The 59,179-nt window shown below is 49.8% G+C and overlaps 1 protein-coding gene across 4 annotated transcripts; it reads right to left on the reverse strand.

Moving 5' to 3' along the window:
- Positions 1 to 7,331: 7,331 nt before the first annotated feature.
- KAT7 (lysine acetyltransferase 7) lies at positions 7,332 to 35,058 on the reverse strand. 4 transcript variants are annotated; one of them, XM_004707066.2, is made up of 15 exons: positions 34,909 to 35,058; positions 31,467 to 31,614; positions 29,937 to 30,113; positions 29,113 to 29,352; positions 26,383 to 26,465; positions 23,127 to 23,216; positions 21,584 to 21,682; positions 18,286 to 18,396; positions 16,179 to 16,370; positions 13,681 to 13,770; positions 13,283 to 13,423; positions 12,226 to 12,319; positions 10,204 to 10,350; positions 9,476 to 9,582; positions 7,332 to 8,902 (listed from the first exon to the last, which is right to left on the reverse strand). In XM_004707066.2, exons 1-15 carry the CDS (start codon positions 34,921 to 34,923, stop codon positions 8,801 to 8,803), a joined length of 1,836 nt encoding a protein of 611 aa, XP_004707123.1. In that variant the 5' UTR covers positions 34,924 to 35,058; the 3' UTR covers positions 7,332 to 8,800. The 4 variants fall into 4 exon arrangements, with proteins under 4 accessions (XP_004707123.1, XP_045155556.1, XP_004707124.1 ...); XM_045299621.1 differs by having other exon boundaries at positions 31,467 to 31,674; XM_004707067.2 differs by lacking the exon at positions 23,127 to 23,216.
- Between the last annotated feature and the right edge of the window lie 24,121 nt (positions 35,059 to 59,179).

A 59,179-nucleotide genomic window follows, 5' to 3' on the forward strand; every position in this document is an offset into this window, starting at 1 on the left:
GTGCCGGGTGCAGAGCAGGAGGTCGAGAACAAAGCGGGTCAATTAGCCAGCTCTGGTCAGCTCCGCAGGTGTGTGTGGGAGATTCAAGGCCACTTGCTGCTAGTTGTTTCAGCTAGCTCTGGTCAGCTCTGCACGGATGGGGAAGACTCAAGGTCACTTGTTGCTAGAAGCCAGCCTGGTATTGATCCGGCCATACAATTACCTGTAATTAGGGCAGCTTAGGTGCCCAGAGACTATATAAGTTGGTGTAAGAATACCTTCTCGCTCTCTCACTCCCACTCGGACTTGGTTCCTGGTGCCATGGAAGAGCTGAGCACCTCAAGACTCGTCTGCCTCTTCAATTTCTCTCCTTCAATTACTCAATTATCCCTGCGGACCCATCCAGATGTGGCCTGGATCCCACACGTGAGACTTCCTGTGACTCCGAACGTGTCCTCAGGTGGGGCCAGTCCCTGGAGGGCATCCTGTTTGGTAGCGGGTCAAGGAAAAGAACCAACACCTTCAACGAGATGGAATGCCACCGGGTCCCAACGGGCTCTCCGCGAGCCAGGCTTGTGACGGGCAGTCTTACGTCGGGTCGCACACAGGGCCACAATGAGGTGGATGTGGACACGTAGCTAGCAGCAGCAGGGAGCCACCGTGCCAGTCAGCGCACCTGGTGAGTGCGTCAACTGAATCGAAACCACTGGCCTAACAGCTACCATCTGCTGAACTCTTGATGTGCTGCCCCAAGCTACTCTCCCATCACCTGCTTCTTTACCCAGGGTGCACACAGGCCAGAAGCCTGGCAGTTAGCCCCGCTTCCTCACTCCTCACCCATCGCCTGGTTGACTCTGCTTCCCAACTGCCAAGCTCACCCACTCCCTACCACCTCCAGCGCCACTGGTACTAGAAGTCACCCTTATCCCTCTCCCAGCTTACCACCGGGCACCCAGCCCTGCCACTCTTCCCTGGATCGGGTCTATTCCCTAATTAGCTCCAGCCAACCGTTCCCTTGATTAAAAATAGTATCCTTCTCATGACCTCCATGACTAAGGTGACCAGATTTTAACATTGGTAAAGGGGGACCCCATTGATAAAACTCATATCCTGGCGAAATAGCCACATGGCAGCCGAAAACCGCATACCCTATCGTGCATTCTTTCCAAAAATCGGGACTTTGGGATGCGGGACAAATTGTTAAAAGCGGGACGTCTGGTCACCCCATCCATGACTCCTTGTTCTCGGGTCTCTTCCCCTCCCCCATCAGTTCGCTTGCCTCAGTCAGGGCACTGACCCTCACCCAGTGCTCACCTGCCTGGACTGGGACATTTCCCCGGACTCCTCCTTTACCTGAATCCTTCTCATCTTTCAGGCCCCAGGGTCAAAGCCCTTCCTCAGGGAGCACCTGATCCCCAAGTTCAACAGGTCCCCCCTATGATTCTTTCACAACCCCCTTTTCCTTCACGGCACTGGCCCCATTAGTGAGTACGCTCCGTTGCTATCACGGCACATTCCAAGTCTGTGTACCGTGGGATACCCAGCTCCCTAGGCTAACTGGCATCCGGTGACCATTTGTTTATTGAGTAAACGAACGAGTGGCGTCAGGTTTTCCGCAAGACATCTCACCTCCACATTGGTCACCCCTTTCCTGCCGTGTAGCATAAGCCGGCCACTTGCTTCGAGGATGTGGCTCGGCTCCAAGAAACGTTCAGCCTCCACGTCTCCCCGTCTGCCCACATCCTGGGCAGGCGTAGGGGGAGTTGTACGGAAGGCATGGGGGCAGGCGGGGTGAGGATAGGAGTTGGGCCCATTTGAACAGGCAGGAAAGAAACATTTCCAAGTCTGCTCACCACAATACTTGTCCTTAAAAACAAGTAAAAGACCCCAGATCAAACCTTTTAGGAATTGCTGCATCGTGAACCTCCCTCTAGGAAAGCTCCCAGGCAATGTCATTCGCTTACTGGGGCTTCTGGTTCCACAACCAAGAAACAGACAAGTACGGAAGGTTCCGGACACAGAATAGTCCAGTTATAAGTCATGTTTAACCACCATTTTTTGAGGGGTGTGTGTGATTTTAGCATTACTTTGAGGGAAAATAAGTCTTGCACAGGTTTATTCTAAACATGTTCCGCTGTCTCTGTGGATGCTGTAAGACAAGTCTTCCAGTAAACTCCTGAGTCTCCTTAGGGGGTCTCCAAAAGGTCCCGTTACATTCAAAGCAGGAAGGGGTCATTTCAGGAGGTGATTGTGATCCGGAGTCACGGAGGCTCATGAAGAGAAGAGCAGGAGAAAGGGAGGCGCCCTTTCCCACCACAACGCACCTGCTCGTCCGTCCTTCAAGGGGCGCAGCCTTAGCCATCCACCCTCCACCTGTGGAGCGCAGCCACTGTGGACATGGCTCCTAAAGCTTGTGATCGGAGTCGCTCTAGGACGCCCCAAACGGTCTGGAACCACTAGCCACTCTGTGGGGCAGAGGCTTCCCACTCCCGTCAACAGTTCTAGGACCCCACCCAGCTTGTCCACTGTTGTTTTACGCTGTCGGAGTTGCCCCAAAGGCAGTGAGCATGGTGTTCTCTTCCTTCCTTCCTGCAGGGGTGTAACTGGAAGCGCACAGGATTCAGGGAGGAGTTGAATTGGAAACATTGCTTCCAAGCGCGCAGCTCCAGATGGGGGTTGGCATGGGAAGCAATCCCTTCCCCGTGTGACTGTGTTCAGTGAGGCTTCTTGCTGTAGCAGTGCGTGTCGGCCTGCCCTTGTATGTATGCCCTACAATGCTGCAGTGAGCCATGCGTTGACGTTCAATGTCATGACCCTCTACTGCTCACAACTCGGTGATTGTGTTCTAAAACAGAAAGGACAAAGATGACGGATTCAACTTGGGTCAGAACCAACTTCCAGTGGAGTTGTGGGGAGAGTGTCCTGTTAGAAGCTGGGTGGGTGGGTGGGGTGGCCAGCATTTAACCCCACCCGCCCTCCCTCTGGGAGTTGCTTCGGTGTTCCAGTGCCCACGACCAGGGCAGTGACTACTCGTGTGTGTGGCCACTGACAAAAAGGTGGTGTAGAGCTGCTCCGAGGCACTGTGGAAGAAAGGCCACTGCTGACGACCAGTCCCTGAAAACTCTGAGCACAGCGGGATGGCCGTGTCAGAATGACTCAATGACTGGGCCCCGATGTCCCCCCGCAGTGCACGCCTTGACCATCCTATTCTAAGGCACTTCGGGGAGCAAGTAGAGATCATTTTCAGTAAACACAGGACACCAGGCGGCAGAGGAAACCCAGGACAAACTGACGCTGTGCAGGAAGAGGGTGGCTGAGATCCATGCAGACCGGGACAGCTTGTGGGAGGGCGTGGAGGCCCCGAGAGGCAGGTCTTGCGCAGCCAAGTGGGGGGCAATGCCAGCCAGCCAGAGGGCATTCTCCACTTCATCCTTCAGGAGGCGGTAATGCCAGACGCCTGGCTGCCCACGGGAGGTGCAGCAGCGGCTAACTCGGAGCCCTGACGTGGAACAGAACCTGGCATGCCCTGAGATGCACAACAGCGCGTGGCACCCCTCCGGCCACCGAGTGACACCAGCCAGTGAGACCTACTGGGCCAAACTGAATCCCAGGCCCCCTCGTTTCATGGTTGTGTGTGGGAAATCACCCCCCAATAGAATGGCTTCACAAGAGTAATTTCTCCCAAGACTCTGGTTTGGCTGAAGGGTTCCTCAGTTCGTGGGGTGTGGGGTGGGGAGTGGGGGCGCTCACGAGCCTACGCTCAGCTGGGAGTTTGGCTGGCACCCACGAGGGGTGCACAACTGCAGGTGTTTGGCGCCACCAGTCGAGCAGCTCGGCTCGCGTACACAGGGGCTGCTCATCCTTCCCCGGCACCTGTTTCCAAAGGAGTGACAGCGGCAGTGACCAAAGGCTCACTTCTGCCAAACCAAGCCACAGGGCCAGCCCACAGTCAGGGGGAGGAAAAGATAGGCCTCCTATTGGAAGGGGGGGCATGCCACTATGGGGAAGGGGGCGACGGCTGGTGGCCATCCATCGCACCTGTCCATCACGCAAGCCTCCCTCCAGTAACTCTGAAAGTAAACATCAGGCAAGCTGTTTCCAGAAACAAAGACCCAGTACAGAGCAAAGACCGGCTTCCGGGAATGAACACGGCTTATCACGACTACCGGTGTGTCGAGGAACACTTGGGGGTAACGGGGGTCAAAGTTTCGTAACCGCATTGGTTCTTTGCTCTGCTGCAGGTACCACCAACCAAGGCCCAAACCCCACCATGGTGGCAGCACTCCTAAAGGCCTGCTGAGGGCGCCGCACTACCAAGAGGGAGAGGCAGACCAGCTTCGGCATCGGGGACATTTCATCACCAGGCACTTGGTGCCCTTCTCAGTGACATTCATCGGTCATTTGTCAGAGAGGTGGTGATGACATCATCCGGACAGCTGCAGGAGGCAGCAGGCGCTGGGACAGGGGCAGTGGAGGTCCCAGCGACCAGGCCAGGCTTTCTAGTCCCCAGCACACACCCTCGATTGATTGATTTTTAGCGAAGTCACCGTCACAATTCCTCATAAAGTGATGCACGCCTGCCTGCTGTGTGAGGGCCAGGGGAAACAAAGCCGAGAACCAACGAGCTGGCACCTCACGTCCTTCCATGGGACCAGTTATTAGCAAGGAGCGTAAACTCAGACCAAAGCAGCTAATACACGCCCTGGGGTAGGAGGGAGGGTGGGCAGACCACCAGCTTCCTGCGTCCCCACGGGGTTTCTTCCCAAACTAGTTTTCTTAACCCATGTCGGGGAAGGACTTAGAGGGCCGTCTCCTGAATAAACGTGTGTGCAGAAAGCAAGCACCCAAGGCTTTGATCGCCATCAGCCTGTAGCATGGCATCTCCTCAGACGGTGGCCCAGCAATGCCACCTGACTGACGCAAGGATCGGCTACGAGGATGACCCTGGAAGTCCCTGAGGTGGCTTCAAGGAACGCTGGAAAAAAGGAACTAAAATAGAATCCCCGAAGCGTCCTCATAGCTGAAAAACAACTATCAAGCAAAAAACCTGCTTTTCATGTTCCAGAGGGAAGTGTGATCTACTTCACACATAGCTCCAGCCTTGAACTTGACCACCCCTTCAAGACCAATGATACCTAACCCCAGACGTTACAGTGAAGCTGAGATTCACTGAGAAGTACCTTGGCCTCTAAAGAGTCTGTGGCTAGCTGACATGAGGTCTAACACTTGGTCCATCACCCCACCTTCTAGTCCCACGACACCCCCATCATCAGCTGCAGAGGCTCCCTTGTGAGCCAGTTTCCATTGCTGATTCCCGGTATTCCGGGACTTTCTTCCTATTCTGTACAGCAACTCTGCTCAAATCTGTTTGGCATCACAGCAACACACAAACCTCTAATGACAAGGCATTGGGGCTGGGCATGAGACTCACCAGGCAGGCATCGGCTTCTACTCCCCTCCTCTATAGCAGTGGTTCTCAACCTTCCTAAGGCTGCGACCCTTTCATACAGTTCCTGTGGTGGTGACCCTCCCAACCATAAAATGACTTTTGTTGCTACTTCTTAACTGTAATTTTGCTATTATCAGGCGACCCCTGTGAATGGGTCATTTGATCCCCAAAGGGGTCGCGACCCACAAGTTGAGAACCGCTGCTCTATAAGGGTCTCTGATGGTGAGGAAGGCAAGGGTTTCTGAGGGTTCAAGCCTTTGCTGCAGTCTGCCTCATTGCCGAATGTAAGCCTCTACCTTCCCCGGTAGCAGCCCAGCACGTACCTACTGCATCAAGGGCTCCTTTGGTCCCCGACAGAGCACAGCATCGTTGTCCTACAGGGGCAGCCCACAGGCTACCAACTGCTGTCTGCAGAAGCAAATTGCCAGGCCTTGCCTTGTATGGTGGGCGGGGCTCAAGTGCACACCTCTTGGTCAGCAGATCGCAAACGTGCAAAGGCACAACCGACTAGACAAGGTCCTTAGCCCTGCAGGACATGCGTCGGAGCGTGGCTTTCTGCTTCTGGAAAGCTCCAAGGCGGCTGCAGGCGAGGGCATGGTGCTAGCGTGGTGCTGACTGGGGGAAACCACATGTAGGGACAGGACCGCTCGGTTCCATACGGTTCATTTCTCTAATTAGGAAGCAGAGCCAGCCCGAGCCTTGTCTTTGGCCCTCTGGCCCCCAAGGTACTAAAATCATCGCTTTGGTCTTTTACGTTTCCATTGGCTTCATTAGTGTCCTTGCCTCGGAAGTGCTCGTGGTTAAGGACGAAAAGTCATAAAAGGGGAGAAGCAAACAGTTGAAGGGAGTCTCATGTTACAAGCCAGATCTGACTGTGGCTCCACCTTGGCTGGGGCGCTGGGTGCTCTTCAGCAAAACCAAGGGGGCCGTCTATTCCACAGGCCAACGGGGCCGTGGCAAGGAGAGCAGCAGCCAGCGCGTGCCAGGCCCGTTCTCCCTGCAGGAGTGTTTCCTGTCAGTAGGTTTCAGGAGTGAGACCCAGGTACCAACTCCAGACTTGGCTCCTATTTGAAGCAGCTCAGGCAGCTGAGCTCCTTTTCTGCAGGTAAAAGGAGCCAAAGGGAGGTGGACAGCCAAGGCAGGGTGCACTGGCTCCACACATGTCCGGGGTTCACAGCAGACACACCGTCCTCTTATTTCCAGGTGAGGAAAAGGGTGGAGAGCAGGGATGGCAAGGGCCTATCAGGGCCGCGCCTCTTGTCTCAGCATCCCATCCCCCATACCTTGGATCTCTGAACAACTGGGAAGGGCTGGGTTTCCCTGGAAGAAATACCTAGGGCAGTGAGGTATGCATGCATGACGTGACAGATGTGCGAGGGCTCCGTCACCTCAGGGTCCTCCCTGCCCGCAAAAACGGACACACCAGGGCTTCCTGCATCTCGTCGGGCAGGTTGCCACGGGACTGGCCACTTCACACCAAAACCAACCCATCGCAGCAGGTACCCACCCGGCTCCCCTCAACCTTTCCTGGCACCAGGGAACACCTGCAGAAAAACCCAACTACCTTCTGAACAGTGGTCACCTCAACCGGGAGACGAAGAGTCTTCGCAAGTACTGCTTCCTTCCCTAAAACCAGTGGAAGACACCGACCACTAGTCATGGCCACGCATTCTTAAGTGGCTGGGGGTGGGGGGGTCGGAGTGAGTTCATGCGGCACCGGGAAGGTGAGCAACACTCCCACCCTCTCCGGGTCGCCTGCATGACTGAGAGAGGGGACATTTCCACAGCCGCAAACCACAGCCTTCAGCGGCTAGCTTCCTGCGAGGAAAATCAAGTCCAAAAGGCATTTCCTACCAGCGGCAGTCCTTCCACGGGGAAATCAAAGGCCCTGGGCGCAACAGCCTTGAGCAGAGAACATGCTTTATTGAGAAGTCGATATAGAACAGCACATTCTACCACATGTGGGCAAGACAGAACTCCGCTCCTGTCAAAGGCCTTTACCCCTAGACATCCCCTAGAGTGAAGTGGCTTTTGCACAAATGTTGACAGTGAATCTGAATCTGGAGGGGAGCTGCCACGGAACATGCTTACAGTTAGCGCCCCAAACCCCACAGTGAGCATCACGTAGTGTACAGAGATGACGAGAGAAAGGCACCAATGACTGGGCTGTGGCGAGGCCCCCCCAGGATGACAGCAGTGTGGCTGGAGACCAGGTTGGGGAGGGTGACGTCATACATCAAAAGCTGTGGAGACAGCAGGTTACAGCGGGCTGGGGAGCCGGGAGGAGCATGTCTACCAGGGCGCGGGGGCGACGGGGAATGGAGGCTTTCGAGGAGAGTGAGTGATCGAGCAAGCGGGCGAGGCACTGTGGGAGATGTGGTCCTTGGCAGGGTGGCGGCTCTGCCTCGCGGAGTCAGGGGCCGAGATGTGGACATGATTTTCTAGTTCTTGGAGGAGGTCGGGACACAAAAATCAATGCAACGGATTAGGACATACTGGCGAGAGCCCACCCTGGTACCAACCAGGAGGGCACCTGCGGCATAATGGACCAGCTCATGTGAAACGGGAGCAGTTGGCAATGGTTCCGGCATCTAAAAGGGGCAGGAGTGAAGGGGAGGCGGCCAGGTCCGGCTGGTTCTTCCTGGCGAGGCGAACCGGCGTGGAGAGCCACCCTGCACTGCCCATGGGCGGCCTCCAGTCTTCTCTCTCCTCCAGGGGCTGCCGGGCTGTCCGTGTCCAAGGAGAATCCCTGGGAAGCACTTCAGAAAGCACTCGGAGCTTGGTCAGCCTGGCACCCGTTCAAGCGGGCCTTTCTAAACCCAGAGGGGTTTAAAAACAGGGACATAAACTGAAAACCAAATGAACCCCAAAACGAATGGAGCTCCCTCCCAGGACACGCGCTGAGAAGCGTTGCCCCCTCCTTCCCCGTCCTCCACAGAAGAGAGGCGTGAGGAGTCACTGGAAAGGCCCCAGTGGTGGCGACCGTACCTGGAGGCCTGGTGACCGGGCGGCAAGAAGCACAATGACAGACAGTTTAGAAGACACAACACAACCTCATGGGGCGCGAGGACGTGAGGAGAACCAGTGACTGGACAGGTACAGTACCATACAGAACTCCTGGGTCAGTGCTATGGGGGCCTGCACGCGCGTCTCACGCAGAGCCCATCCAGGAACCTCACTGAGGCCGAAACAACAGTTCCTGAGAACCAGCGTCTGCAGTGTGCACGAAGGTCGGAGCCAGGACAGTCCTGAGGGGTGGCCTTCCCCAAGGATACTGCACGTGCCCACCACAAGAGCAACAGAAATGACAGACAGATCCCTAGGGGGCGGATTCCTACTGCTGGGTTCGCTGGCTCGGAGCGACAGACACTTTTAAGTGCCCTTGGGCGGGGTCCATTTTAAACAGCTCGGGTCCATGGTCTTGTTGGAGTTGGATCTTTTGGCCTCCTTGGCTATCCACTCATCAATCAGGTCCTGGGGGGACAGGAGACAGGAGCACATGACACACACCGCCAGACACGCCTTCCCCAGAGCGCCTGCTGGCCCAGAGGGAGGGACCCACCCAGGAGGGACCAACCCCCCCCACAAGGAGGGGGGCTTGTGATTTACAGAACACTTTCCTACCAAATCCATTTCTTCCGCCCTGCCCCGCTCCCCCACGAGAGGGGGGAATGTTCTGTATCATACCAGAATCAGCTCGGGCATGCAAAAAGAGGGTGTGCGGCGGCGGCCGGCACCCTCAAGGAGTGTGGAAGGGGTGACACTCCCTCAGCGGGAAAGCTGCTCCTCTAACCGAGGAAACCCACTGGGCGCAGCATCCAGTTGCTTACCTGGAGCTGTGTGACCTGGGGTCACCCACATCTGAGGCAGGAGCTTATCAAAAGCTTCTGGTAAGACAAGGTGGAAGATAAGCTGAACAAAGGCAACACAGGCACCTCGGCCAAACCAAGCCACTAGCCTAAGGCCCTCACCGGCCTTCCCCTTGAAGAGGAGAGGTATTTGCGGGGGTGTTGCTCAGCTAGGCCTGGGACGTGCAGCATGTCTCACCTGTCTCTTTAAAACGAGGTGCTTTCCTTTCCAGTACTTGAGCATCTGGAGGGCTTGCAGAGTGCTGACAATGTCCACAGGGTTCACCGCTGTCTCCTGGCTGATTTCTGGAACCAACAGACAGAGCTGCGGAGAATCGGGCTCAGGGGAACACAGCCTCCTGGCAGTGGCTTCCTTGCCCTTTGAGAACTCCCAAGTGGGCTTCTAGTGGCGGGGCGCCAACAGGCAAGGCCAGCGTGGCTTTGCAAGCCCGCCTCTGACTTTTTAAAACCACCCTGCAGATCCTACTACAAGAAACCACAGCCCATACCTTCGAAATCAAGGTCAAAAGAGAACCCAATTTGGAAATGCTGATGGCAACCTATGTACAAGTGTGCTTAATACAAATGAATGATGGATTGTGGTAAGATTTGTAAGAGCCGCCCACCCCCCATAAGTTAAAAAACAAAAAACCCCAACTTTGTCTCTTCCATCAGAACACAGGTGGAGGCTGGTCTTAGAAGCTCTTGCACGGGCCAAAAAATTAGACTTTTTAGTGTGTGTGTGTGTGTGTGTGAGGGGTCTTTTGAGTGGCCCACATTCAGGGGGACCTTCCCTTCTCCCACCCAGATGAAGCACAATGGGACGGGCCCTGCAGCAGGTTAAATAACACACACAGGAGTGGAAGTCAGAAACATCTAGGGGAACGAACACTTTGGCAACACCCCATCAAAGCGTCACGGACCAACCTTTGATAGAAATCTCTTTGCCTTGGAAATTGTGCAGGTACCGGAGCAGCACTTCTTTCCAATAACTGCGGTAGCTTATGAGCCCCAGATCTGAGAGGGGGCGTTCTGGGGAGCCAACTTTTTCTTCCACTTTGGAAAGCAAATAACCTGCCAGGAAAAACACACACAGCCTTTTTTCTGGCAACACTTCTACTTCCTCAGGGCAAGACCATCGCACCACGCCCTGGGGGTGGCTTCCACCCAGCTACTCCACGAGGTGCCGTCTATCAGTAGCACGTGCTGCCTCCGCAGCAACATAAGCAGAAGGACAGGGATTGGCATTTGCTTTCTGCGGGCATCACACTCTGGAGGGCTTCTCCGAAAACTCTGATGGCAGCGAGGTCCCCTCTGTGTGTGTGCTGGGACAGAGGTAGAAAGCCTCCCATTGTCATCAGACACCCTTGTCTCTCGTTTTCAATTTTTGATCTTTGACACATATTTTGGCACCACTTACGAAGTGGAAGGTGGGGTGGGGGTTGCATGTGTGTAAACCCAACTCGCGTAATGCCTCGAAATTTAGCATCTCGACATGCAACATTCAATCTGATCGACTAGTTGGGAGGATGGACTCAGCAAAACCCATACTCTGGGTGCACTACAGGGCCCACGCCTCTATCTACGCCTCACCCATCAACTCTTTTCATTCACTATTTTGCATTTGTAATCGTAAGATATCTACTGTTTTACTATCTCAGATGGTAAAGAACCAACTATCTGATTATTTTACACCTGGATGACATACATCTGGCAAAAGGAAAGCCCAGGACTCAGGTCAGAGCACTGTGGGCTGGCTGGCAGGCTCCCCGATTTCCAGGGGTTGGCAGTCATGTAGCGAGCCTTCACTCTGTGCTTGGATGTGGTCATCCTCCATGTCCACGCAATGCCAGTCAGTTTGTGCACAAGGACTGGGTCTTTGGAATTAAACCATGTTTGTAAGTGAGAAGCAGGTAAGACTATACCCACTTTCTTCAATAAACAGCACATGAAAAAAGAGTGGTAATTTTTAGATGAAAACTGTGAGCCACAAACCAAACCAATTCGATCCAACCTACCCATATCTGATTTAAAAGTCAACTGTAAAATGCACAGCACGAAGGGGACACCAGAGTACTGTGTGGTACTAAGGACTCGCTTTCCCCTGGGGCACAGGGCCGGAGGAGGGCAGGGCGTGACACACAGCTCACCGTGTCGCTTACATGACACCAAAGTAACAGTGCGGGGACACAGGTCAGACAAGATTGGCAATAAAATGGCAACTGCCGAAGGAAGAGGATGATGATTTACCTCTGTACAGTCTTGAAAATTCCACAAAAGCAGGGTCTTAAGGGTATGTTACCAATTTAAAGGTATACCCCACCCCCCCATATGTCATTGGATCTTGCCCCCTCTTGATACAGCTCTTTGAAAGTGGCTTAAAAATGAGGGCACGCCTCGACCAACTAGAGGAATCCCACGTTCAACTAAACAATGCCACCCCATGGCAAACACTGGGTCCTATTTACTCTGCCGAGGTCTAAGGATCGCCTCTACGGGAGTGAAACCCCAACTCTCGGCAACAGGTCTGCAGTGGTGTGTGTGCGTGCATGTCCTTGCAGAAAGCAGCAGGCGGGGACCGCCCTCAATCTGTGACTACCATTCTCTGTACCTCCCAAAGGAGCGCTGGTGGCACCCAGCCCTGGGACCCACCCGCCACTCGAGGGGGGTAAGACAAGGCACGGTTTCTGTCCAGACCACAGCCTTGGAAACTCCAGGTGGCGCGGTCCCTATGCATCACCATCAATTTGATGGCAGTGGTACCAAAGTGAGGGTCCCACCTGATGCACAATGTGTATCAGGCAGATCGGTGACATGTAGCCTTTCCCCGCTTGTCAGTGAAATAAATACCAGCGCACTTCACTAGAGGCCGGGGATGGGAGACCTCGGCACAAAAAGACAATATTCACATAGCCCCTGCCCTGTGGAAGGACTTAGCGGTTCACTTACTGAAATCAATGAGCATCTTGCCATAGCCCTGTCTCATGTACTGAGGCATGGTAAGGATACAAGACACATTATAGTTGAGAAACGAATTCTTTTCCTAAAATCAAGAGCAAACAGATGAGCAGGTCAGAAGGTGTCCGCACTTCCACAGATACAAAAAAAACAAGCTAATTGCCAAAGAGCTAGCTATCCAGTCCTGGGGGGTGGCTGCCAGGCCCCACGGCCTCGCTGGTGGCCAAAACCACTCATCTCGGAGCCCCCAACCCAATTTCATTTGGAGGGGATAGCCCTGGGCCTCCAGTCACAGAGCAGGGCAAGGACGTGAAGACTACCGAGTGAGGGGGCAGCAGCCCGCCTTGGAGGAAAAGCAGGGGGGCAAGCTCTCCCAGCCTTCATCCCATGCAAACACAGTCACAAAAGATCACACTGTATGATTCATTGACAGGAAACGGACAAAGCAGGCCATTTATAGACAGACAGTTCGTGGTTAGCAGGGCTGGGCTGGGGTGGGGCTCGAGGGGATGGGGACCAACGGGCTTGCGGTCTCTTTCAGGCTCCTAAGCATGTTCTGTAACTGTGTTTATCATCATAGAATTCTGTGACTAGGTTAAAGACCAGTGGATTGTCTCACTTAAACGAATACATCACAATAGCATATAAATTATAAAACAAGATTATTTCAAAACAAAGAGAAGCACAGTCTAGCCTTAAGTCTTTAAAGGTCTAGGCTAGCAGAAGCCTCGGTAAAGCACCAGACCCAATTCCTGTCTCGCTCCACCGACAGCTAGGAGCTGGCTGGGCTCTCACCAGTAATTAGCAGGCAGTTCCAGCCCTCAAGTTCAGAAACAAATAAGAGCTTTTAATAAAGATCTGCAACCATTTTCATTAAACAAGTTTTGATACATGGGCTTGTTTTTCTTTCTTTCCACCCCCACCAATCTCTTCCTGACATCACTGCCCAAGGTGCCACCTCTTCCTGCCAGCGACTGATCCACCCATTTGCCAGTGCCAACCACCCAGCTCTGGCCATTCGCTTTCTTAATCTCCAGATCCTGCTGACCTTGGAAAAATAGCCAATCAGGTGACAGCCAGTGCTGTCAGCGTCTGTCATCACATAGAACAGGAAGGGCTCCACATCATAATACAATGTCTTGTGGTCCAGAAAGAGCTTGGCCAATAGGCACAGGTTTTGGCAGTAGATCTGGAAGCAGAGAATAGAGTTCATGTGTGGGTCAGTGATTTCTGAGCTTATCAGATAAAGGCCTAAAACAAAATATCACCCCATTAGTGTGAACGAAACAGAAGTGGTGTGTTCTGTCCCACAGAAGGGCTTTATGTGTCTGCTTGGCAAGGTGCAACGCAGACAAAACACACTCCGGAGACCGATGAACCACAGCGGCACCGCCTGCTTCCACAAGCCACGCCCCCTTCTCGCCTTTCTGATGCCTCTTTCTTTACCTTGTTTTTCTTGCCATCCACTTCAAACACGGAAATGGAGCCTTTGCGATAGATCTCATCCCCGGGTGGGTGTTTCCAGACACACTTGGCCTGCAAGAGAAGGAAATCCTCCCAGTGAGTCTGCTGCTCCCAGGCGGAGAGGGGCCAGCGTTGGAAGCACAGGGAGACTGGCTCTGAGTCAAGGTAGTAGATAGATTGGGGGGGCGCATCAGGAAGTCCACCCAAAATCCCGATTTGGAAATTCCAGCTTCCACAACGTTTGGAAGCCCCCTCATACCCAAGGCATTTTTTTCCCCACAGCTGTTTGGACAGATTTCCTGGATTATATTCTGGCGTTGTGTCAGCCCAGGAGATTAAAACCATCCACCACGTGAAAGCCAGATAAATAAAAATGCCCTTACTTCTTAGAAACAGCCTCCCGCCAACAGGAAGCTCAGAAGCAGCTAATCGCCAGCAGCTTAGAGTTGCTAAGTGCTTGCCTTCTTACCTTTACCAGTAACTTCTCCTTCCCACCTCACCATTAGGGCCTCTTTTCAGATTAGAAAAGGGACGGATCATGATAAAAACGGTTTCCTTCCCCGCCTCCCCAAGAAGTGTTCTCGGTTACATAAAGAGGAAAAATACTATTACAGTGCCACAGCAATCAAAGCGGCCTGCCAGAGCCTACCGGGCAGCACCGGCAGAAAGCTGAAGTGCACGTGCCACAAGGCAGCCCCTTCCTCAACCTCAGAAACCTCGCATGCGGACTGTTATAGCAGCCGGCCGAGTGTTACAGTAACTGGCTGAATTCTGCAAACATTTACACAAACCCATTCCCATAGAGCCCTTAAAATAGGTATGGCTATTGGCCTGTTCTTAAGAAACATTTTCTCGCAGCTTTTGCCAACTCAAGATCCATCCATGCTGATTTGTTAGGTGTAAATCCAAATACTCATGAACACTGGAGCTGCTTCGAGAAAGGCCCCCCCCTCCACCCGACTCAACAATCACCAAAGCTAGAGCCAATCACTTGTTGAGCAGCCAGAGAAACTCCACTGGAGTGCCTACAGCCAACGCCACGGAGCCAAAGCAGGCAGGGGGAAAGACGGAAGGTTCAGAAACCCAAGTGTCCCAACTCTGACTCAACACACAGAGACCCTCACACTTTCCAAATGCTGACCGAGTCTTTGGGTCAGGTAGAGCAGGGGTTCTCAGCCTTCCTCACGCCGTGACCCTTTCATACAGGTCCTCAGGTGCTGGTGACCCCCAACCATCACATTATTTTCACTACTACTTCGTAACTAGTTTTGCTACTGTTGTGAATTGTCATGTAAATATCTGATAGGCAGGATGTATTTTCATTGTTACAAATTGAACATAAGGAAAGCATAGTGGTCAATCACAGAAACAAATTGCAATTATACATTGTGAAATATTTACTTCTAATAAGGCAAAATAAAATCAATGAAACTTTGTCTTGAAGCATGGTGTAGCTTGGGCAAAAGTCTTCACGCCGGGTACTCCTAGGTGGGCATATCTGCACGTGGGCGGAGACGGAGGGAGGAGCAGTGTCTCGGTTCCTAAGACCATCGGATATAAGTGTTTTCCAAAGGTTTTAGGCGACCCCTGTGAAAGGGTCATGCGACCCCCAAAGGGGTCCAGACCCACAGGTTGAGAACCGCTGGATTAGACCCTTCGGGCTATGTCACTGGTCGGAGTCAATGAATCCACAGACAAGGAGAAACCAAAGGACATGCATGGCAGGCTGTCCACCTCAACAGAAGCAGCGTCTCTCTCCCCAGCTCGCGGTCTACGCCAGGAGCCGGTCCTCCCTGTCGCCACCGTCCTCGTGGTGCATCTCCACCAGGCCCGCCCATCGTCTGCCTACCACAGTGTTGTGTGCTGGGCCCGGGCACAAGGCCGTCACACCGGGTACTCCAGATGGAGAACATGGGGTGGGGAGGGGGCAGCACCACCAGACGGGGAAGATGCCCACGCCCGCAGCACTCAGAGCACAGTCAGTCTCCCTCCTCTCCCTGTCCCTCCACGGCAGAGGAGAAGGTACAGAGGATGGCTGGGAGCTGCACAGCCTCCAGTGAACACACTGTCCATCCGTCCGCTTTACTAAGACGTGCGGAAACAAACCAGAGGGATGGAGACGCTGCACCCCGATGCTGCGGGCACCAAAGGCCCGTGCTGTCAACTGTAGAAACTTCCCAAGTGCGCTTCCTCAACCGCCAGCACAGCCAACCACACTCCCCGGACCAGCGCCGCCCAGGCCAGCTGCCAGGGAGCTACTCAGGCACCCCATGCTGCCCGGCCCTGTCAAATGAAGTTTGTTTTCATCTGGGTTGGGACCCACAAAAACCGCAGGTGGATACAACCACCTCCACCTCCCCCCTCCTCCCCCGCCACCAAGTATGGCCTCCACCCCATGCCAGCATGGCCCGAGGAGCCTGGTGGGCGGGCGGCAGCTCCTGAGCTGGCATCCTCCCGCTCCCCAGAGACAGACGGCTTACCATGTGTCGGCGCAGGATGGTCTGGCTCTTCATGTATTTTAAACAGAACTCGCACATGTAGAGACGCCCCAGCCGGGCATATTCTTCAGGGTAAGGAGAGTGGTACCAGGTGTCAAGCTCATAGCGGCCAAAAGCGATGGTTTTAATCATGTTGTTTCCCTCGGTGACTTGGCCCTGGAGCCTTAACTTCTCCTATTGCCAGAAGTGAGAGGAGAGGTACAATGAATGTATCATCGCTGTGTTCCAGGAGCCCTGGTGGCAGCTCTGTGGGCTACCACCCACAAGGTTAGTGGTTTCCAACCACCAGCTGATCCACAAGAGAACGGCATGGCTTTCTACTCCTGCCAGGAGTTACACTCTCGGAAACCCACAGGGGCAGTCCTACCCTGATCTGACTTGATGGCAGGGAGTTTTGCTTCGTGTGTGTGCGCGCGCAGGAGTCCTGGTGACCCTCTAGAAAAAGCACGAGACTAACCACCAGAAGGCCTGCTGGCATAGTGGTTATGCTTTGGGGTGCTAACATACCATCAGCAGTTTGGAACCACCAGCCGCTCCATGAGGGCTTTCTACTCCCTTAAGCAGTTCTAGTACCGGAAACTCAAGAGTCAGTTCTACCCCACCCTAAAGGGCTGCTATGAGCTGGCACTGACTCGATGGCAGAGGGTTTAACCACCAAGCCAAGCCCAAGGTTCACTCACCAGCTGCGCTAGGGAAAGAGGAGGCTGTCTTGGAAACCCTGCACAGGGTCAGAATTGCCTGGATGGAGGGCAGAGGCTTTGACTTGGTTCTGGTGTGTGACACTCTGTGAGCCTAGGAAAACACCACGTTGGGCACCTACCCATGAGAAACTTGCACTAACATGGGCTTAGGCAAAGCGTACTATTTACACGGCCCAGAGCCACTATCTCCACAGAGTGGTTTCTCTGCTTCCCACCACATTCTGAGCCTTATCTCTCTCACATCAGAATCAAGTCCTTGGTAAAACCTCATTTTTATCAGCCTCGCCAGACTGAATTGTAAATGTACCTACCATCAATACTAACTCCCCACCCTTACAATGAATTTTGGGGGTAATCCACAGCCTTCACGAAAGCCGCATGTATGTGTGTGATATTTATCCACAGTGGCCACACTGCCACCTGCACGTATCAACAAATGCCCTTGAAATGTGAGGCTTCAACCCAAGAGGAAAACGAATTTTGGGAATGATGAGGGCAACAAATGTATAGATGTGCTTTACACAATTGATCTATGTATTGTGATGAATTGTATGAGCCCCAATAAAATGATTAAATTAAAAAAAACAAAAAAACAATTACTCTTAAAAAAAAAAAAAAAGAAATGTGAGGTTCCAATTCAGGACTCTCCATGCTAGGGGTGTGGGAAAGCATTCTGGGCACTCCATGTCCACTCTCCGTAGCTAGGAGCCAGCTAGAGAAATCATTTCCACAGCCCGGATGCTGTTCCTGAGAAGGGCAGGGAAAACCAGCAGCCACCGCTGCCGCCTACCCTCCCTGCAAGTGTTCCCGTGTACTTGAAGAAGTCACTAAAGTCTCTGAGAAAATGAGCAAAGGGAAAAGGTGAGCTGCACCTTATGAACAAGTTTTCTCTGAAAACATCGAGCCTGGGAAATGAGCAGTGAACTCAGCTCCGGGGAATCTTCTTACTCTCTGACAACAGCCCTTCCCACTCTCTCTGACCGGCTTCCTCTATCCTTTTAGGATACATGCAAGGCTGGGAGCTGGGCGCACACACAGAAAAGGAGGAGTTCCGCTTGGGGTCAGGAGGACCCCGGAGGTGGGTTTCTTCCCAGTCAGAATTGCAAACCCCCCACCAGAGGCAAAGGAGCACCTATGGTGACATCTGGCCTCACCAGCACACAGCAAACAGGTCCTGCAGGAGTTCAGGTGGTCAGGAGTAAGAGAAGGGAGGAGGGTGACTAGTTTTAAATAAGAAAGGGCAGGGCAGCCTACCAAACGACTGCTGGGGGGAGGGGCATTCAGGCAGCTAGGCTCAACTGCTGCCCCTCAAATGGACTCCTAAGTGTCTCTCTTGGTGGGTCAAAGTGTTGCTCACAGGGCCTCAGCTGGAAGGTTTTAATACTCACCAAATCCTCGGAAGCCCGGGCTTGCGCTCTTCGGAAGAGATCCAAGTCATACTCGCTCGTCAGGTTTTCCAAGAGTGGCTCCCGAGTGTTCCCGTAGGTCTGCCTGTGTTCCTAGGGAAAGAACCAGCGCATGGCACTCCCTGCTGCGAAGAGACTGCATTTTGAAGCGCACCAACCGGAAGGCTGGGTGCAGTGATCAACTAGTTCGGGCCTGGGACCTGCCAGGCTGCCCAACTCTGCACGAGATACACCATGGGGTGGGGGCCAGAGAGGCCCACCCCCCAGTCAGTCTGCTGCCCCTGCAGCAGAAATCCTCCCACCCCTCTTTCAAAGGTGTTCTTCTCCAAATGGGCACCCAAGGACCAGCCTGCCAAACCACACGTCTTTATCTGGAAAGACGTGTGACAGGACACATAACTTAAGTGCAACACACCCAGAGGCACTCCCACGTCTAAGAATCCCAAGCTCTGGGAGGAAGCTCAAGGACATGCTTGAAGTTTGAGAAGTGCAGACAATCTTAGCCTCAAGAGTGTAAGGTTCTCAAAGCGAAGGGGAATCTCCCGGCTGGTCTCCGTGGTCCTAAGGGAATCCTCCCTTGAATCTTGCAGGAGGCGGAAGGAAGCCACCTGCAATCTGGTGGGAGCGCACAGGAATCAGGCTAGCCTCCTTTAAACAGCTTCACTGAGAATGAAGTCAGAACAGGGGGAAAAAGAAAAGTTGTAGAGCTGGAAATCACCTAGTGTTAACCTTCATGCGATTCATAATGGAAAACAAAAGCAGAAACACAATCAAAAGGACAAACGAAAAAAAGAGACAGTTCTACATAACTGTCAAGACTTACCATCCCAGCCAAATCTCCTTTCCCAAACAGACTGTCCACTGGGGAGAGGCCCCTCTTTAAACCTCGGATTCTAGCCCTTCCCACTGTTGGGGACTCCACCTCCCATCCAAAGAAAGGAAGCGAATGGCAGTCAGGGACAGAGGATGGCAGGCTCATCCCAGGAAGCACACACATCAGCATATGAAGAAACCTTTCACCAGTACAATCGCCCTCTTACAACATCTGGGCCCCAAGTGGGGCATGCTTTTGCATTAGTTAATCCTTCCAGTTTCATAAAGGTTAAAAAAGAAGAGCATTTTAAAAAATCGAAGGCAGTCATTTTCATTATGCAAAGGTGGGTTCAAATAACCGAACCCACAGGACTGGAAAGGAGGTGTTTATTAGATTAAAATTTCAGGGGCTTTCACTTCAGATTTGTTTCCATCTACACACAGATGAAATACCACCACCGGGCAGAAGCCTTACAAAGGGTGACAAGACTCTACACAACAAAACCACAGTGCTGAGCACAACAGAATTCAACCAGCGCTGTGAGGACAATCGGATTCCATTCTACCTAACCTGCGGATTAAGACACCAGACAGAACAGGGGCAATCACACAGCGGTGGACCCTGCAGCCGGATACTCTCATCCAATACAATACCACCACAGTCAAAAGCACCAGCATCTGATGGAGGTGTTTCAGCTACAGATGCACTGCTAACAGTCACCTCACCCTCGCCTTGCTCTATGCATGATTTCTATCATTTTTAAGACAATGCAGTTGGGCCTATTTGGATCTTAGCAAGGTCAAGCTCTGTCTTAGGTGTGTACGAGCCATGATTAAGAATCTATTCTACTGACGACATACAGGAGAAGGGCCAGGTTTCCACGCCCTGGAACAGTCACAGACTCGGAACGCACAGGCCCCGACGGCAGGGTTGCTATGGGATGGCGGGGAGGTGGGTTTCTGTGTAAGAGACTCTTCCAGTTCTAGGAGGCCGGGTGGGAAAGGGTCCGGAAAAGTCTGGGAAAACAGCACTCGAGATGCTAACAATCGTTTACATCTGTTGAGTGATTTGGCTAGTTTCACTAGTAAGGCATACATTAGGATGTTGAAAATAAAATGAATCGCGAGCTAGGAAATTAAATGCAGAAAGTTTTGAAAGGATTTAGGAGAAAAGCCAGAAACAAGAGCTATACAAAAACAAACCAAATAATGAGAACTAAACAAAAGGATTTCAAAAAGTTTGTATTAAGAGCCTAACGATGTAAACAAGGTTAGAAGACGGTATGCCAAAATACAAACTGTGGGAGTTTTCTTCTGTGTAATTTTAAAAACTACTCTGTATTTTTCATTACAAAACAGACAGTACTTTTACGAAACATTAAAAATACCACACACAAAAATATATTCTTGAACATCACTTAATGTCATTTATCATTGGCCAATATCAATTAATGGAGCTCTGTTTTCCACTAAAACAAGTGCACTGCTGCGCGGCCTGAGTGTTTCCTTATGCAGAGATGGCCTAGTAGCGGTTCGAATGGGCAAATGTGACTCTAACACTATAGTGAGGTTTACAAACAACTAAAATAGCCTTTCCAGAATGAGTGGCACGCCACCAGCCCCCGGAGGGGGGGTGGCTGCAGGAGCAAACACCTACTCTCTCACCTGGATCAGGAGCAGTGATATTACCAGAGTTCAGAGCGATTTTTTTTGCTGAGTAAGTCTGGGAACCTATGGCCTCAAGGACCCAAATGAATGGCATTATGTTTTCTCCAGGATTTCTAATCTCCACTCTCTTCTAATCTCTACCCGTCTGGGGAGCACTGTTGTGAGGTGCTCCACCTGCAGTTGTCAAGGACGACTCTGAAAGGGCAGCGGCGTAGAGACCAGTGGTCGAATGTGAGAACATCTGAGTGGGCGCACCCCCAAGTGAACATCCATCACAGACACAGCAGTCAAGGGGCCAAACGACGCCTGGCGTTCCATAAATCTGCTGCACAAGACCTGTGTGAGCACTGAAAAGCAAGGAGTCACTTGGAGGACTCAGTGCACCTGACCCGAGCCCCGGTACTGTCCATGGCCTCGGGCATGTGGGAGCTGGACCCACGTAGACCGGTGCATGTGAATGACTCTGCTCGGACGGCCAAAAGGACAGACAGATCCACCCTGGAAGAAGGACAGCCAGAATGCTCGGGAGAGGCCAGGATGGCAAGACCATTTCTCATGTACTTGGGACAGGTTGTCGGGAGAGACCAGCCCCTGGAGAAGGACAACATGCTTGGTCAAGCAGAAGGACAGTGAAAAAGAAGACCCTCAAGGAGATGGACAGACACGGGGATTCCAACAATCGGGTCAAATACAAGGACAACTGTGAGGATGGCGCCGGACCGGGGTGCCGGTAGGAGTGTCCTTCTGTTGTACACAGAGCCCCCCTGACGGCACCTGACCACAACAACTGTGGACTCACCAGACATTTCTCCTTCTGCTCTTTGCTCAGACCAGAATTCCTTTTCTTCCTGAGTTCGGCCACCTTCTCCTTGTATCGCAGCTGCCTCTCGGTTGGGGCCTAAAAAGAAAAGGCTAGAAAACTGAATATAAGGTTAAGCTTCACAATGAAGCGTGTGTGCGCATGTACCCACGCTAAAAAAAAAGGGGGTGGTGGTGGTGGTGGAATAAAACAGAAGTGCAAACTCCAGTGAACACTGGATATCCCAGAGCCCCACGGTGAACACCAAGCCAAGCTGAAAATTCCCACATGGGTACTGTCCTCAGCCAGGCCACTGTCCTTCCTGCCAGTCAATATGGGTTGATACGCAAACTTAGTGTTTTATCCCAAACAGAATAGAAATTAAGGATGGAAATTTCCATCAGAGCAACAAGTATTAAAGATCATTTAAATTCAACAATCACTTACTGATGGCTGTCCAAGTACTGATGTGATCAGCAGTGATACAAAATGAATTAGAACCCAATACAATGACGAAAATTAGCTACTACTTAGGGAGTGCTTATTTGTGCCATGCACTGGGGGTAGATAACTTTACCGTCAGTCAATTTAGCTTACTCCCTTAACTACACCTGTCCAGATAAGTCTAATCGACCCCATCTTATTAAAAAGGAAATACAATGAGAGACATTAGCAGACCTGCCCCAAACCACAAAGCCAGAGAAGAAAAGACTGATCGTCTGAAATCCAGATGTTTGGTTCTAAAGCCCTTTTACACTCTTTTACAGCCATGCTTCCTCTGCTGCACGGTGCCCTCCTCACCCACCACCACCACCCACAACAGGCTTCCACCGAACCAGCTGTGTGCAGTATGACGTGACGAGGGCCAAACGTTCTAGCAAGTTACAATGAGGATTCAGAACGGAGAAATTATTAACGATGGGAAGAGATTTGGGAAGAATCCTAAAATCCCTGAGAGCTGCCCAATGCTCTGATATACAATGCCTCTCTTTTTGGACAGCCAAGAGCATTCTCGACAGAAACACAAGAGTACAGATGGAGGCATGGAGAGAGAAACCAGGAATCAGGTGCAAAGCCTCGGCGCTGCTCAGGGAGGCCTGGGGAGGCCGAGGACGAAGCAGCATCCTAGAAACCGAGGGAACATCGAGGCAGAAGAGAGACGCACAGACAACAGGTCACAGACGCTAATGAGTCACTGGTAAGTCTGGAAACAAGCCAAGAGGGGGGCTCTGAGGGCCAACGACATCAGGCCACGAGAGGAAATGGAGCGGCAAGTATAAGCAGCTTTCACTTGTCAGGGTTATGCGTATCGTTATTATTAGGAAGCAGGAGGCTTTCATTTATAAAGCAGACAGGTTTTTATTTGGTAAACATGTTTTACTTGAAAAGCAAACACAATTCGAAGTCTCTGGTTTCAAGATCAGTTACTCTGACAGAGCGCAGGAAAACAATCGGCATGGATAGGCCTAGAGAGTTGGGGGGCAAGGGAGAGCCGACACTTGGATCTCTAACTGAATGGCAAGAGCTTCAGCAAGGCCCGTACCTGGTGCCTGGTTGCATGCCTGTTGTTGTCATCTTGCCTGTGGGACAGCATCCTTTCTTCTATCTGCTTATCCCGGCTCTGGGCTCTCACCTGCAACCATCAACAACGTCAATAAATCCGCCTGCTACTAAGACTACATGTATTTAAAGCATCAGAACACAATACTCCCTTGGGTTTACATTGTACTTCTTATTTCACAGGGCCGGCATATTTATTATTACAATCTCTACATGGAAAAGATGGCAAGTTGTACATTCTCTTCTTTCTCAACCACTAGCTGAGAATCAGAGACGTGAAATGATTACAGCCAAACGGTGCTAAAGCCAAGATTTAACTCTGAGCCTGGACTCTTTCCACCATACACAGGATTAAGCAGTGAGGAAGTGCAGGGACAGAGTGAGGAAATGCAAAGAGAAGGCTAGGAAACCTGGGCTCACATCTACACAAGCCCTACTTCTGTAGCTCGTAGACAAATCACATTCGCTCTGAAAACCTTCAATTCCATCACCTGGGAAGTAAAGGTTCCTATATCCAATTTCTCCACTGAAACTGTGGCATCAAAACAGAACTTACATTCCCCCACAAACCTTCCTCCTATCCACAAATAGGTCCACTGTCTGTACAATCAATCAGGCCCGACACACTTGAATGTCATTCCTGATTCCCCTCTCCTCCCTCCTCAGAGGTCACATCAAATCCATCAGTGAGTCTAGTAGACTGCTCCTTCTGCAAAATTCACCCTCGATCCAGCCAATTCTTTCATCGCCACTGATACAGCCTGCACCCAGGCCAGCACCTATGCCAGGACTTCTGCACAGCCTTCTGCGTAGTTAATCTGGCTCCTTCTAGCCCTTTCCCACACACTAGCAAGCAATGATTTTTTAAAAAACTGTTTTAAGAAAGTATATTGCACCCCTGATGAAGTCAGTCCTCCAAATGCTGTCCACTGCCGCCGAAAAGACAAACGCAAAATCTGCAAGGTCCTTCACGGTCCCGCAGAGCCTGTGCACCTTATACTTTTAACTCGCTCATCCCCTAGAGCAGTGGTTCTCAACCTGTGGGTCGTGACCCCTTTGGGGCTCAAACGAACCTTTCACAGGGGTCCCCCGATTCATAACAGTAGCAAAATTACACTTATGAAGTAGCAACAAAAACAATGTTATGGTTGGGGGTCACCACCACACGAGGAACTGTAAGAAAGGGTCGAGGCATGAGGAAGGTTGAGAACCACTGTCCTAGATCTTCCCTTGCCTTTTGTCCCAGATCCAATGCCATCTCCCCAGGCAGGTCTCCTTGCAGAAACAACTCCACCCCTCCAGGCACTCTCCGGACGCCTCCTCTTGTTGCTCCTCACAGCATTCACCATTAGGTGACATTCTGACTTACTGATTATATATAGACAGTAAGTTTTCTGGCCCCCCATAGGAATGCCAGGCCCACACAGGCCATCTTTTCACCTCATTCACTGAAGCCGGGGTAGCTTTTCCCAGCGTCTGACACATGCAGCCACAGAAGGACAAGCCAGAATAAGACCGGTCTACCTCCCAGCTCAAACCTTTCACTGGAAAACTCGAGGGAAATCATGTCTTTGTAGGTACTTTCAAAGTTCTACAAGACTTTATAAACATGAGTAATGTATAAAATCGTTTTACTTGGGATTCTTAGTTTAATAAAGACAAATCACCTTTCATAAATTCTCCTGGTCCTCCAAGTCCATTAAAGGTGGACTACATTGACCCTAGTAAAAAATAAGGGGGGAGGGGCAATGGCAGATTAAAGATACAAATGCTGCCTCTCTTTCTTTCTTTTAGAACTTTCTATCAAAATGGAACATTTTCCTTCATTTTTTACACAAATACTCAAGGTAACACGTTGACAATGCTATAAAAAATTCTGAAAGTTATAAAGAAGACTGTTTATGAGAAACCAGCTACAGTATCAGCTCTTTGTCACTGAAGGTAGGCGCAAAGGACAACTCACAAACCGGGACCAGAGCGATTTGGAGGAAATGGTAGCGAGCGGCTCAGGAGGTGGCACACAGGGGGCAGCTGTCCCTGTTGTGAGCTGGTCTCCAAATGGACAGGTGACAGGAAGACAGACACTGAATCTTACACAAAGTAGAAGACGGTGCCTTGTGTCGTCAAAAGACTGGGACTGAAGAAGCGTGACATGAAGGGTTCTCGACCGTAAAATCCACATGAAGCGTTGAGAGTGGACAGCACCTTGTTGGAAGACTAAAAAACACACTGAAGCCGCTTCCCCCACGGCGGTCTACTTACAAACAAGATAACGGGAACCGAATGTGAGTCATCTCTGTGGGGTGCCGCTTGGCCAGGAGCACTCTGGGGCATCACGCTCCCAGTTCCAGACTGTCATCCGGCAGCAGCGGCCGGAGCACCAGGTCTTTTCTCCCCGGGGGCCATTGGCGGGTATGAGAAGTCTTCAGCTGAGGAGCCACGTGCTGACCACTGGCCACAACCGGTCCTTGACGCTAGCTCAAGAATCTCATTTTCCTCAGAACGGAACTCACTCAGATAAAACCCTTTTGCCTATGACCCCAAGGCTAAGAACCAGTGACAAAAATAACAAATAACATTGATCTGACCATTTTGGGTAACTTGCCCAGACACTACCGGAACAATCTAATGCATTCACTTCCCACACCTGCTTCTCCCTGTGTGTGCTTTGGCTCCACCCTGGAGCGAGGCAGCGACAAGACAGGGGCAGAGAAGGTCTTAGGTGCCACTCCTCAAGGATCTGTCCCCCTCAAAATAAATAATGTATCAATCATTATCGCCCAAGGCCAAAGGCAACATAGGAGCAACAGTGTTTGGGAATTTCAAGGAATTAGTGACAGAGAGAGAGAGGGAACATGACGCAGCAGAAGTGGGCAAAGCCGGAGGAGAAGCGGGCAGAGACGGAGGAGGAGGACGACGACGAAGGGAAATGTGAACGCAGCAGAATGGCTTCGCGGATTTCAAAGCCCAGAACTCGGGGCATCAATACTGGACCCCGCCTCTTGATGCCAATGATTCCTGAGCGGAAGAAGCCCCCCACCACCGCGCGGGAGACGATATTCAGTGGAAACAATCAGGCCCGAGAGGCTGACGGTCAGCATCGCTGCAGATAATCTCCTTGCTAAAGCCTCTCGAAAGGAACTCTAAACCTGCGTTTGCCTCGGCTGTTTGCCAGGGTCTCTGCAGCGCTAGCGCAGGGCTGAGGGAGGGCGAGCGGAGTAGAGACGGGCGACCGTTACCTTGCACTCGTCCGCTGAGAGGTTATGGTAAAGCGGGCATCCTGAGATGGAGAAATGTCGCTCATGCTTTCCTGTCAGGTGTCCTGTCACGGGAGAGGAGGAGAAAGCAACATCTCAGCAGAAGGGAAACCGTCTGGAGGGGCCTCTGTGTGTGCGCCCTCGTCTTTATCGACTGTCTCTGGCCACAGACGGAATCCCCCAGCCAAACGCTTGTCAGGGCGGTGGGCGGCACGCGTGACGGAGGCTTTGCTTCCACACGCTGGGTCATGAAGGTGGCGTGCAGTTCGAGAAAAATGATGTCCCTTCTGTACGGACAGATTTCTCCCGTCTCGAAATGCTAGAACGCCGTACCTTGTAACAAAGGGACAGATTACCAGCAGGAACATTTTCTGTTGTTGGAACTACACTGTGCTAAGTTATTAATCAAATCATACACAAACACACACACACACACTTTCTGTTGTTGGAACTACACTGTGCTAAGTTATTAATCAAATCATACACACACACACACACACACACACACACACACACAGGTGCACTTTTCTTTCTACTGGGCCATGCCGGCCAATTGGAATTTAACGGCTTTCAATGACCAAAAGAAAACGTCCGGAAGTAGGAAACAGGTTCCATAAAGGTAGACACTTTGGTAATCTTGAACTAGATGAAATATACTCTTTTAAGAAGGAGAACTCCTGCTCTTTAAAAGCTGAGGCTTCCATGATTCTGGGAGTTTAGGCTTTTCTTAAGATGGGAAAACACGAGGAACGACAACGCTGCTGTGGCCCACTGCCTTGAGCCGCTTCTGCTGATGAGGCGAGCTGTGCCACCTGAGGTGACCAAGGCTACACCCGGGCACATCCCCCTTCTAGGGAAGGCTACGTGTGCCAGCCTCTCAACTAGCCGTTGAGCGCTTGACCCCTCGGCCCTGGGCAGCGACTCACTGGAACAGTGCAGCAGCTCAGGGTCTCTAAGGAGCAGCTCTGCCGTTCTCCCTGTTCAGGGGGTTTTCTGAAAGCACCAAGAAAATGAGCATTACTAGCTTTTCATAAATCTATTCAACCAAGAAGTTTCTAAGACAGTTAAGATTTGAGAGGGCTAGGGAGACCACGCTGACGATTGCTTTTTTTAATGGCTAAGCTGAATCGCAAATGGTTCACCTTTGGTTACATGGAAAGAAGACATTCATGCACTTTGGGGTAAAGGAGATACTGGGATTTTAACGTGTATTCCGTTCGCTTTGGATTGGAGGGAAACCGGGCATGCAGGCTGCCATTTGTTTTACGGCTGTAACGTTAACAATGTGATGTTAACAATCCATACAATTCAATAGGGTCACCCTCATTCCATGGAAAATGTCAGTGCTTAGCAAGCTTACTAAGATACTGAGTATTCCAACTTCTGAGTAAGTGATTCTGAGTCCATTTTTTTCATAAACACTTAGTACTTTTATATCCCCCCGCCCCCCATTCAAATGAATGACACTGTTTTGCCAAGGGCAAGGAGACAGGATCAAGAACAAATTGGGAAGTTCATACTTCCCAAACTGACAACCCATTGGTAGGTCGGAGTAAATTTTCCTCTGGTGTAACACATTTCCCTTTCCCGGTCTGGGCTAACAACACATCAACAGCAGTTTTCCCCAACTTTCCTTTCCTGTTTCCCAAACATGTTCATCATTTTCCTGCCCCAGGCCCTTAGCCCTGACCCCACAATGTGTCCCCCCCCCCATAGATACCTGGCCTTCTACCCCACAATGCCCCCCACACACACAGATACCTGGCCTTCTACCACAATGCGCCCCCCCTCCCCCCGTAGATACCCAAATGATTCATTTGCACTTTTCAGGTCCCTGCTCACAGGTCACAGAAGAGGGTACTTCTCTGAACATACAGGCAACACCCTCCCCTCTCAACAGTCCGCACTTCATTTCCCTGCATGGCATTTATCTCCAGCTGATGGGCACATGGATTTACCGGTTTCTCCTTCCCCGGCTGGAATTGAGAGCAGGGCATTTGACATGTTCGTAACTGCATCTCAAAATGTACGACAGAGCTGGACACACAGTGACCGTGGACTCAACAGTATGCAAACTAAAAGCGACCACGCTGGATGTTAAGTACAGCTTCTGACCATCGTAAGGGTGTTAGCCAGCTCCTGGACGGATCGTATGGGATCTTCTGTTCTTAGTTTTCATGACTTTGCCCCAAGCCAATTAATTTAGACCTAAAACAATTCTCTTCCTTTCAGTGATGACTGCTGCGGATCCGGGCGCTTTTCCTCTATGAACACCCGTTGATAGGCTGAAATCTGAGCAACCACTGCTAAGGCTGCAAATAAAGAGAACAAGCCTGCAGCAACTGACTCTTGTTTCATCTGCTGCTGGACTCGAAGGCCCTTCCAAAGGCTGGATGTGAAAAGCAGCTCCCCTCAGCAGTACGGGTAGTTCAAGGATTCCCAGACACTTTACTCTCCCTTGTCTGAGAAGAAATACTTTTCTCTTGTTCACACAACTAGGAGTACCTGAGACGTAACTTAAGTTAGAAAAGGCCAAGGTCTCACAGCCTTTTAAAACCAGGTGCGTTTTGAGAATACACATAGAATCTAGACACCAATCCCACCGGGTCTACAGGTGAAATTCAGTGGCACAGTCGTTCCACCGGCTCTTAATAAGAAACACAACGCGTTTCTGGGTCAGCCCAGTTCGACGAGCCCCAGAGCCCAACGCACCTAGAGAGTTGCAGCCTGGAGTGGGGCACTTCATGTTGAAGTTGTAGCTTTCGTGAAAGCGCCGGCGCTTGGGGCGGTGAGAGAGGTCACTGCTGGAGTCCTTCATCGACATGTCCTTGGACATGCTCTCATCGTGGGACGCGTTGGGGCTGGAGATGTCGATGTCAGACTCGGAGGAAGGTGCGTTTCCAGTTGGAGTTCGAGGGGGAGACTCATCGTGATCAGCCGTGGTTTTCGTTTCTAAAGCAAAAGCAGTTCGTCAATCTGGTGAAGGGTGTTCACGTACTTAAAAGAGTTTATTTTGCAACAAAGTTCCTGGGCTTCCCAGATCCTGTTTCTATGGTTTGATCAGGAACTTTCACCTGCTTGTCTACTCTCAAGTGCAGGATCAAAGCAGTTAGAAGCAGAGCTCAACAGGTCTTCAATCTGGGCCGGTGAATTAGGACAGCAAAAGCTTACAACGCCCACTACTTTCGGTCACTGTGGCTCAGAAATGCTGACAGCAATGCACTAATAAGCACGGCCACAGAAACCCCGATTCAAGGCTTTTTCACCCGTGCCTGTGAGGGCCCCAGTCCCTCCTTCCTATTTCAAATCCTCAACAATACTCCAGTATAATAAAAGGGAGGCCAGCAACAACATAGGACTACTCTAGTGCCAAACTATCTTAGCACGTATGAGAAGGCATCAGGCAGACAGCAATCCCTGGCAGAATTCACACCCTGCCCGGCCGGCCTCAGTGTCACACCTTCACCCCAGGGTCTCCTTCCAGGCTATCAACCACATCCTCTGTAGCGTGCCTGCACTGTGCCGTACCCACTCACCTCGATCGGAAAAATCAACCACTTGCTCGGTTTCTGAGCCAGATGAGCGAGTCTGCCGCAGGGGGTACTTTTTCGGGGTCACTGGGGTGGGCTGCTGCTGACTGCGGGTCACTCTCCTGGTAGGGTAAGTGGGTTCCTCCGTGCCAAATGACTGCAAATTTCGAACAGGGCTGGAATCTGATTCCAATTTTAAAAGATAACAATGACATAGTTAAAAAGGAGGAAATCTGTTCTTCTACACATGTGTGTGAAATATGTGAGAATATAGGTGGTACCCCTCATCTTTCGCAAAATCCAACAAACTCTTAAAAGACCTGTTTTATTAGCTAAAACACAGGCAAGAGTGCCTAGCCCAGGTCTGGAGATGCTATACAGTGTGGTGTCAGGGTTTACAACCGGGAATCAAGACTGATCACCATCCACGCTATCTGCAGCCTCTTGGTCAAGTTCATCAGTTTCCTGATCTGCAGACTCGGAAAACCACAGTACGGCATAAAGTCGTTATGAAGAGTAAGCAAGATACTGTTCTACAGCAAGGTGTCCAAGCCCCAAGACAGAGCGTGGGCTCTCCCTCTCAGCGCATCCTTTCTCCCGTCCCTTAACCCGCCAGAAAACAGTGGCTCAGTTATGACTGGCATACCGATACACACACATGTCCTTACTTTGGGACTTATTTTCTTCTTGATTACCCTCTCTGGCAGGTTTAGGCAAAATAATAGTCATAGACATGTACGGATTAGGCAAAAATATAGCTATTCACATTCTTTTGAAGAGCAAAGTCTATTCTGACACACACAGCAGTCGAGATGGCTTTAAAAGGGTGGGGGAGAAAAAGGAAATTCAAAGCTGAAATGAAAGCAAATTTTGTACACAAGAACAAATTCGATCAGGGTCTATGGTTATCTTGTAGATGTTCTAATAACAAAAGCTCAAACTCAGCTTTACGGAGAAACAAGTTAGCACACCGCAAAGTTATCAGTCTGCCCGCTTCTAGGGCAGCCACACGGCATGGAGCGGGGTGTCCACCCACAAAGCAGTCTAAGTTTCACTTTCAAGAGACTCATCTTGCACAGGCTACATTGCTAAGTGGAACTTCCTCTGTAATTAGTCATTAGACACACAACGAACACACACGCACACATCAGCTGCCATTAATCCATTCTGACTTGTGGTGACCACCCGATAAGACATAGACCAGCCCCGAGTGTTTCCACGGCAGCAGACTGCCCCATCTCCCTCCCATGCAGCTGCTGGTGCATCCGCAGCACTGATGCAACCGAACGCTGCACCCATGGCACCACCAGGCACCCAGTGTCCACACACTTTCTAGCTATTGCTCATGTCTGGGACGAGGCCAATGGCACTTTCTAAGAAAGAACACACTGCCCCATCCTTTGCACGCACCCTGAAACTTCTGAGGTGCCTCACCCTGCCTATCACCAGATTCTGTCATCTGCACCCAGCCAAGAGGTCAGCTTCCACGTTAACAGAACACAAGCCGCACTTGGTCGGGAAGAGGGCACCTCTTACCTTGCGAGCTCTGGCTGAGCCTGGCGGAGGAGCGGGTGACTCTAGCCGACCGGCGGGAAGTGCCATCGCTCTCTGAACTGTCTGTGTGCTCGAGATCTGTAGAGAAATCGGAATCTTCGGTTCCATCTGAACTACTGCCTGCATTCCTCTGTAACACCACAGATCCGGACATTAGCACAGAAGCATTGACTCTGGGTTTGTATCAATACTGGAAATAAAAAGCACCGTGAGGCTGAAAACACCTGGGGTGAACCTAAGCAAGGCTTCCACACCCAGCCCACCTCCCAGCCCAGAGCCAGTTTCCCTTGACTGAGGACATGGTATGTGGGACAAGCTACCAGGCACGCAGCGGGTGCCAGTACAAGGAGAGTCAGTGGAGGAAGACGAGCAATGCTCTACTATCACAACTTCTGAAACAAGTCATGCACCAGAAATAAAAACACCCAACAGTGAATGGTCTGGCTGGCATCAGCGTGCGCCTGTGGAAGGCCATGGCATGGGGAACAATGTAGGGAGGGGGAAGCTCCCTGCACCTTGGGGAAGCTTTTGTTCCATGTCTTCATTAACGGCTATCCCCTTCACAACGAAAACCCAAATACTATTTCAAAATAGCAATGGTCAGCAGACAGCTCTGAATTGGAGAGAACTTACGCAGAAAGAAAAAAGGTCCAAATTTCATGTCATCTATCCTGAAGGTTTCTCCCCTTGATTAATAGAAAGTGCTGAAAAGGGCAGTTTGCAAATGAAGGTGTTCAAACAGTGCCTCAAGTGAGCATCTTTCCAATCCATGATTAGGGGTCTATGATTAGCCTCAAGGATTTTAACCCCACCTGAGGCCACTGAGTCTATTCTAACTCATGGGGACCCTGCGTGAGATTCCTGAGGCTGTGAATCTTTGCTGGAGTAGATGGCCTCTATCGGCCTCCACTTCCTCCAGAGGAGCAGCTGATCTTAGATCTGAGCAGTCTAGCCCCATCAGGGCTCCCGAGCTACAAGCATAACTTGGAAAATGAGGTCATTTGTATTTGGAATTCACAATTTTTAAAAAATTGTTAGCAAGTCTTTGTTTTGCAGGTTTTTGAAGAGGAAAACCTTTTCACACCGATCCTAAAAATACTCCCCTCAAGCAAGACCTTAAAATTTCCACAGCAAAATATATACACGATGGCACTAATCAGATGTATAAACTACAGTCTCCAGTTAAGGATAGATCTTGTCACCAAATAACACAAACTTGTTTCTTTGTATTTGGTACTTGGTAATACCCCTGTCTTCCTGCATGTGGTGCACCTTAACATGAATACCTCATGGCAACTCTATGGGACTGGGTAGAACTGCCACTGTGGGTTTCCAAGACTGTAACTCTTTACAGAAGTAGAAAGCCTCATGGTTCTCCCCCTGAATAGCTAGTGGTTTCAAACTGCTGACCTTGCAGCTAGTCCAACCCTTAACCACTATGCCACTGGAAAGGGCTCGATGGCAGTGAGTTTGGTTTGGAGCACTAATACCAAGTGCCACCTTGAGTCATTTTAGAAGACATTATAAAAGTAGAAATATCTATTTGAAAGCCTCTAGGACAGTTCTCAACCTGGGGGTCGCCTAAGACTATCGGAAAACACCTATTGCTGATGGTCTTAGGAACCGAGATGTCTGCAGCCAGGTCCACCCACATGCAGATACGCCCACCTACGAGTACCCGGTGTGAAGACCGTTTGTTACCCATGCTACACCGTGCTTCCAGACAAAATTTTATTTACTTGCAATTAAAAATAAATATTTCACAATATATAATTACATAGTTTTTGTGACTAATCACCATGTCTTAATTATGTTCAATTTGTAACAATGAAAATACATCCTGCATATCAGATACTTTACATGACGATTCATAACAGTAGCAAAATTACAGTTATGGAGCAGCCACGAAAATACTTTATGGTTAGGGTCACCACATGAGGAACTGTATGAAAGGGTCGAGGCGTTCATTAGGAAGGCTGAGAACCCCTGCGCTAAGGAAACAAGAGGGACCCCAGTGGCCCGGTGCACGAAGTGCTGGGCTGCTAAGCAAAGGGTGGTAGCTCCGAAACCACCAGCCACTGAGAAGGGGGTGGCAGTCTGCAGCCACCAGGGTCGCAGCCTCCGGAACTCCGTGGGGCAGTTCTACACTGTGCTGAGGGGTGCTGGGCGTCAGAATCAACTCAATGGGAGTGCACGGGAAGACGCGCAAAATTCCCGCAGAACCAACAAGAGTACTACCCAGCTTTTCAGAGTTCAAGGGTAATCCATCCGGAAAGGAACTGCGACCAGGGGAAAGTCGCAGAAATCCAAGGGGTTGAAGGTGGAGTCTGAATCATCAAGGAATTTGAGTCCCTGGTCATCTCTGACCACTCCTTCCTGGCTTGACCCCCTTCTCTCTCTCCCATCTACCATTTCCCACGGCACTTACTATAACGCGCTAAGTAAAGAAAGGCCCTTTAACAGTTACTTCCATGTCTGTTCAAACCACTACCGTACAGTGATTTTTTTTAAGCCACGGGTCATGTCTGATTTCTTTCTGAATCCCTAGCAAGCAGGAGTCAGTAAGCATTTGATGAATTGGGCTAGTTGTGAATTTCTGATTCTGCCGTTGCAAAGGCAGTTTGGGGACACCACTAGGCTTCCGTTTGCTCGGACGTACAAGTGGAGGGCTGTTTCCAGATGCTACTTTAAGTCCCTTTTAACGCTAGAAAGTTTCTTTATTTTCCAAAGTGCATTCTGTGGGCGCTACGGCGCTACCAAGCAAAGCAAATAAGGAAAAGGTACAGCTTAGTCGCAACCAGTCTGCGCGGGATGCTAAGGATGCAGCCCCGGTTCCTGCTGTCTCAATCCTCAGCTTTGTTGTGTCCACCTGGGGGGGAGGGGGGCCAGAGAAACGGAGGCCTCCCAAACCCCGCCTCTACACCTATCAGCATCACCACCCGGAAGGGAGGAGACTCAGGCCACCCAATGGGAGTCCGGCTCCACCGCGCCCCTCGGGACAGATGGCCGAGCCCAGCCAATGGAGAGAGGAGGGCTCTTTCCCTACTGCCAGCTGCGGCGCGGGAGGACGAGGACCCGGCCCCGGCCCCGGCCCCGCCCCCGCACGCGGGGAGGTGACCGTTGAGCCCAAACAGGCTGTGTCACCAGCCAATCGATAGACTCCTTGACGTTTCAGCAACCAATTAACGGTAAGAACGCCTCCGATACAGCCTAGCAGTGGGCGGGAATAGCTGCAAGCTTAGGCCGAGGCCAGGGTCGGGCCCACATTTTTCTGTTAGGGGTGCACAAGCGAGAGGGCATCGGAGCCAAGTTCGGGGGAGCAGGAAGTTGGAGGCCCATCCCTGCCAGGCGTGGCCAGCGAGGTCACGTTGCTCTATCAACCGGCCTTAGAAACCCACCATCCTTCCTCTCCCGTTCCTCTCACCTTCCTGCGTGGCATTGCCGGCGGCTGCGGCCCGATGATCCCGATCCGGGCAGCGGCAGCAGCAATAGGCACGGTGGCTCCTGCGGGCTCCGTGGCGGCCTCTGTGGCAGTCCCAAATCTGCGACGATCCCAAGTGCCTCCTGCCTCCCAGCGTTTAGAGCCCTCTGCGCAGGCGCCGCGGGCTGAGGCGCTTTTTCCTTCACTTCCTGCTAGGGTCAGGTCACCTGACGTTGTCGGCCCCAGAGGATGATGGGAGATGGGCGTGGCGTTCGCGCCCTTGGTGAAGCTGCTGGGCGCCATTTTGGACCTGGGCAGATGTGACCTCGCCGGTAGGAACGAGCGCCGGCAGGTTTTTTTAGTTAGGCTAATGGCGCCCTTTATGGGCGTGGATAGCCGTTCTTGTTGGGGCAGAAGCCTAACAGTCAAAGTTAACGGTTTTCATCTTTACCTCGGGCAGTTTACCTTCCCAGCCGTTTAATGTCGTGGGGACGAAAGAGGAAGCCCCCAGAATTCATCAGGTTGCTGAAATTTAACCCCTCCGTTGCTTAATTGGCCAAAGGACGTTTTCCGTTTTATCTTATAAACCGAAAGTTGGGAAGGGATATTTTGCACAGGAAACTGTGTGTTTTAAGAACCATCCCCGTGTGTCAAAGGGGATGAGGGGGATTGTAAAAGAACGAAGGGGTCGCCTCCGTCATCGGGAGACGTTTTGTCGGGTAGAGGAGACATTGTCCTTGCCCGTGGCGAACAGCAAAGTAAGTGGTTCACGTCGTGGGAGGAGGCTGAAGCCTTCTCCAGAAACTGTAGCTCCAGAGTTCCCAATTTAGCTCTGCGGTGAGCGCCCACCTCCTCCTTATGTAACGCGCGGAGAACACTGGGTGGCCAGGGGTGAAAAAATGTGACGCAAATGTGGGGCCTCTTATCAGAGTCCAGGAAGCATTGAACCTCATTTCGCTCAAGCGACCTCAGGAAATTCAGCTGCCTGAGGCGGGAGTTGGGGGAGGGTGGGAGAGGAAAGATGGACGGGGGAGAGGCAGGGGCATTTAAGGAAGAGCAATAAGAAAAGGAGAGGGCCTAGGAAGAAGTTTAGTCATGGATCTATGACTGGAATAAACTGGAAAAGTGGAGAGCAGGCAGCCTAGATGTAATCTCTGGAGGATAAGCTTTGAAAGAATCAAGAATTGGCTGAGAGCAGCTGGGTGGGATCCAGCGCGTTCACTTAATAAGTTAGAACCCTGGCCCCCAATTTCAACCAGAGGTCCAGAGTGCTCGAGATGCCCACCTACCTGCAGAGCTAAAGAACAAAGCAACGGGCCTGAACGTTGGTTTGATGTGCTAAGCGTAGGGCTCTAAAGAGTTAAGGTTCCAGCTCCTCTGGCCTTAGCTCCTTCCTCTCTGGGAATACTGTGGGTTGGTGTTGACTCTGGCAGCTTTTGGTATCTAGAATTTTCGTGTTTAGTATAAATACTTTTGAGTCACCTACTTAGGTTGAACTGCACATAAGACTATTTGAAATAGCTCACATTGCTTCCTCCTTGTAGCCCTCAGGCACTGAAGCATTCCGTTTCACACTATGGCTCTATTAGTTTACTCTTAATGGCATGTTTCTGAGGTCCCTTTTTGGATGTCTGGCAAAGACCTCTTGTCTTAAGAACAAACCTTGGTACTTCTGTATCGGCCTCTCTAATAGTGCCTAGATTGCACTGCCCACAGATAATGCTTGCTAGTCAGTCCAAGCGTAATTTTACGTCTCTGAATGAAACACTTAGAGGTGGAAGTTCGTGTTGCAGAATGAGACCTCCTCCCACCTTAACCATTTATGGTACAAGCCCCAGCATTAGAGATGTTGGGCACTAATTAAGTTCGTGCACTGGATTTTCTGCCCACTGCAGTAGACACACATGTGCAGCCTCATCTGGACCTGGTGCTGGTCCTTCACAATGGCACACTTCAGCCAAAAGGTGGAACAACTAACACCAGGAGGACAGAAATATATTCCTAAAGGAGGGGGAAAAAAACAGAAAATGTGTACTTAAGGTGCATGCGAGCAGGCCAGCTAGGGTTGTCAAGAATGGGGAAAGGGTGGGGAGATGCTAGAAACACATTTGTTTTTTTACTCAGCCAAATACAGTGGTTACTCTGAGGGTCATTCTTCATCGTGGTACACTTGGTGCTCAAAGCAGAATTGATGTCGGTCCCAAGCCTTTGACCAGCTGCCCCTCAACGTATCTTCGTCCACCAGACTTCACATAGTTCTGCCGGCCTTGATCGTTTCACAGAGCCATTCCTTTGTCCGCCTGGACACGTCTCCTGCTTTAAAGGGTACTTTCATAAAAAAGTTCATCCTGATCTATCCTTTCTAAAGTAGTAGGGAATCACCATAAAGAGTTTTGAACTTCCAGCTGGCAAATTTATACAACTTGGCAACTGTTACTCTTTGCTGAATAGATCATGGGAACAGAACTATCTATCGCAGTCATCAGCCTGTTACTATCAGAACTGGATTTGCGTCAGGACTCTGCCACTTTCTGCCTGCATTGCACATGGACAAGCTTTTTCACTTGTCTGTACCTCCATTTTCTCCCCTGTGGAAGGTGTGCACCAGTGGCCACTTCACAGGGTGGTTGTTAGCAAACAAGACCCAAACTCACTTCCATCAAGTGGATGCTGACGCATAGCAAGCCCCCAAGGGTTTCTGAGACTAACTGTTACAGGAGTAGAGAGCCAAGTCTGCTCCTGAGGAGCTACTGGTTGTTTGGAACCTCCAACCATGCGGATCGCAGCTCAGCGCGTAACCACTGTACCACCAGCGTAAAAGGAGGTAATTATCGTGAAGCACTTTGTACGTTTCCTGACACAGAGTGTGTGCTCAACAAATGGCTGCTACTATTGCTGTGTATTATTTCAGTCCCCTTAGCCTTGGCTGAAAAGCAAAACAAGCACAGGAAACTCACTGCCCGAGTTGGTTCTGACTCAGGTGACCCTATAGGATGGGGCAGAACTGCCCCTCTGGGTTTCCGAGACTGTAACCATATCTTTGTCCCATGGAGCAACTGGTGGTTTCGAACGGCCAGCCATTCAGTTCCCAGCCCAGCACCTAACGCATTAGGGTCCTTATTAGCCACGACCATACATCCTTCTGTTTGTGAATATATATTTGCATGGTCTTCAGCAGTGGTTTTTTATCTGTTCAACCTCAGTTAAGTTCAATAGGCATAGAGTAATTACCCAGGATTCTAAACCAAGTACTGAGTTACAACAAATTTGACAGACACCTTTCCCTTAGAAGATCTTGAAACAAACAAAAAAAAGATCTTGAGATCCAGTAGGGAAGACCTACCTGTAAGCTCATGATTATAAAACAGTCTATAGAGTATTAAAGAGGCAAACAGAAAGGGAGCAAACTTCAGAAGTAGTAAGAAGAAGTGGGTGTTTCATCTGCAAGGTTTAGGAAAGAATTCGTGGAAGAGGTACAAGAACAGTGGGATTGGAAGGACTAAGAAGTTGGCATCTGAATTGTGCTGGAGAGGAATCTTGAAAGTGCCGTGGATGTGATTTACTATGGAAGTGTAGGGTATGTGAATATTCTATCAAGAAAACCAAAGAAAAAAGAAACCAAACGTACCCTATGGTTGCCATGGGTGAAGAAGGAAGAGTTGTTGCTGAAGGGGCATTAACTTTATGTTATAATGGTGGTGGAATAGTTTGGAATAAGATATCAATAATGATTGTGCAACAGGAAGAGTATAATCAATGGCATTGGGTTATGCATGCAAAAGGTGACAATATTGGGGAACGTTCTGTTGTGTATATTTTTGCCACAATTAAAAAATAATTACATGAATAACAATGAGTACAAGGAAGAAGAAAATGTTCTAAAATTGATTGTGGTAGAGATTCTACAACTCTTTGACATCATTGAACTATTGAATTGTGTGCTATGGGGATGAAGTGCACTGTTTAAAACAGAAAGAAAGAAAGCACCCTGGACTGCTGAAAGGACAAACCCATCTGTCTTGGAGGAAGTGCAGCCAGAGTGCTCCTTAGAGGCCAGGATAGCGACTCTTCCTCTTGCCTACCGTGGACATGTCGTCAGGAGACACCAGTCCCTGGAGAAGGCCCTCATGCTGGGTGCAGCGAGGGCAGGGAAAATGAGAAAGGCCCTCCGTGAGCTTGACGGCACGGCGGCTGCCCCGTGGGCTCGGGCACAGGAACAATGGCGAGGACGGTGCAGGAGCAGGCAGCGTTGCGTTCAGTTGTGCACAGGGTCGCTCTGGGTCAGAACCAACCAGCGGCACCTCACAGCAGGAAAGGAGTTGACCACTGGACAGGGAAACGGGTGCTTTCAGGCAAAGGGAGCCATCTGTGCTGAAGTACTACCATTTGGAGCAACATGGTGTATGGTGTGGCCCATTTGACATGGTGGATTTGGGGCAGTGGCCGAAAGAAGAGGTGGAATGGTTTGAGGGAGCAATTTATGAAGAATCTGAGCCTTTCTGGTGTGATGGGGACCTCTGAAGGAATTCAAACAGAGGACTGGTATGCTCACACATGCATTTGAGAGAGATCAGGCAGAATAGCAGGGAGACTGGTAAGACTGCTGCCAGATAGGAGGAGTGGAGCCGTCTTTTATGTATGTGTAAGTATCTTCTCGCTTGCACCTATGTCATAGCTCCTCAGTTATATTTGGAGGATTCCCTAAACACCTATCAACCCTCCCCCCCCCAAAAAAAAAAACCCCACACATATACACTCCACAAACCAGTGGCCATTATGCTGACATTCAACTCTTGGCAACTCTGTGTATCAAGGTAGAACTGATCTCCTGCTAAGTCTTCCCTCTGAGGCACCTCGGGGTGGACTCGAAGCACCCACCTTTCAGTTTGCCATCGAGTATGAAATAATCCTTTGCACTACCCAGGGGTGCTAAGCTCCCTAAAAGCTCCCTGGATTTCACTGGGAACACTCCCTTTGTCAATAGAAAGGTAAAGACCAGTTGCTGCCAAGTCTGTTCCAACCCATGGTGGCGACTACCTGTGTTTCAGAGTAGAACCACTCCTGAGCTTTTGCAGAGTTGTGACCTTAGGCAAGCGGCTCTCGCAAGGCACCAATGTGTGCACTGAAACCACCAACCTTTCCGTGTGTAGGCCAGCCCCTAAGTGTGGTGTTCCTCCCTGGCTACATCTTGAGCCAATGATGTGCCTTGGAAGGAGGAGCTAGGGGCCGTCTGGCTTCATGTGTGTATATATGCGTGTCTCTGGACAACTGACCTGTGAGTTGAGGGAACCGTGCCTTGGCCTTCTTAAGTCCAGTTGCACCCTTGACGTCTGAGGAGACATATTGGCCTCATCTCTAGCCAGTTGTGGGAATCTCAGAAGTGGCTGATGTGACCATAATTCCATAGGAAAATCTTTCCACATGGTGTAGCCACCGATGAGCCCTCCTTTCTGCCGCTTCCTGGAGATGGTCACTTGCTCATTTGGTTCTAATATCACTCTTACCCCCAAACCCCAGCCAGGCCCTGGGGACGTTACTGGACAAATCCCAGCAGGCTCCAGCACAGCTCCCCGCCTCTGCAGCTGGGGTTATAAATAACCACCGAAGCTAAACAGTCACATAACTACATTTTGAAAATTGCTCAGACAATCACTGATCTGATCGTGATTCAATAGCCGTCCTCCCACTCCTGCCCCACTCTCCTCTCCACGCACCCCCTCCCACCCCACTTATCTGATCCCAGCTCCCCAGGGAAGTTATTCCGAGCACAAAGCCATCTTCTGATGAAGACATCCTTTCCTCTGTCTGACAGGCCGGAGCCCTCGGGGCTGTAGTTACAGGGACAGGATGTTGTGACAGCAGAGGCCTCAGGGCAGCATATGTTCCTAGGCGGTAATTGGGTTTGCTTTCACAGCCTGTCCCTCCCTGGGTTCTCCATGCCCAAATTCACTTACCAAGAAGCCCAGGGAATTGCCGTAATGGATGAGCCTTCCGTTTTCGAGTCCAGCAGAGCCAAGTCCCTCCTGCTTCCCCAAGATGGAAAGTATCCAGTGGCCAAGGGTTGGGACTTTGCTAGCCCACAGGTGTCTTCATTTATTCACCCAACAAATGTTTACTGCGCATCTGCTGCGTGCCCGGGATTGCGCTGGGAGCTGAGTGGCGCTGAGCAGCTCTGCACTGTCACACGAGGCCCCTAAGAGCCGGGAGTGGAGGGGACACACGAGGAAGAGTGTGACTCTCCCCTCCCCACTCTCAACCCAATGTAATACCACCAAGTGAACGTTTGAGAGCCTGAAAGCCGTTCTACCCCTGCGAAGCCATCTTCCCTTTTCCTATCTTGCCTTCCACTTTTCTCCCCACGTGCTTACCTTTCATTCCCTGTGTGCTTACGTAGACGCACTCCTTGTTCCCATGCAGTTTCATGGTTTCACGTTCTCGGCGTTTTCCCTGCTTCTCTGTTGTTGGGTGCCAGTGAGTTGGTTCCGGCCCATAGCGACCCTATGCACAACCAACCGAATGAACACTGCCCGGTCCTGTGCCATCCTCACACGACAGTGTCTCCAGGTCACGCAGAAGGTTTTCAATGGCAACTGCCTCTGAAGTGACCGGCCGGTTTCCTCCTCCCAGCATCAGCAACACACAAGCTACCGCCAGATGACAAACGGACAGACGAGCTTCTCTATGGCACTTGTGATCTCTGTGTGACATTGCGTGGCACTACTGTGACGCCCCATGCTCTTTCCCACCTTGTGGGGTGGTTGAGAGTCCTTCATATCAAATGAGGCTGCAGTGAGTGTGTGCATGGCTCAGGGCCTCTCCCCTATTGGATGCTCTTCCTGCTCTCCTTCCACTTAACGTCTTTCCCCCGAATTTGGCACACATACCAAAGGGCTGCAAAAAGTGCATGGAGAAAAATTCCGCTTCTTGCTCATTCCATTTTCCCCATGAGCTTTTTTAAGCTGTTGTCTACTGCGTTGCCCACAGCACGTGAGGGTGCCCGTTTTAAGACCTACTCTCCAGAATTGAGTGGTATTCCTTGGGAAAATCTTTTCTAGTATTCTGTTTTCACCCAAGATCTTTCAGACATCAGCAGTGCTATCCCTTGTTCCACATCTTCTTCTGAATCCCGCTTGAATTTCTAGATCCCTGTCGATATACTGCTGCAACTGTTTTTTAGTTATCAGCAAACTTTTACTTGCATGCGATATTAATGGTATTGTTTGATGCTTTCCACATTCTGTTGGATCACATTTGTAAAGGACACAAATACGAATCTCTTACATTCAGTTGACGAGCTCTCAGTGTTCCAGACGTGTGAGCGCCTCCAGTGGTGGCTCCATTTGTTGTGATGCTTTCAGCGCATCTTGGACGTCTTTCAATACCATCAGGTTCTTTTAGTCTACCTCCTAAACTAGTTGAGTATTGGCCATACGCGTATGTTTCCCATCTTCTTTGATGCGTCCTCCGTCATTCAAGATTGCCCCCGTAGACTCTGTCTCTATTATAACGTGAAGCTGGATTTTTTTTCTTCAGTCCTTTCAGCTTGAGAAATGCCGAGCAGGTCCTCCTTGCCTTTTGGTTTTCCATCTCCGGGTCTTTGTGCGTTCATAATGGTACTTGGTCTTTTCCAGCGCCATTGGACATCGTCTGCGCAGCTCTTTGACTCCATCATTCCCGTCACTTTAGCGATCTCCATTTAAAGGGCATCTTTCAGTCTTTTCTGACATCGGTTTTATACCCCCTCCCCATCCTTTTAATCGTCTTTTGCTTTCTTCATGTGTGATATCTTTGATGTCATACCATAACTTCTCTGGTCATTAGTGTTCAATGTTTCAACTCTTTTCTTGAGATGACTCTAAATTCAGATAGGATGTTTTAGCTCTTGTGGACTTGTTTTAATTTTCTTGTGCTTCAACCTGAATTTTGCACATGAGCAATTGATGGGCTGTCTTGCTGTTGGCCCTGGCTGTGTCTGACAGATGATATTGAGTGTTTCCTTCCTTTCTTAATATATACAAATATAGCTAATTTGGTTCCTGGATACTGCGTCCTATGAGGTACATACGTTATGTTGTGTTTGGTGCTGTCTAGTCAAGCCAGCTCATAGTGACGCTATATACAAAAGAACAAAGCACCGTCCTCACGGTTGTTGCTGTTTGAGCTGCAGCCCCTGTCTCAGTCCCTTTCATCAGGTGTCTTCCTCTTTGCACCGACTCTCATATTTTACCATGCAGCAGTTTTGCTCCAAGGCCCGACTAGTCCCCTCATATCCCTTCTAGGGACCACTCCAACTATACTTCCTCTAAGACAGACTGGTATAGTCACCATGTATGTTGTTGGAAAACAAAGAGATTTACAATGAATAAGTTGTTGTGCTTGCGAAATTCTCTCACACATCTGCAGTGTCAGTTCTGCCACCCAGCCCCGCTTTCCTATTTCACATTCACCTACCGGAAATTATCAGTGCTTCTGGGTTACATGTTACAGCAATTTCAGATGGCAGATGCTGTTTAAAAATTTCAATTTCTTCATATTTGGCCTTTAGTGGTTGTGTAAATTTGAATGATAGTGGTAATAATAGAAGCAGATTATGGTCTGATGTAATACTAAAGAGGAGTCTCTTGGGTTGGAAAGCATTCAAATATGACTCTGCTTCCCTATGGTAAAGGAGGAGGAGGAAGTGAAGGAGGAGGTGCTGCCTCCTCAGAGTTGAGTGGACTTTAATGATGCAAATGGAATGAAGTTTCCATGACCTTCCTTGGTAGATGTGGCACAACTCAAAATGAGAGGAAACAGTTGCAAACATCCATTAATCATCAGTGTCTGGAATGTATGAAGCACGAATATGGGAAAATTGGAAGTCTTAAAAAATGGAATGGAATGCATGAAGATTGATATCCTAGGCATTCTTGAGCTGAAGTTGACGGGCATGGGCCGTTTTGAATCAGGCCGCATCTCATCTACTACTGCTGGAAATGACAAATGCAGAGAGATGTTCAGTGTCAAAAAGAGCATTTCAATATCTGTCCTAAAATACATCGTTAGTGATAATACCCATATGTATTTAATATAGCTATTGCTATGCAACGATACACCAACCCCTGAGGCAAAGGATGAAGAAAGATGATCATTATATTTGTAGACACCGTTATCCTGGTAACCTGGGAGAAAATGTGTCCCAGTGAAAAAGCTTCCCAAACAAACCAACTTTTTTTTAAAATCATTTTTGGGGGGCTCTTACAGCTCTTATAATAACCCATACATCCATTGTGTCTAGCACGTTTGTATATATGTTGCCATCATTCTTTTCAAAACATTTTCAAAAAGCAGAAAAAGCATTTTCTTTCTACTTTGTTGAAAACTGGCCTAGCATTCACCCATCTGTGAAGTCTGGGTCCTCTTCTTTGTTGTGTGTTGCTGTTCCCGGAACAGAGGCTAGGAACGGGCCTCCCTTGGTCAAGTACACATGCTCACGCTATTTCCTACGTGATTCATTGTACCCAATGCATTACCTGGCCAAGGTGAAGGATACACACGACAAACAGGAAAACATTTTCTCTATCTGAAGCACATATCGAATACTCCTTGGAAGCCTGCACGGCCTTGTCTCGTGCTTTGGGCATGTTCTCAGGAGAGAACCGCTCTTGGGAAAACATGCTTGGTGAAGTAGAGGGTCTGTGAATCAGAAGACTCCCTGAGATGGCTGACACGTGACTTCAACAACAAGCTCGAATGTGACCATTGGGAAGAGGACTTAGGGCAGGGCGAGGTTTCATTGTGACCAACGCAGCAGCAGCAGCAGCACATACGTGGACCTCTTAGCACCATGCCATCAGTTCCTAAATGGTTTGGGCCTATAGTCGCTTTCCAGGGGAAAAAAGTTCTCAGCACCACCAATTAGAAACTTGTATCCATGATCCAGGATAAGGTGGTGGCGGTGGTGATGGTGGTCGGTGCCGGTGAATCATTTCCGACTGGTAGCACCCTGTGTACAACAGAACCGAACACTGCCCAGCCCTGCACCCGCCTCACGTGTTTCTATGTTTGAGCCCGTTGGGGCAGCCACTGTGTCCATCCATCTTGTGGAAGGCCTTCCTCTTTTTCATTGTCCCTCAACCCTACCAAGCATGATGCCCTTTTCCAGGGACTGGTCTTTCCTGACAACAGGTGTCTAGTACAGCAGCTGGAGTCTCCCCATCCATGCTTCTCAGGAGCACTCTGCTGTACTTCTTCTGAGGCAGGTTTGCTTGCTCTTTGGGCAGTCCATGGTACTTTCCGCATCCTTCACCAGCGCTGTCACTCAAGTGCATGGATTCTTCTTCAATCTTCCTTAGTCAGTGCCCAACTTTCACGTGCACAGGAGGTGGTTGAAAATACCTTGGCTCTCTGCTTCTGCAGCCTCCTTGGATGGTCGACCCCAGGGCTCCCTTGGGGGGCATTATCACCCATCTTTGGAAACACTGCTCTGATGGAAATTGCTGGCCCCAAGTGAGCCACACAGGATAAGGATGATTTTCTAGCTAGGCTGGACAACAACATGAGGATGAACTGACCTCTGGTGACTTCCTTACCTGCTTTGCCTGCCAGCAGATGTCACTACACCAAACTGTGTTCTCCAAAGACAGGACTGGAAGAAAAGAGGGCTTCAGCAAGGCCTCGTCTGACCCCGGTCTCCCATGGCTCCCATGAATACTTCTGGGAAACAATCAAGCGTAAGTACATGCCGTTACAGAGGTTCTTATCCATGGGACCTTCTCCAGACTGGGTGGGGAGCACATCTGCTATAGGAAGAGCAGCAGGGTGAGCAGGTCATTTGAATGGGGGGGTCATACATGATAGAGTTATCTAGGACCAAGAGCTACTGTCTTGGGACCATTCCAAATGTAATTGTGGAGCTGATACTTCAGGCAAAACACTGACCCCACCCATCCCTTACTCCACCCCACTGTCCACACTGACTGGAGCCATCCCCCCCCCATGGGAGGCTTCTTGTCAGGAGGCTGGGCCTGGTCCATCTGTTTTGAGTCCTCCGTGAGCCAGCCAGACGCAGCCACACCACTCCAGACCACTGGGCAAGTGGCTAGTAGTTGCGACCACCATTGCTGTTGTCCTTCCAACAAGCATGAGTAGTGCTGGTGCCTGAGGAAAAAGAGCCATTGTCAGTTCTTCTGTGAAGACTTCTTCCATGTGCTGCTGTCCTTACCTTGCATGGCATGTCCTCATCTACACGACCCTTTGCCTCATTTCCTGTGCTGCAGCTTCAGCCTTCCCGCAGTTCCCCAGAAGAACACTGGTCCCTTCCACCTCACGCCCTTTGTATGTGCTCTTTACCTAGAATGCGCGTTCCTCCCACTCTTCCTTCCTTCCTCTCACCGATCCTTCAGCTCTCAGCAAAATGTCGTTCCCTCTGGAAGCCTTCACGTAGCGTCTTGGATTAGATCAAGGTCCCCCCCACCCCACCCTCTGCTTTTCTGTAAAGCACTTGTATCAGTGTGTAATTATATGCTTATTTGTGTGGCTATTTGGATTCCCTTTTCACCACTGCATCTCCGCATTTAGCGTAGTACATGTAAGCCCTCAGTAACTACTCAATGTATGAACGAATGAATGGTGAGCAAATACAGGAAGTTAGAAAACATGGTGTTCCTCTTAGACACCATCACGATGCGCCCACCTATGAAATACGGTGCTTAATTCTGGTCACTCGACTGGCAAAGAAGATAGTCCAGTGTCCAGAGAACATCATCTCCGTTGGCCAAAAGAAAAATGGAAGTTACTTACTACAAGGCAAGATTAAAAAGATGATGGAAAAATGGAGGCTGAGGATATGACCCATGCCTATGGGTTGTTGTTGTTTTTGCCTATGGTTTATAGCAAGGATAGAGAAAGCTGCAGTTAGGCTTAGCAAATCCAAAATGTTAGCTCCAAAGAAAATCTTTTCAAAACTAGACCTTGGACTCCCCAGAGAAGGACCCCACCCGTGTGTTGACTTATTTCTATATCTGCAGCATCAAGTATGATGCCCGATACTCAGTGTGGCTGAAGAAATGTGTGTTGAACACTTGTTATTGAAGTTTAAAGGCAGTAGATTGGTCTGGGGTAGGTAGTATGCAATTATTCTTTTGAGAAACCCCAGAGGCCAAAAAAAAAAAAAGTATGAATGGGGTCAAGAAGGGCTCCTTTGCATGTACGGACAATAGCGACACAATGAACTGTTTCAAGGACATTAGGCTATTCAAGGCCCATCCATCCCTGACCTTTTGAGATCATCCTTATGAAGGGAAGTTACCATGAGCTCCCACAAAAGTACATCTTCTTTCCACCAGTAGGAATCAGACTCCCGACTGTATAAAGCATCGATCTCCCCTAGCTCACATTGCTAACCCTTCAGACTTTTGGACATGAGCCCTGTTGGTCCCCGGGGCACATCCCACTCAGTTTCCCACCAGAGAAGGGGAAATCCCAGAAGGTGGTGCCCTTCAATCCAAAGTAAAAAATGGCTGAATCTCTAAGGGCAACCATTGCCTGGCCTTGGTATTCTTGAGTCCACAGCAGGGAGGCTATTAGCCCAGGTTCCAAGAATCCCCACAACCAGCATCCCTGGCATTTAGCCTTCCATCCCCAGCACTTAACCCCCTGGGCCCTTCAGTGGGTGTGGGGGGAGGGCATTTTAAATCGTTTTTTTTTTTCTCTTGGATCCTTGGAGGATTCTGAAGAATTCTTGCATATTAAAAAAAGAAAGAATCCGAACAGCTATCGAGTTATTCAACCTCATTCTATTTTTTGCTCTCTCAGCAGAGTGAAGTTTAAAGAAAAGGTAGGGGTGGGGTGGGGTTTGAAGGTATGTCCACCAGCTTCTTTCTGGCCAGCTCCACTGGTCTTACCATCAAAGGTACCAGAGTCTCCAGCCCCAGAGAGGTTTAAGGGCTGTCTTTGATCCCAAAGCTGGACCCGAAGGTACGAGGCATCCAGAAAACAGATGCCTGGACTCTTGTCACTGATGTGGCAGGGCTTCAGGGAGACTAGTCCTAGGGGCCTACCCCCCTATAGATCACTGAGCATTAAGTGTTGTCTGGAGAACCCTGCGCCCACCATTGCTCTGCGGCTCCCTGCCAGGCAGAAAGCTGCAAACCAAGCCAGAGAGAAGACAGAGTGGGCATCAAGCAGGGCTGCCCATCATTTATCAACCGAACCCAGCAGCCAGGCAGTCTTTCCAGCAGGGCTCTGGCAGGCTGGGCAGGCGAAACCACAAGGGTTTTTCTGGCAATGGGAGCACAGTCCAACAAGAGTTCCCCTGGTTTGACTGCCCACCCCCAGAGGGGGAGCAAGAGAGTGAAGGTATGTCTGTTTCTCTCAATTTTGGTCATTTCAGAATGAGATTGCTTTTTTTTTTGGTCCTGGGTGAATTCTTACCACTTCTGCCTAGTCTCCCCTAGGGCCGCCTCTTGTAGCTTCTCTTTTGAACCCACAAAGCACTTTCTCACAGTACCTGGCACCCCACAGAGGTTTCTTAAAAGAGTCCTGGTTCCTGAGCTCCAGCAGGCTTTCTGAAAGGGCAGTGCCATCCTTTCATTTGTCTAAGGAGCGTTGCCCTCTCTCTCCTCCCCCAAGGGAAGAAACTTAGAGAAAGGGTCTGGATTTGGGCCTAGGCTAGTCCACTGAAGACCAAGACATAATAGCAGTGCTTTCAGGGAGGAGGAGTTGCAAAAAATGTTCAGCTCCTCCCACACCAGGAGGAGTCAGAACCTGCCAGACTCATCTCCATCATTTTGGAGCTCTGCTTTCCAGTAGTGGTAAACACAGCCTGAGTTCTAGAGGCTGGGGGAGGAGCCAGGGTGGAGGAGCCTGGGGTATGGCTGGCTTGCCTTGTAGTCCTAACTCTGACCTTCAATCTCTGGGTCAGGAAGGGGCCTCAACAACAGTGTTCCCCAGACCTGGTCCACTGAACCCCTAGCAGCGGCCTGAACATAAGCTTTGTTTGACCCATCACGTCTATCTAACCTCACCATGCTTCCTAACCTCTGAGAGCGTCAGATTTCCTGCCAGTGAAATGGGGAAAATAACAGCTATTACATAGTCATGAGGATTAAGTGAGGCGTGTGTGCAAGTACCAAACAAATGGACATGTTCTTTTATGCTGTGCAACAGGGACACGTGACCTGTCCCATCCCTGGTATGCTGTTTTCTTCCTGGGAGGACTCTGCTGTCACTGTTTCCACAGGTGGGAGAGCATCTTGGCCACTCTGGAGAATGCAAACCACAGCCGCTCTCCACCACCCTCCCATACCCCCCACTGGTTCAAGGAACCCAGGACTCTGCTTTGAGATGGATTCAGAATGGGGTGCATGGAGAAACTGGCAGGGTTGGTATCTAAACCCTGACGTGGCATTTTGGGCAAACACCCAGGAGACCAGACAATTGGTGCAAGCTTCTTTCTGGATGGGACTTCCCAGGGATGGTGCCAATTTGTGTGATTTTTATCAGGGTAGCAGGGAAGAAGCAAGACCAAGCTGTTTCCTACCCCAGTAGAATACAGGCTATTTTGTAGATTACCTGGCTTTAGCCCAAGTTCTATGGAAGCTGGGATCACAGAGGTCATGGGTGGAATGTGCTGGAACATTCCAGGCCCTTCCGCTATACAGCACAAATCCTTGAGGCATTGAGCCATCAGGAGCTTACAGAAGTGGGTGCAAGGTCCTTACCCCACACCATGCACAGTAGAAGAAACCCCCTGTGCTGAAAGGAACACAGTTCTAAGTGCCATCCCACTGGATGCTTGCATTAGAGAGACTTGGCTGTCAAGGCCCTTCTGTTGAACTGCAGCCATCTTGTGGAGCAGATATGCTGGATATACAGGAAATCCACAGGAAAATCCAGGAATAGACGCCCAACACGCCTGGGCTGAAGAGCTGGATGCAACCAAGCTTCCTTCTTTCCATCCCAAGCAGATTTACAGCAAAGCCAATGAAACTGGAATCGGAGCTGTAGCTCCTCAACTTGAATAGGCCCCTTCTGAGGACTTGTTCCTAATTCTGTATTCTATCATTTTCCCAAAGATAGACAATATTCAAATGCAACTTTAAAAAACTGCAAAAAAACTAAAAAGAACCTGCCCCCTCCACCCCGCCCCACCCCGCCCCCGAGACAGAATTGATGTGACTGATTTGGGGGTTGTGCCTAGGGTTTCATTATGGGTTTTTTGGTTTTGTTTTTGAGAGTTCACCCTTTACTAAAAGACCGGTAGTTGGGTAACAAGAGCTCTTGTCTGGTGTTTGACCGTGTGGAGCTCCTGGTCCAGGTCTTTGTTGCTGGCACAAGACCAGGAGCAGGCAGCCCCAGGCCGGCCATGCAGGCCCGTGCGCTCGCTCTGCACGGTGGACCTCTGCTGTCAGAGGAAGAGCCTCCACGGGCGTCCCGAGCTCTCACTCGGTGGTTTTCTTTCTTGTTCAGGGGTGAGTCGCTAAAGGAGATAAACTGGAGCGACCCCTCACTTGGCCATACTGCTCCACCCCGAGTTTATAACTTTAAACCCCAACCTGATTGACACATCAGGCCTCGCAAAACCTGGCTCTCAGTCGGCTGGGCATTTACCCTCAACTGCCCCAGTGGTCAGGAATATTAGTTGGAGAAACAGGCAAATACTTTAGATAAGCAACATCAACTCAGCATTGCTGAAACGCAGTGGCTTGAACTAACTGCTGGCGAGAACCACAGAAATGAGTGGGTCCCTTTGCTGACAGGCTTGGAAAGGAAGGACAGGCATCCAACAGAGGAGGAGCGATTGCAAAGCTGCCTAGAAACGAGTGCCACATCAAGGGGTACAAGCGTGACACCTCAATTCTGAGGGAGTAATTCGTGCCTGACAAGATCAGCTGAGGAATGTGGGGAGGAAACGAGGTCTGATTGGAAGTTGGGGCACATGATGGAGCAGCCAGAGCTTCGGGATGAGAGGAAGCTGATGCACAAATAAAGGAATAGAAGGGGAGTCTGTGGTGTCTTAGAGTGATTTTACTATTGACAACAGATTGGCTCTGAAAATAAGTTACCCAGGGTCTAAAAAAAAAAAAAATCGCTCATCCCCCTCTTAGTTTTAAAACCGCGGAATTAGGTTTTCATTATGCTTGATGTTTCACTGGGGGCCTGGTGTGAAGGGGAGGGAGGAAACACGAGGAATGGAAATCAGAGAATGCTGAGGGCTTTCTGCTGCTCTGCCCCATTGGCCACTGTCTTTTCTGAGCAGATTTGAGAAAAGGCCGTGGAAACAGCAGTGGGAAGAGAGAACCCTAAAGTGTGGACCAACCAGAGGCCTGTGGGAATGTATGTCATGTCACCTCTCGGGGCCTGGGAAAGTCAGCTGTGGGGCATGCAAACTGTTCCCACAGAAGCCCTGCTCTGGAAATCAGCTGGTTCCCCAAGGTGCCCACCACCCCATGACACAGATGTAGGCAGCAAAAGCCGAGTGTGTTGCCCTGCATTGTCTGGAAGCCCCGTGGGCACACCAGTGCCAGGGTTGGATGTTAGAGGAAATAAGCTTGTTTTCATCTGACTCGAGTTCACCTTTGACGCCTGGCAACCCCACGTGCAAAGCGACGGGACCTTTGTGAGCTGTAGGGTACTCATGAGCTCAATTTGCAGAAGTAGCTCACCAGGCACGCCTTCCTAGTCTGTCTGAGTCCAGAGGCGCCCTGGAACGCTTGGTTGACAGAGAGGTAGGTGGTGGCGACACCTGAGGTGCGTTGGATCTTTCAGGTGGGGGCACTGCCCCACACCGCTGCGCCTCCCCCACTCTCCTGAGGAAGCTTGCATTTTCATGCAGGAGGATATTTTTTAAAATGAGAAATGCCATCTGGGGTGTTCCGGGGGCCAAACAATCAAGTCCTGTGTGTCTCACAGTGAACCTTTAGGGACATCAGGGTGATAAGTATATTTGTTTCCTGGGACAGTCCTTTAAAAGATTATGGCTCCCGTGAATCATGGATCTCTCCTCTAAATGTATCTGCATATTTTTTCCTCCCTATAAAATTGCTTAAGGTATAATTTATATACCACACAATCTATGTGTTACAAAAGATAACTATGATTGTGGCAACTTTATAGACTCATACAACTGTCACCACCATCCGTGACCCAGGAAGTTCCCTTGTGCCCATTTTCAGGTCGTCCTTGGGCCTGTTCCCAGCCCTCGACAACCACTCATTGACCGACTGTCTCTGTCCATCAGTTTGCCCTTTCAGGACTTCTCGTACACGGACTGGACTCGCGGTGTCTGGCTCTTTCATTTAGCATAATGTTTTTAAAGTCATCCATGCAGTAGCATGTGTGAGTAGTGCCTCTTTAATTAATTGGTGAATCATTCCATCTAAATTCTAGGTACCCAAACTTGGCTCATCACTGGAACCACCTGGGGACCTGGGGAAACCACAGACCCCTGGGCTGCATTTGTAACCAATGCATCCAAGTCTCCAGGGAGAGGACCCCAGGGAGCCAGCCTTTCACCAGATCCCCAGGTGATTCCAATGATCAGCCAAATTTAGGAACCCAGGCTCTCAGCTCTCTTAGAAGCGGTTTTGGTTTTGAGGCAACACTGCACCAGGCATAGGAGAGCTGGTCCCTCCCCAGCTGCGTGGACCCTGGCAAGTCCTTTCCTTGTTTGGGCACATCTGTTACCCCATCTGTGAAAATGAGGGGGCTGAATCATACACAGTAACCAAGATCTCTTTTAATTCTTTAAATAAGACTGGAGCGCTCAGCCCGCAGCAGAAGACCGGTCCGCAGCGCCCACCGCTCAGGCCACCGAGTGGTCCTAAACTGTTCCTCCAGGGAAATTAGGTTGATGGGAAATAAAGACAAGTTTCTACAAAAAAAAAAAAAATTCTTTAAATAAGTCCACTTTTCCTCTGTTACGGACTGTCACTAGGTCTAGTATTTCAGAATTTTGCTAAGATTCTGATCCCACGTTTTAAACTCCTGCCATTATTTTAAAGGGTGAGGCATTTTAATTTTAAAAGGGCTTCAGGTGAGCAAGTGACTTGACTCCCATGATGCACAAAAGAGGCGTTAAGGAGGGACTGTCCTCCAAATGGAACAGATGAGAACAAACTCCAGCAGGAGGTAGAAAGGGGCAGGCCCAGGAAGGTACAGCGTGTTTCACCGAAGGTCAAAATCCAGGCCATGCGGTTGCCCTGGGAGTGCAGAAGAAGAGGCCCAGCAAGGTGGAGACAACCAGAGCAGGAAGAGATGCTGAGGGCTAGCACACCCACCCCCTCTGTTCCCATAACCTCATTCATTCCCTCCACACGCCTTACCAGTCCCTCTCGGGCTGCTCAGCTCCTTCTGTGCTGACCCCATTTCCTCAGGATTTCATTCCCCGAGGAGCCAGGCCTGACATTTTAGACAGAGGCCGAGCTGCAGAGGTAGGTCGAAAAAGACACCCCATCTGCGTCATCTGATTTTCTGTTTTATTATTTTGAACCAGGGAGGGCAAAGACGTAAGTAAGCACTTAAGCCAATTAGCACGAAGTCCAGAGTTTGTCCCCCCAAATACCAAGAAAGAGCAAGCCTTCTTTCTGAGCTGAGCGGTTGCTGCTGGGCATGCTGTTTATTAGAGAGGGCACACGCGATGACTGGAACGCCCATTCTTGTGGGTGCCGGCGCCATCACAAGGTGCACGAGCAGAGTCAAGGTACCCTGAGAAGTTCTTGATTCTGGCAGCCCAGCCTTCCCGTTTCTGATTCGTTTTCTTTGGGTGGTTCGGATGTACACAGAAGAACCTGCACCCCGTTGTCAATTCCTAGGTGTACGATTCAGTGACATCATCACGTGTTTTGGCCTTGTGCAACCATTTCCATTCTCCCCCTCAGAGTTGTTTCCTGTGGGCACACACACACATCGCCCCGGAGTCAGCCCATCTTTTGAGCTGTGGTCGGCGTGATCCCACTCAGATCTGACAAGAACACACTATTCAAGGAAGACATCAGGTACTAGTTAAGGCCATTATGTGTTTTTTAAGGAATATTTTGGTTAAGGTGTAAATATTACCAGGGGCAATAGTTTTGGGGGGGGCTTCATCCAGCCTCAGTGACCCCAGAAAGTCTGGATTTCACGTTTTATTGGAGTTTTGCTGGACATTTCCCAAGTTTGATAGGGTTCTTCCATCCCAGCTTCTCTTGATCCAGTAGCCAGCAGCCAAGACCTCCACAGCCTTTTCTCTGCGCTAGTTGCACAGGTCCTGCAGTGTCTAAGACCGCCAAGCATGAGAGGAGTGTTGGGGGAGTGGCCATAACTTTGACCTCACCTTTAGGAAAAATAAATCCCATTCTCTGGGTCCTCACTTACTTGTGACAGCTGGGAACATGCCAAAGAGCAGACTGCGACCAGGAGACTACGCATTTGCTGATGGGTCTCCATAAAGCAAATAATTTTCCTAGGTTAAAATATATAGACATGTATACTGATAAGGGTTATGGATATAGCCCCTCGTGTTTATGTTTTCAAGTCCCTGCCTCAAATCCAAAGTCACGGAAAGCAGAAACCAGGTCCTGTCGCTCAGCTGAAAGAGCAACCAGCTTGCTAGAGGGTGAACTTGAGGGCAGGGACCGTAACTTGGAACGTTATTGTCCTTCCCTCAGTGCCTGGCACACCGTGATCATTCCACAAATTTGTGATCAGTGAATTAATGGCATTGATGCTGGTAAGGATGACAGCGGGGACAGTAACACTTGCTTTCTTGCAACACAAGGAGGGGCTTTGCAACACAGGTCATCCCCCTGTAGCAGCATACAGCTTCCCTCAAAGCCAGGGCTTCTTCCACCAGAGGAAATAAGACAGGCGTTGATCTTCAGATGAGGTTCTTATCTCCCCATCATGCCTATGCCAGAGACACTGTCCGTGATAGAGAAGGGAATAAGAGACAGCTGGTTGGGTGTGATATTTGGTAAGGGGAGGACCACGTTGTTTCCTACATGCTTGTCTTCTTATTCCCCCAGCCAGGGCCAACGTTAGTGTCTTTTGCCAGCAATGTGTTTATCAGGGAAGACCATGACTCTCTGGACTCAGAAAATCCAATTCTTCAGCTGTGCCACCCCCCTGGCTCGCCCTCCCTTATCCAAACCCTCGATCCCTGGTAGCTTGGCTTTGGAGCACAAGGCTTCAACCATATGCCCTTGGGCCCACCCATTGGCCCCTCTCTCCAAGGAAAGAATGTATTGGTACTATAATATTTCACTTTATCTACAGAACAAGCCTGTGAGGTTAAGAGAGCAGGGATAATTCTAGCACAAGGGTTTGAAGCCACTGGCCCAAACGCTTCATTCCTCTCCTTGGGTTTTTACCTTTAAAACATTAACTGTGTGGCTCAGCCACTAAAAGCCATTCTTCCTCTCCTAAAACTGCTTGAGGACTTGTATATGAGCCTTCAAAGGCTACATGTTGTCAGGCCAGACCAGACTTCTGGACATGGACTGGCCCACCTGCTTTGCCCTCAGTCAAGACAATGGCCTGATGATGAGTGTTGATCGGGAAGGTCCTTGAATCTGAAGTGAAAGTACCTGGGATGTAAGTGCTGGTAATCTATTCACTAAGTGGATGGTCTTGGGTAAATAATTTAACACCTGTGATTTAGCCGTCTGTAAAATGGGGCAACAATCTAACTGCACTTTCTACGTTGCGTTCCCATTGTGAGAATGAGATAGGATGATGTATGTGAAAGGTATAAAGTACCAGTCCGTTGTGAACTAACTTTAACCCCTTCTCAGCCAGATTGGCATCTTTGGAGACTCTTTATGTGAAAGATCAATAGAAATCCTGTGTTCGTAAGAAAAGTGTCACAAGCACAGAGATTCGGAGTTTTGGCCCTGGAGATACTTGTCTCTGAAGCCTCACTGAGAGAGATAACAGCCACATGTGCATCATGGGAGAATGCATGCACAGCGCTCAGCACAAACCTGCGTGGAGAAAGGAACTCGGGTTGTTAGCGCCCCGCGATGACTGATTTTCCTGGTCAAGCTGTGCGACAGGGTGGTCAATGATGGACAAAGAGCTGGGCTAGGAGTCCAAAGGTGTTGCATTTCTTTGGATTGCAGTTTCCCAACCTGTACTCTGGCAGGAATTCATGGGTTATTTTTTCTCTTCAAGACTCTCCTGGGGCGGGGGGTCGGGGGGCGGGGAGATTCTCCTGGGGGTGGTGGTGGAAAGATGCTTCTGAGAATTTTTTTTCTAAAAAAAAAAAAAAGACTTCGAACTATTAGGGACTGAGGAACAATATAAATGTAAGATAAATTCAGAGAACCTTCAAAAAGCTTATGGAAAAAAATAGAATTAAAAGACAATGGAATTTCCCCACAAACTTTTTCAAGCCCCCTTACATACATAAAGAGATGTGAGCACAGATGGTAAGTAAAAGAAAAATTGCAATAAGATCATACAAATGTTTATTAAACAAAATATCAAAATCTGAAGCTCTTGTTTCTCAACATCAGTCCGCGTGTAGGTGTGCGTATGTCTGGAGGCAATGTTTCCCCTCTCTAACCCTTCCTCTGAAGAATTCTGCTCTTTGATTTACACCACATCCAAACAGCAGTTTGAGGCATCCTCTAGAGGTGTTAAAATCATGTTCCTTTTAAATATTCTCTGGGTTTGCAGAGGCGGTAGCATAGGTGGGGTGAGAGGGTCCCAACAAAACTCTTGGAGCAGAGGCCTTGCCACCCTGAAAGAATGAGCAGATTTTCTGTGATGGGAAGAATAAAAAAATCCAACCACAACATTCTTGGCCTTCTCCTGGCCAGTGGAAGTTTCCATTTTCTTAAAGCATCTTCTCAATAAGCCTTTGTGGTTGTCCTGAGGTAGGTGAGAAGTATCGGTACTAGGGTTCCTTTTCATAAGTGCACAGGTTGATTCCACAGGAAATGGGTTTGAACGTGTCTGTGATCCGTTCTCTTGGTAGCACACTTAGCCTCTCTCATGAGAGTGCTTTAAAAAAAACCCGGCCTACTCAAAATAATGGCTTCTGAGGGGATCTGTTGGACCAGTTACATTCAAGGCAGAGAGGTCAGTTTGGAAGGTGATAGTGACTTTTTGAGGGGAACTCCAAATGGGTAATTTTGATAGGAGTTTTCCCAAAGGATGACACTGGTGATTTTTAAGAAAATTGGAAACTGCTTTGATAAGGAAAGAGGCCAGGAAACTTGTGCCAAGGAGCGAGCCATTGACAATGTGCCTGCTCCTCCTTCCAGGGCAGCCGAGGGCTGGAAAATCTCACCCCTCTACCCTGAGCCTCATCCTACTCCTACAGATTTCTTTGTGTTCTCCAAGCTCAAGAACATTTAAAAGTTTAAAAGGCACATAATTTGAGTCCCCAGAGGCTGTCTAAAACTGCTGTTTTGAGTTGGCATAAATCAAAGAGGAAAAAGAATGATTGGAAACTGATTGTGGTAGCAATTGTACAGTTCTACTTGACATGATTGAAATATGGAATGTTATATGTATTAAATCCCAACTAATATTTTTTAGAAAAGTGCAGGATTCTTCAGAAAAGGGTTAGAGAGATGGAAACACTGCCTTCAAAAGTATATAGACCTAGATGGGATAGCTACGTTGAGAAACAATTGTTTTATATATATATTTAATAAAGATTTCTATGATTCTGCAGCAGTGGTTTTTTTTGGTGGGTGGTGTATGAGAACTGAGTTTATACAAAGTGAGTTTTTGTATTTCATCAGTTTTTTTCATTCCTCTGCCTGTCCCCTAATGGAAAAGTAGTTCAGCATTTTCTCAGTCACTTAAAAGAGATTCAGAATGCCAGATCTTGAATGAAACCCTCCAAACAGGCACTGTGCGCTCTGCAGACACCTTTCTTCAGGAGGTCCCACCGCTTCCCTTCACTCTGTGTCTCTAGGCTGATTGCAATATCCAGCCAACTCTTGAATTTCCACTTTGTGCATTATCTGCTCTGAGTATTTAATCCCAGAATGACCTCACCTTGCCAGCATGCTCCCAGATCACCTCCTCTTCTCTGCCCTTAGGGAATCCCTTAATTTTAACATTAAACCGAGCAAAAACAGAAGTAGAAAGATCTGTTACAAGCTTAAAAATAGAATTCATAGCGAAATGTTAACCTGAAGGGAATTATTCAATTATTTGAGTGGTCCCTTAACAGGCAATTCAGGGCTGATTGCCTTTGCTTTTTTTTTTTCTTTTTCATGTATATAGAGCACAATGGTTGATAAATAGCAAGCATAATTCTAAGAATATCCTAGAAGCAATGTTCTGTACTCGTGCCTTCAAAGTTACTCCATAGCATGTGACTTTCACAACTTTTGGGGGGGTGATTCAGTGTCATTTTGACATAGATCAGAGAGCATTCAGCTGGGAAGACTTCGGTTTCCTCATGGAGTCACTGTACCAACTCGGGCCCTTTCTTCAGTCACTTTGTTCCTTCCACTCTGCTGAGCTGGAGACGTGGAAAGCACGACTGTGAAGGGAAATTCCCTGCGCCTTTTCAGTCCCGAGTTAATTTGCAGGCTAGCAGCTGTTTCTTTTTTCCCCCTAAGTTGGACTAAAACCAAGTAGGGACCTGGAAACGTGAAGAAAGACAAATGTAGGTGTCACAAGAGCCCAGGAGCCATTAAGTGCATGACTGTTATGCAAACCATATGCAAATAAGATGCAAACTTGCCATTAATCTGCAGACTAATTTGGCGGTTGCAAGCAACATTGATATTCTATGAGGATTCAAAACTAATGTTTTTAGATGAAAAGAATGCTATGCTTTCAGAAATTAACGCTCTCTCTGTGCTGCTGGCGCCCAACTGCTGGAAGTTTGACACCTTCCCCAGCCCCCATAATGATTTCACCAGTGCCGACTCCAACCTACACCCGGCCCCGCCCCCCCAACTCAGCCTAACGTCACGTGGCATATTTACATACTACCTGGGGCTTGGTGTGACGCTCCCCTTTTCTTCGTTTTCTCATTGGCGGCTTCGGAAGACCCGCCTACTTTCCGAAGGACCAATCTATGTTCCCAAGGACTTCGGGAAGAAGGCCGGGGGCGGAGTGGGGGTGGAGTCTTAGGTGGAATCGCCACGCCCATTGACCAATCAATCTTCGGAAAAGGAAAAGAAAGTTGCGAATTGGTCGGGAGGGAGTTCTGGATGCTCCGCAGACCAATAAGAACCTGGGCTGCGGGGGCCGGTCTCCGCCCCGTAAGGCAGATAAGCGGCAGCCGCGGGGGCCGGGCGTGCTGTGTGTGGTTCGCTGTGGAGCCGAGGCCAGCGAGCCG

This window comes from Echinops telfairi, unplaced genomic scaffold, assembly GCF_000313985.2.
Source record: "Echinops telfairi isolate 266 unplaced genomic scaffold, ASM31398v2 ScPeMD7_7458;HRSCAF=8496, whole genome shotgun sequence".
NCBI lineage: Eukaryota > Metazoa > Chordata > Mammalia > Afrosoricida > Tenrecidae > Echinops > Echinops telfairi.

Excerpts from the sequence above, each read along its gene's own strand:
- KAT7 (XM_045299621.1), bottom strand. The coding sequence starts at position 31,638 with ATGTCCGGATCTGTGGTGTTACAGAGGAATGCAGGCAGTAGTTCAGAT. Across the intron at positions 13,424-13,680 it reads TGGATGGCAAGAAAAACAAG|ATCTACTGCCAAAACCTGTG; the intron begins GTAAAGAAAGAG and ends CTCTGCTTCCAG. Across the intron at positions 12,320-13,282 it reads TGATTGGCTATTTTTCCAAG|GAAAAGAATTCGTTTCTCAA; the intron begins GTCAGCAGGATC and ends TCTTGATTTTAG.